Source organism: Sinocyclocheilus grahami, unplaced genomic scaffold (genome assembly GCF_001515645.1).
Source record: "Sinocyclocheilus grahami isolate Dianchi unplaced genomic scaffold, SAMN03320097.WGS_v1.1 scaffold250.1, whole genome shotgun sequence".
NCBI lineage: Eukaryota > Metazoa > Chordata > Actinopteri > Cypriniformes > Cyprinidae > Sinocyclocheilus > Sinocyclocheilus grahami.
In genome coordinates, this window is record NW_015505429.1 from 160,925 (window position 1) to 220,681 (window position 59,757).

At 36.6% G+C, this 59,757-nt stretch overlaps 3 protein-coding genes across 3 annotated transcripts; all 3 read right to left on the reverse strand.

The window, feature by feature from the left end:
• Positions 1–6,991: 6,991 nt before the first annotated feature.
• On the reverse strand, positions 6,992–29,908 carry LOC107598344 (arf-GAP with Rho-GAP domain, ANK repeat and PH domain-containing protein 3). The gene is made up of 29 exons (XM_016289652.1): positions 29,886–29,908; positions 29,235–29,304; positions 27,902–28,022; positions 27,026–27,207; positions 26,673–26,779; positions 25,013–25,212; positions 24,587–24,672; positions 24,266–24,448; positions 21,988–22,129; positions 21,587–21,697; positions 20,328–20,484; positions 20,114–20,216; positions 19,831–20,029; positions 19,642–19,705; positions 18,520–18,683; positions 18,196–18,408; positions 16,584–16,689; positions 16,346–16,493; positions 15,995–16,063; positions 15,852–15,926; positions 15,416–15,533; positions 15,147–15,275; positions 13,150–13,286; positions 12,953–13,035; positions 12,836–12,871; positions 12,378–12,441; positions 12,159–12,302; positions 12,025–12,063; positions 6,992–8,205 (listed from the first exon to the last, which is right to left on the reverse strand). The coding sequence occupies exons 1-29, from the start codon at positions 29,906–29,908 to the stop codon at positions 7,804–7,806; spliced, it is 3,675 nt and encodes a 1,224-aa protein (XP_016145138.1). The 3' UTR covers positions 6,992–7,803.
• A 780-nt stretch (positions 29,909–30,688) lies between these two features.
• On the reverse strand, positions 30,689–46,380 carry LOC107598345 (arf-GAP with Rho-GAP domain, ANK repeat and PH domain-containing protein 2-like). Its single transcript, XM_016289654.1, has 6 exons — positions 46,235–46,380; positions 35,468–36,483; positions 33,847–33,893; positions 31,198–31,289; positions 31,041–31,102; positions 30,689–30,692 (listed from the first exon to the last, which is right to left on the reverse strand). The coding sequence occupies exons 2-6, from the start codon at positions 36,409–36,411 to the stop codon at positions 30,689–30,691; spliced, it is 1,149 nt and encodes a 382-aa protein (XP_016145140.1). The 5' UTR covers positions 36,412–36,483; positions 46,235–46,380.
• Positions 46,381–49,352: 2,972 nt separating this feature from the next.
• stard15 (StAR-related lipid transfer (START) domain containing 15) lies at positions 49,353–57,881 on the reverse strand. Its single transcript, XM_016289672.1, has 6 exons — positions 57,505–57,881; positions 54,034–54,181; positions 53,026–53,129; positions 51,660–51,777; positions 50,895–50,947; positions 49,353–49,917 (listed from the first exon to the last, which is right to left on the reverse strand). The coding sequence occupies exons 1-6, from the start codon at positions 57,649–57,651 to the stop codon at positions 49,699–49,701; spliced, it is 789 nt and encodes a 262-aa protein (XP_016145158.1). The 5' UTR covers positions 57,652–57,881; the 3' UTR covers positions 49,353–49,698.
• Positions 57,882–59,757: the final 1,876 nt, after the last annotated feature.

Consider the following 59,757-nt stretch of genomic DNA (forward strand, 5'->3'; position numbering starts at 1 on the left):
CTTTATAGAAACAGACACCGGCATTGTAGGCTACTCTCACAGGAAACAGTCCTCAACCTCCGCAAAATGTGCTGGACATATCTGAATATTTGGGTTGAACTGTTCTGGAACAGTGTTGTAAATACAACTGAACCACTGATTTGTAGTCGTGTCCTCTTTTGGAAGACCAAACAAAGTAGTTTCGCTTTCACAACGAAACACACAGTGCCTTCATGACATGGCGGCGGCGGCAACAACAATACTACAGCAAGAATAAAAGTTACGGCTTCTTTCTTTGCGTGAACATTTGGGCAGCGTTATGCAAATCTTCCCACATCGTGATGTAGACATGTGGGGGCGTGTTAGAACGAGCCGTTTTAGGTAGGCGTAGTTGACTCTTAACTTTTATAAAGAATATCTCTTTGGATTTGAGACTTTAGTCTTTGCAACTTTACAGATCTTCTTTATGCACCAAGAGCTTGTAACACTCCAAAGAGAAAGGAAACATTTAAATTGTATCATATGACCCCTTTAAGGACACAGGATGAATATAGAGATGCAGTTTTTACTGCTTTAGGATTAACATAACTTCGAATAGTTTCCATATACTTGTCTAGATCAACTTTGAATAAAGAGAGATTTAGAGCCAGCTTTTTGTTTATGTCTGTGAAATTTAGCTAGCAGGAAACAAATTAATTATATATTAGTTATATTTTGCTATATTCTCTTTCGAGTAGTCAAACAATCCAGAGAAAACATCTTTAAAACTGCTGCTGTAATGTTGTTGGTTTTGCATAATCAAAATTGTGTAATTTTTGTTGTCTGCTGTTATTTCCCCACCAATGTCAAAATCATACCTATGCCCTAGGATTTTCTAATACATTGTTAAAATCCAAAGTTGTGTCTGTTAATATTATTTAATGGACTTGGCATAAAATGAACCAACAATTAACAGTTAACAAAGATAAAGTATAAACACTGTAAGAAATGTAATGCTCATTGTAATGCATTAATTCAACTGAACTAAGGGGACCTTATTGTAAAGTGTTACCATAATGAAACATTTCGAAACAGAAGCATTTTCACTAGAGCTCTCAGACTTATGGACCCCATTGTATTTTGCTGCTATGACCACTGTCACCCAAAATCAGTCCGACTGTACTCCAGGGTCATATTAAACGAGTGTTAAGGGTTTGGTTTGTGACCATCCGATTCAAATCCTAATTGCCAGGCCAAAGGACAACTATAATGGCGGTTATCCGAGAGGCTCCCTTGTCTTTGATGAAATGCTACACAGACAAAAGTCCCAATTACACCCAATTGTCCTGGGGCTCGGAAACAGGGAGCACGTCCTCGAGACTGAAACGAGATCCTGTTCTGTGGTAAACCTGAGGTTTCTTCACCTTTTTGTAGCTTCTATCTCTCCATTGGGTCAGACACCCCGAGTGCAAGGCTTACTCCAAAAACACTGTTAAATGGGTGTAGAGTCCCCCTTCAGATTCACACTGAAGGAGTCTGCTTTCAAAGACACACTAGAGGATCCTTTTGAAGAGCGAGCGGCCCGAGGTTACTCATCCATGGACTCAATGAATCCTTTCAGAGTGGGGTACTCATACACAGACAGACTCAACAAAAAGTGTTTGCTCACAAAAGGGTGCCCAGTGCAAGAAGACCGAGCCGTGTCATCACTCCACAACTGTCCATCATCTCAACATTTGCTTTCAAAGAGAAAGAAACACTTGATTGCATCCAGATATAGAGATATTACCCTGATTTCTCGGTCACATGAGCATTAGATTGACAATCTTGACAACAAATCCTCATATAATCTGCTTTTTTGTACAGAAGGAAGTACAGAAGTGACACGTTGGAACAAAGGCTCACTAAGGATCTTCTAGACTCCAACATTGTTCGGCTTGCGGCCCGAGCAGCTTGCATACAACTTCATGATTTAGAGCTTTTTTTGTCCTCTTGTACTTGATGAAGGACTAAAACCCCGAGGATATTTTTCCTCCTGCTTTTGGAGGAGCTGATGTTTCTTATAATTGTTCACTGAAGTGAATCAGCCACCACAAAACACTGCAGCACATTGAGACCACTAGCAGAGGGCACAGGGAAGGTGACGAATTGGCAGTGAGAATGAACTTAATCCCCTAAGCTCTTGTTGGGGCTTGTCTTTGCTGTCCCTTCTTCCCTAGAAAAGACCCCGAACGTACAAAGCAACTCAAACAAGAGTTCCCACTCTGAGCCTACTGAATGCTCACTGAGAAAAAAAAGCTCCTGGTACATATCTGTGTGTTCTGCCAACTGTGTGGGGAATGAGCTGGCAACATTAGAAAACCAACGCTGGAAATACCTGTCAAAACTTAACATGCATAATATGTAAATACGTCCACAAACACATCACAAAACAGCTCCAGGAATAATTAAAAAAAATTAAAAAAGGTTTATTTTCTTCAACAGGTGAACGAGGTAGCCTTCAGATGAAACCATAACCTGGTGATTATCAACCTCAAAAGATTTACCATCTTTGGGACCTGTTTAAATATAGTTAAGAACCCTGATTTGTGTGATTTTGTTACTTTATAACAATAACAGTAAAATATACATCAATATAGACATACAAAAAATAAATATTTGTACAGATTAATAAAATAAAATAATGGTTAACAGGATTGCAAATGTAGCATAAATTAAGCTCACTCAATTTAAAAATTAAAAAAATAAAGGTTTATTTTCTTCAACAGGTGAACGAGGTAGCCTTCAGATGAAACCATAACCTGGTGATTATCAACCTCAAAAGATTTACCATCTTTGGGACCTGTTTAAATATAGTTAAGAACCCTGATTTGTGTGATTTTGTTACTTTATAACAATAACAGTAAAATATACATCAATATAGACATACAAAACCAGGAATAATTAAAAAAAATTAAAAAAGGTTTATTTTCTTCAACAGGTGAACGAGGTAGCCTTCAGATGAAACCATAACCTGGTGATTATCAACCTCAAAAGATTTACCATCTTTGGGACATGTTTAAATATAGTTAAGAACCCTGATTTGTGTGATTTTGTTACTTTATAACAATAACAGTAAAATATACATCAATATAGACATACAAAAAATAAATATTTGTACAGATTAATAAAATAAAATAATGGTTAACAGGATTGCAAATGTAGCATAAATTAAGCTCACTCAATAGTGGTTAGCTAGTTTGGGACCAAATGTTGGTCTGTAGTTATTGATAAAATAAGGGTCACACTTTATTTTAAGGTCCAATTCTCACTATTAACTATGACTTTTGACTCAATATCTAATTTGCTGCTTATTTATGCTAGTAGGGTAGTTGTTAAATTCAGGATTAAAGTCGGCATGAAACGGAAGTAGCGATGGACCCTTTTCACAAGACTGTGATGACGCGTTTTTAACGGTCATCAGCATCGTAAATCCTCAAAAGTTTTTCATATTTGTATATTTTTTTAAATGTATGTACATTTAGCAAATTACAAAATAACGCTAATGTGAGGGTGTTTCTAATGCAGAGTCTATGGGAGGGATGGTAAATTTGACATCGTTCTCTCTTCTGACTGCCGTTATCAGTCTCTCTCAATTTTTTTCCTTTTATTGGAAGTCACGAAAACACTGTCGTGGAGTTTTTCTTTTGCTATTTGGGCAAATGGGAATGCAAAAAATATATTTGTGGTACTCTCCCATTCACTGCTCTTCAAGTTAACCCAACTATGACGACTTCTGCTGCTGAGAAACCCAGAAATGTGAAAAGGGTCCATTGTCATTTTTTCTCTACTGTGACATCTATCCGAGTGAAACGGCATCTGAAATGAGAGGGCGGGACTTGATTTCATCCCTCGCGAATTGATTGGATCGTTGGAAGTTGGGGCATTGCTAACAAAATGGAGGCAAATCTGAATGCTAGTTTGCAGTTAGTTGTGAAGGGATTTCTTTCCACTGGATTCATCGCCGACACCCCAGCATGAAAAAATGTTTTATTTATTGAGGATGACGACGACGAGGACGATCAATGGCAAAACATGCCTAACAGCGCGTACGCGCGCGCGAGAGAGAGACTGCCTGAATGACTGAGCCCGTCCTCCATAAGGTTAAGTCATATTCTTAAAAAAAAATAGTTTGCGATGTCCTAAGAGTAATGTTGTGGTAATATCCTAATATCCTTTCAATTTTTAAGGGTAGTGTACTCCCCCATGGCTCACGTCAGCACTGGCCAATGCATTGATTTCTATAAAGTGAAGCATCTACAGCTTTTCCCCCGTTTAGCCCAGCGTTTACCCCTCACATCACTAGCTCCGCCTTTGCGCCATAGCTCGTGACCGGAAGAGAAGATGAGTTGTTTTGAGGGGGAGGGGAGGTTAACGTTTTTGATCAAAGATTACGAGGGCACATTAATTTTTTTTAAATAATGAAGTGCACGGATAAATTATTTATAATAAACACTACAGTATTCCATTAAAAAATAAGAATTTTCCATTTTGATTTCATGCCGCCTTTAAGGGATCTACAATATGGTCATGCAGAATGATGCATTAAAGGGGTCATCGGATGCCCATTTTCCACAAGTTGATATGATTCTTAAGGGTCTTAATGAAAAGTCTGTAACATAGTTTGGTTAAAGGGGTCATATGATGTTGCTAAAAAGAATATTATTTTGTGTATTTGGTGTAATGAAATGTGTTTATGCGGTTTAAGGTTCAAAAAATTATTTTCCACATACTGTACATTATTGTTTCTCCTCTATGCCCCGCCTTTCTGAAACGCATACATTTTTACAAAGCTCATCGGTCTGAAAAGCGAGGTGTGCTGTGATTGGCCAGCTATCCAGTGCGTTGTGATTGGCCGAATACCTCAAGCGACAAAAACATTAAAACCCATTATAAACGAGACATTTGTTGCATCCAGTGGGGACATAATTACGGATTATAATGACTTATACTGTCTTTTTACGTGTTGCATCGCGCCGCGTAAACATAAAACCATGTCTGCATTTGTGATCGGAGAAATTACAAACAACAAGCGCTACTCTACACTGCTCAAAACTCGCGTTTGAATCGTCATTGGCAAATTCTTTATATATAAAAAACTTACTTACAGTCTGTGAGCATTGTAGGCTACTCTACCAGCATCAGGAAACAGTCCTCCATAAAATGTGCTGCACACATCTGAAAATTTGGGTTGAACTGTTCTGGAACAGTGTTGTAAATACAACTTAACCACTGATTTCTAGTCGTGTCCTCTTTTGGAAGGCCAAACAAAGTATTTTCGCTTTCGCAACGAAACACACAGCGTCTTCACAACATGGCGGCGGCAGCAATACTACAGCGAGAATCAAAGTGACGCCTTCTTTCTTTGCGTGAACATTTGGGTGGCGTTATGGCATCTGAGATCGGCTCGATTTGAGAAAGGGGTAAAGAATTTAGTAGATTAAAAAAAAAAACACTGGGTGGATTTTTATCATTATAGGGTGGTTGTGTACACACACTGCCAACACACATTTCAGTTAAAACAACTTGTACAAGTGCATGTAGCATCCGATGACCCCTTTAATGTGTGCTTTATTCGGCAAGTACTAACAAACAGGCAATATGCTATAATATGCATGCTAGTTAACAATGAGAATTGGTCCTTAAAATAAAATGTTACCAAAATGAATTACTGCAATAATTTAGTAAAACATACCTAATAATTCTTGTAACAAATACATGGGATTTCTGCTTCAAATGCTAAAAAAAAAAATCAGAGGTCATGGAAAGTGCCTGATATTGACAAATCTCAAGCATTTGATTTATAGAGGAACATTCAAATACCACAAAGATTGTATTTTCCATGAAATTGGTAACATTTAATTGTTAGTATTCTCATAGAAGAGTTCAGTGTCTCACAACTTCATGAAAACCCAGCTTCAGCTTTTAGTTATGCAGGAAAATGGCCTTCAAAACCTAATGCTAAACAAAAAAAATCAGAGGTCATGGAAAGTGCCTGATATTGACAAATCTCAAGCATTTGATGTATAGAGGAACATTCAAATACCACAAAGATTGTATTTTCCATGAAATTGGTAACATTTAATTGTTAGTATTCTCATAGAAGAGTTCAGTGTCTCACAACTTCATGAAAACCCAGCTTCAGCTTTTAGTTATGCAGGAAAATGGCCTTCAAAACCTTTTTCATAAGTCTCAACCACTTACTAAATACATAATCGAATCCATATCATCAGACATCATGACGACAATAATACCTTTTTTTTTCATTTACCTAAAGGGAACAAACAATTGCTACAAATAAGACCGATATTTGACTGATTTGGACATAAAGAGAGAGATTACCTTAAAGGAAATGAGAGGCATCTCCATGACAAGGTTACTTCAGAGGTGTCCAATTGAAAGCATGGATAATAAGATTACTCTTAAAGTCAAATCTCCCCAGAAGACACTTTTGATTGACTGATCCTCAGCCAGACTCATAACCAAACATAATCCTGTTTTACTCAAACCACATTCTGAACTACACCCGAAGACTCAAGTCAACACCCAAAACCTATTAATGTAATTTTACCCTAAATATATTATGATACTACAACAATCTTGATATTGATGCCTCTGCATTCATTTTTACACACAGGAATTCTGTATAAACAGGTGAAAATCTCAATTAGCTAAAAACACAAAAAAAATTAAAAACACTTAAGCGCACATGAGTGAAATTCATCAAAATGCAAGACTTTTTATGCTATCACTTATAAAAGTATGTGTTGCATATAAAAGTATCTGATAGTGATGGAAAACATGCCATAACACTACCAAAATCCATTTTAGCATTAAATAAAATAGACAGTTATATACAGAAGCAGTAGTGAATTCAGTACAGTTGTAATGTTTCATATCTGGATGATCTATTTATATAAAAACAAATTATACTTTATTCAATGCATAAAAATGGTTATTAAAACACAAAGAACCAAAGAATAAAAAATCAGGGATTAGAACAGATTTATTTTATGAACTTTATAGATGCCTTTATTAAAAGCCTGTAAAGAGGAGTGAAAATCTGCAGTGAAACGCTTTAGATTGTCAGGACATCATGTGCTGTATCTATACTGCCCTCTACTGTTACAGTCGAAACTGCTTTTATCCTTCTGATAATGCTCCTTCACTCTGTCACCAAACACTGAGAAATATGAGAATGATTCAAACAGTCTATATAAATAAATTAATAAATATAATACACTGTATACATATAAAAGATGGAGTGAAATGCACCCATACAGTAGTCATTTAATCAGTCTGCAGTCCAGGAATATCAATGTAAATGTTTTCACTGCAAATAAGACCACCGATTATGTATTACAGACCGCACATGCGTTGCTTTCCATGCATTTCTTACTGTTATACTAAACATGTAATGTTACTGAGCCAAGAAATTTATTTTTACGAAAAGGAACTGAAATGTAATTTCATCTTTAGGTACAAATAATACAACAATAACATATAACAACGATAAAAAAAAGGGAATTTTTTTAAAATGTTGAGAGGTCGATTAGTTTTAGTGTAGCAAGTCAACAAATGCACAAGCCAAAACAGATTTACCCAATTTATACAAAACAATTCTAGCACAGATTCACAGATTTTCATTTCAGTGACTGCTTTGGCATGATACTTCACGTTAATAAACCGATGGATTTAATACTGGATTCTTACAAGCCAATTTCAAACAGACACACGTGGCAATTTAATAACAGCGATTTCAAGTTCCAAAGCAAATTGCTCTTGAGATTGATCTAGTCTCTAAGCTCAGGTGAGGTTCTCATGCTGCTCTTCAGACTCTGGTTTCTTGTAGAACATCGTGGAGAGTTCCTGTAACAGCAGTTCCTGTTGGGGGCTGCATGATCTGTGGGACCTGTGTCTACCTGGGACGTGCAGGGAGTCCTCCTGGCCCAGAGTGTCTATTGATTCTCTAGAGGATAAGAGAGAGTGCACTGGGTTTAACCCAACCATGCGATCCAGGGAGGCGGCCTTCCTCTGTCCGAGGCTGACGGGCCGTGCTGGCACCTCCTGTGTCTCTGCGTGAGCGCTGGACAGGAAACTAGTTTCCAAAGATTTGAGCACCTGCAGACCGAAGTCGCCCACCTCCTCATACAAAGGCTCGGGGCTTTCAATGCGCTCCTCAAACGAGTCCTGCTGCACCTTCATGGGCTGAGAAGGAAAACAAAAAAGACAATTGCAAAGCATACCAGGAGGTCAAAAAGATATCTGTTGTGGATTTCAGATTACAACACTTAATTACACTGGCTTTAAAGTCTTTAAACCAATAACACATGACAGGCCATCCATTACAGTCACTTCACCACAGTTATGAAATAGTTTTGAAAAAAACAAAAAGTCTGAATTTAAATTAAAACAACATTAATATTATAAGATAACCTAATATTCAATAAATAAGTCTATAGTGATAATAATCATATTAACCTTTTATCACAAATAATGTAATTTGAACCTTGATAATAATAATAATAATAAATATGAATAGTTATTGTTAATGTATAATTACTGTTATTATTAATAAATATTCATAGTTATGGTTATATTGCTATTTTTTTATTATTATTATATGATAACTATATTGTGTTATAATGTTAATAATAAGAAGAATAGTAATAATAGTTGTAGTATACAGTAATAATTATTATTATTGTTGTTGTTGTTGTTGTTGTTTTATGACATTACATTTTTATGCAACTATATATAACAAGAATAATATAGTGAATATATGTTTATATGAATCTTATAATATTACACACACTTTTATTATTATGATTATGATTATTATTATTATTTTGTTGTTGTTGTTGTTGTATGACACTTATGTATTAATAACTATATAGTGAATAAGCAGCAACAACAATCATTTTAGATAATACCATAACTATATTTTCTTTATTATTATTAAATAATTAATTAATTTTGTTTTAATTATCTTAATTCATTATTAACTATAAATGAGACATAATTATAGTGAATATAGTATTATGAGAACCATATAATAATAATAATAATTGTATATACTACTAATACTATGTTATGTGTTTATTATTATTGTTGTTGTTGTTGTATGGCACTATAAAAAATGTGCTATAATAAAATAGTGAATAATAATGCTATTTCATTTCATTTTAAATTACATAAAAAAAAAATAATAACAATAAATGTTATAAATATTGTGTTAAATAAATAAATCTGCTATTTCACAACAGCGTTGAATGTATAGCTCAACCAATCAGAGCAACCTATAATGCTATGTGTTTATAAAATGCAAGTAAGCTTATGAGCTTGTATCCTTGCGTATCCAAAGCAAATCAGTCTCCTGAACTAAGATCATAAAAACTACATCTCATCCATACGGGTGTTAGGTTTCGAACAAACTAGTGACTATCATCTCATGGAAATACCTAATCTACTAGATATCTGATTAGATGATCTACCATTATGCTAACAAAAGAAGTATTTGTGGTTAGCGGAATGGATTCGCTCCTCAACAATGTTCAAAACAAATTACTTCCTTTTCTGAGTAGAAACTTTTGTCTCAGTATCAGAGCGACAACATCAAGAGAGTTGGTGAATACATCGAGGACAAAAGCATGAAGCCCACAGACAATTTGCTTGCGAAAGTTTTTGGGCCGGGACACACCAGAAGCTGTGGCTTTTTCCCAAAACACAAGAGGTGAAGCCAGCTCCCTGCCCTCCCTCAAGGCTACAGTTGCAGAACAATGCAGTAGAAGCCTTCTTCCTCCAAATGCATCCTGTCATATCAGGAAACCCTGGTTCCCAACAGGAATGGGGGGGGGGGACCGAGGAAGTCAAAGGGAATTCCTCAATTAAGTATAGGCTCTTTTGTAAAGCACACCCTTACATTTTTGAGCGTTTGTTAGACCCAGAGGTCATCTGATACTTTCCAAACCTCCTACTTTTACATTTTGACCAGCCACTGTAATTGTGACTGGTTGTGTTGAAGAAATGGCAACAAAACTTGTATGCAAAGGTGTGAAACTGAACATTAAGTTGGGTAATAGCTCACCCAAAAATGAAAATTTGTTGAAAATGTACTCAGCCTCAGGCCATCCAAGATGTAGATGAGTTTGTTTCTTCATCAGAACAGATTTGGAGAAATGTAGCATTACATCACTTGCTCACCGACGGATCCTCTGCAGTGAATGGGTGCCGTCAGAATGAGAGTCCAAACAGCTGATAAAAACATCACAATAATTCACAAGTAATCCACACCACTCCAGTCCATCAGTTAATGTCTTCTAATAAACAAATCCATAAATAATTTTTTTTAACATTAAAGGGGTCATATGATGCGATTTCAAGTTTTTCTTTCTCTTTGGAGTGTTACAAGCTGATTGTGCGTAGATAAGATTCCTGAAGCTGCAAAGACTAAAGTCTCAAAACCAAAGAGATATTCTTTATCAAAGTTAATACTCTGCCACGCCCCCCTAAAACAGCTCGTTCTAACACGCCCCCACATATCTACCTCACTATGTGGACTTCTGTTTACAACAGAACAGCAATGCATTTTATGGACGACCGTTTCGTGAACCTAGGAGAGGAGGTAATTCTGACTTTGCTATGACAATCTGGCACTTCTGAATCAGCTACTGTTTTGTTATTAGTTTAAGTATTTGCTATTGACTGTTCAAATGTGGAGTTTTGCGCATCGTCTGTGTGTGTGTGTGTGTGTGTATGCGTGCGCGCGCGCGCGAGAGAGAGAGAGAGAGAGCGGTGTGTGTGTGTGTGTATGCGTGCGCGCGCGCGCGAGAGAGAGAGAGAGAGAGCGGTGTGTGTGTGTGTGTATGCGTGCACGCGCGCGCGAGAGAGAGAGAGAGAGAGCGGTGTGTGTGTGTGTGTGTGTGTGTGTGCGTGTGCGAGCGAGAGAGAGAGAGAGCGGTGTGTGTGTGTGTGTGTGTGTGTGTGCGTGTGCGAGCGAGAGAGAGAGAGAGCGAGCGAGCGAGAGAGAGAGAGCGAGACACATCACAGTGGAGTCAGCTGTCTTAACCGTGGCTTGTGTACTGCAAACACATACCAGCTTCATCACTGTGTCTGTCACGCGACTCTGTTCCCCTTTCGGGCTCTGTCTTTACATTTATTTTGAAAGATGAAGCTCGCGATTATGGTAAAGGGTGTTACATTTCCAACGAGTGCTTGCGGTGTTCGGCCAATCACAATGCACTGGGTCAGCTGGCCAATCAGAGCAGACTGCTCTTGTCGGAAGGAGGGACTTTGTAGAAAACCAAGCGTTTGAGAGAGACGGGGCATAGAGGACCTACAATAATGTACAGTTTTTGAAAAAGAATGTGTTTTTTGAACATTAAAGCATGTCAACATATTCTGTTACACCAAATACACAAAATAATGATCTTTAAAAAAGCATCATATGACCCCTTTAAACCATCACTTCTGTCCAAAATACCAGTCCATAATCCATAATAACGCTTCATCCAGTGAAAAAGTTCATCCCCTGTTGTCCTCTCACATCAAAACCCACCCCAAATATTTGTATAGATCTGTTTTGGCATGCTTACATTAATAAATGGTGCTTGATCTGTGCATATTTCCAACCTGATTCAGACAAGACAACGTTTTCTTTGGAGAACGCAATATTACGGATATAAGACTAGTAATGATATGAAGTTAAAAATGTTATTACAAACACGCAGCTTTTCCCTTCAAAATATGTTAATTGATTTACTGGAGTGGTGTGGATTACTGTGATGTTTTTATCAGCTGTTTGGACTCTCATTCTGCCGGCACCCATTCACTGCAGAGGATCCACTGGTGAGCAAGTGATGTAATGCTACATTTCTCCAAATCTGTTCTGATGGGGGGAAGGGGGCTTGAAGTATTGACTCGGAGAGGAGGGGGGCCTTGGAGTAAAAAAGCTTGAGAACCACTGTTTTAAAGTAATTCTTATATAAAATGCATTGGATTAATCTGCAGCTAAAAAGAAATACTTACAAAGAACATTGAAAGAGCCCTTCTTGTGTGGAGCTTTCTCTGCAAAAATACACAGACAACAAGTTAAGTCTCAAAGCAAAGACCAAGTGAGCATTACATGCACTGAACCACTAGAGGACGCCATAGTGTTGTACCAGAGTCTGATTGGCGGAGAGCATGGTGGAGTTGGTATTGCTCTCCTCTCCTCTGATGGGCACAAGCGGCATGGTGCCAAACTTCTGCTTGGAAATGTCAGAGGAAGAGTGCCGTCTCATCACAGGTGGACGCAAATCATCATTCTGAGGGAGGGACGTTAATGTTAAGCTACAGCTCTGAAATGTCAATAAATTTGTTCAATTTAAAACGTGCTTTACCTGTGCTTTTAGTAAATTAGTCATCCAGTCCCATAGTTCAGTCTCACAGGAACAGCTGAGGTACCTGTGCAGTCAAGGAGAGTGATTACTGTTCACTATATAGCTATAAATAGACACTTTCTATAAAGCTTGTATAAAGCATTGTAAAGAAATGTAAAATGCTTTTAAATGTATTCATACTCATGTCCTATAATACGCATTACTGTTGCATAATTATTTACTTTTTCAAGGTACCTTTAAAGAGTGTAATGCATAATAACACTCACATATAACATGTTATAAGAAACTGACATGTATATATATATATATATATATATATATACATACATATAAAGGGGTAATAAATAAATATATTGGGGCTGCAAGATTTTGTTTTTGAAAAGTCTCTTATGAAGTCTCTTAATTCCTGTTCTATTCCACGTACACATATAAATATAACACATATAAATACCACTTACAATTGCTGTTTATCCAGCATCACTGTTAATCCCCATCTGCAAGTAAACACACTTATTATTTAAAGTTATATCAAGTTCACTGATGTAAAGAAGCTTACTGTGGAACGTGCATCTCACTTTGTTGGTGGCTTTAACTTCTTTCTGATCCCCATGTAAATCTTCAAGGTTTTCAGTTGCCACTCTTTCTCAGGTTTGTTGCTCTGTGATGCAGAAAAGCTGCTTTTAGTTTTTCCTTTCAGTTCAGTGTCGTCTTATTTACACAGAATCCTCTAACGTGCTGTAATGTAGAAGGTGATGATAAACAGTATACATACTTTTTTGTCCTTCATCAGGAGTAATCTGTGGTCTTTAATTTGGAAAGATCGCTCCTGGAATTTGTTTCCTTGCAAGAGCTTGGGCGGCTCTTCCCGACACTTCAGCACTCCAGACTTCACTATCTCACTCTTATAGGCTGCAGCGCACAACACACAGATACAACAGACACAAGGTCAACAAGCAACAACTACAGCTGTATCATTTTGTACAATTTTGTAACAAAGTATACAGTTTGTGTTTTTCGTGTGACAAAAATGGTCTTAGAGTTGTATAGTAATAAATCAATGTGACACCGTATTATTATCTTTTTTTTTCTCATTCTTGTATTACTCTACTGTTCACAAATTTGGAGTTTTTTTTTTTTTTTTTTTACAAATTAACAGAAGGTGATGGTAAAGACAAAAAATGTCTATTTCAAATAAATGCTATTCTTTTGAATTATTCATCAAATAATCCTGAGGGGAAAAAATCTTGTTTTCAACATTGATAATCAAATGTTTCTTGAGCAGCAAATCAGTGTATTAGAATGATTTCTGGAGGAAGACTGGATTAACGATGCTGAAAATTCAGCTTTGATCACAGGAATAAATTACATTTTAAAATACATTCAAATAGAAAACATTTGTTTACAATTTTAATAATATTTCGCAATATTACTGTATTTTTGGAGTTGAGCATAAAACATCCTTCTTTAAAAAACAAACACAAAAATCTAACTTTTGAACAGTACTGTAATTTTATGCATTTTATCACCTCAGGTTAGTGGAGAGTAGGGTTGTGACAGTGAGTACATTTTCCCACCGGTTAATCGATGCGTGACAACACCGGTAATACCGGTATCACCGTGGGGGCGGGGGCGTTCCCTCTTTTCCTGGCTTTCCTTCACTTTTAAATAGTTTGTAAAAGCGGCGTGTGCATTTTACTTTCACTTTCAAATAGCGGCAATTCAGCGTAAAGCAATTGTTCGTTTTTAGTACGTTTGAATATTCCCTCTTTTCCTCGCTTTCCTTCGCTTTTAAATAACTTGTAAAAGCGGCGTGCGCATTTGACTTTCACTTTCGAATTAGCGGCAGTTCGGCGTCAATTGCTTGAATGCAACAACAAAATACAACGTCAAACTCACTTTAGCCTATATATAAAACATAGAACTTTTATTAACAAAACGAATAAAAATACACCATGCTATAGGGCAGGCTATGCCTAATATAAAATAACTTACATAAAGTTTAAATAGGTATACAAAACTGGAAATAAGTAAACATGTACAATATATAACCAAATAAATAAGAAACGTAGAACGTTTATTAGCAAAACGAATAAGAAAGCTTGGAGGCACGGCATACACCTTGATGTCAAATAAAATAAATAAATGACACAAAGTTTAAATAAAGCAAAAATAAGCAAACAACGTGGAACCGATTAAATAAGAAACTAATGTTTAAAAAAAACTTCCAAAATCACCTTAGATAAACGGCAAAATCAACAGGCTTTACAAAATCCAAAATATTGCCAAACAGGTGTTTTTGCGATTCGTTCGAAACTAAATCATCCGCCATCGTCTTGTCTGTCTCGCCTCACTCTTCTCGTGAGTCAGCTCGACTCGCTCTCCTCACTGGAGAAATGAAATCTGATTTGTGATGCGACTGTCGTTCGGCACGCTGCATTGAACAGCCGTGTTCAGTTTTTAATTGTAGTGTCTGTTCTTTTACTGAACTAAATTATTTTTATTACTATAAAAAAACAAAACGACGGTGGGGGTCGGTGCCGCGGTGGGCATGTGACGTAACCGGCGTTGCAGCTTAACACCGGTATCACCGTCAGCACCGTCTATCACTGCAAGCCTAGTGGAGAGACTACAGTATATGGAATATTTGTACTTATAAAAATGTTTTTGTGACAACGCAGTACCACTGAAGTGAAAAATGGGTTCAAATGCTTTACAATATTCAACACATCATTATATTCTCTAAATCTGATGAAATGAATATGCTTTCACCTGTGAAAATGTCTATAGCTTCTCCTCTAGGCACCTTCTTCACCACCAGATATGCTGAGCTGGGATTGGCCATTTTACACCACTGTAGCGCTTGTTCCAGAACCTTCTCTTTAGGGTGAAGAGGTCGCTCTGTGGAAATTACATGCTGCATTTATCTATTGTTTCTCCCGGCATTAAAAAACATTGTTTGCCCTGCAGTGTCTGATTAACTTCAGTAGTAACTGAAGTGAAATTGTGTTTGAATTAATTCGTTTGCGTTTTGTCTTTACCAAGCTCTCCTTCCTCGATGGCCTCAAAGGTCATCCACACGTCTTTTTCCCCTGCAGGAATATTTCTCATATACAGCACCTGATTGGTCAGCTCCTCAGCACACATTGTGGGAGACACCTGTGAGAAAGCCACACCAGAAGTTTGCATTAATGGTTTGAATCTGCCACTGTGTGGTAATGCTGTGCAACAGCAGCTCTCCGTCAAACATAAAAACGTGAAATACAGTTTTGAGTTGTGTTTTTTTTTTTCACAATATTATTTAATGTATGTTAGCTTTGAGGCCATCTAAATGCTTGTGTACTAAAGGTTGACAAAAACATTAAGCAGATATACACACTTAAAATATATTGCTTTCCCCTTCCAGGACAACGGACAACAATATTGTTGACATCATATATATCTCATTATTATTATTTTTAAATATGATCTACTTACTTTCAGAGTGATGCAGCAGTCTGGTATCTTTTCTTCTAGATAAACTTCAATAATCAAGTCCCCTGCCTGTGAGAGCTGCAATAAACACAAAAAGAATATTAAAATATAATTTAAAATATAATACTATTAATTAATTAATCTACCTGTGTGTCTCTCCAAGTGGTTATCAAACTGATTTCCAGTTCAATCTGAGTTTGATGTTCTTCATCAATCTGACCAAACACAAAAATGTTTCAAAAGCATCAAAATGATTCACATTTACATAAAACTGCATTCCACGAAAAACTATACAATGGTACTTCCATGTTTTTTGTACCATTGTAGTATCATAGTATTCAATGATTTGCATGGTATTCAGAATGAAATAAGTTGCATAGTACATGGTATCTCCAAGTACTGTACTATCGTATCATCACCTGATATTATAACTTCACCACGGTGCCACCTCAGCACCGTTTTTGCTCTAATATCATGTTACGAAGTTATTCACTTACATCAAATATATACAGGAAGTTATCGATGAGGTCTTCTATGATTTTGACCTCATGTTCCCCTTTACCATCAGTCTGAAACAGGCTGGGAGCGAACAGCAGGGACAGGTTCTTAGTGCACATCTGATTGAGATCAGCACACTTCTGCACCCTAAGAGAGAGGAAGACAAAGCCATGAGAGAGCTGCTATAAATGAACAAAGACCAGACTTGGCTCAATCCGAATCCGAATGAAGACTCACCTGTAGAGATGACTGATGAGAGCTGCTAAAGTCGTTCTGTTGACCCGAGGTAACCCTCGAATCAGCTCTTTGTATCGGTCCAAACGCTGTGGCTTTTGAGGTATCTCTGCATATAGTATGAGAAATCAATGAGACAACTCAAACTAGCCAAAATCCAGTATGTTTGTTGTCAGTCATACAAATATTCTGGGTTGTTTTCAACTTCATGTTTATGGATGCAAAATCCAGTTTTTGTAATGCACTACCAGTCAAAAGTTTTTGAACAGTAAGATTTGTAATGTTTTTAAAGAATTCTCTTCTGCTCACCAAGCCTGCATTTATTTGATCCCAAATACAGCAAAACAGTAATATTGTGAAATATTTTTACTATTTAAAATAACTGTTTTCGATTTGAATATATTTGAAAATTAAATTTATTCCGGTGATCAAAGCTGAATTTTCAGCATCATTACTCCAGTCTTCAGTCTCACATGATCCTTCAGAAATCATTTGAATATGCTGATTTGCTGCTCAAAAATATTTAAGATTATTATTATGTTGAAAACAGCTGAGTAGATTTTTTTTAGGTTCCTTTGATGAATAGAAAGTTCAGAAGAACAGCATTTATCTGAAAGATAAATCTTTTGTAACATTATAAACGTCTTTATCATCAATTTTTAAAGCATCCTGGCTAAATTAAAATATTAATTTCTATAATTTCTTTCCCAGAATTTTTTTTTTTGAATAGAATAGTGTATAATGTAACAAAAGATTTTTATTTCAGATAAATGCTGATCTTTGGATCTTTCTATTCATCAAAGAATCCTGAAAAAAAACTGTTTTAAATATTAATGACGATAATAATAATAATAATAGTTTCTTGAACAGCTAATCAGCATATTAGAATGGTTTCTGAAGGATCATGTGACACTGAAGACTAGAGTAGTGATGATGAAAATGTAGCTTTACCATCACAGGAATAAATTACATTTTAAAATATATTCATACAGAAAACAGTTATTTTAAATTCTTATAATATCTCACAGTATTACTGTTTTGACTGTATTTTTGAAATAAATGCAGCCGTAAGCATGCCACAAATGCATCTAATAGACATTATGCATGAAATAACCCACAATATTTCATTAAACTGCATAATTTCTTTCCCAGAATTTTTTTTTTTGAATAGAATAGTGTATAATGTAACAAAAGATTTTTATTTCAGATAAATGCTGATCTTTGGATCTTTCTATTTATCAAAGAATCCTGAAAAAAAACTGTTTTAAATATTAATGACGATAATAATAATAATAATAAATGTTTCTTGAACAGCTAATCAGCATATTAGAATGGTTTCTGAAGGATCATGTGACACTGAAGACTAGAGTAGTGATGATGCTGAAAGTTCAGCTTTGATCACAGGAATAAATTACATTTTAAAATATATTCATACAGAAAACAGTTATTTTAAATTCTTATAATATCTCACAGTATTACTGTTTTTACTGTATTTTTGAAATAAATGCAGCCGTAAGCATGCCACAAATGCATCTAATAGACATTATGCATGAAATAACCCACAATATTTCATTAAACTGCATATAAACATTCAAAGAAAGTGTACTGTACTAACTGGCAGCTTCCCTCCAGAAGGGGTGGAGATCAGCCATGAATATGGGATCATCAATCTCCCGAAAGAACCTTTTCAGTACATCGGTCACGTCCTCTATGAAGTTATCTCCAATGCGGAGTTTCACATTGCGGGCGTCCTTACGAAACTCCTCCATCAAAAGCTTGATTCTGGACTTCGCACCATTTTTCCTGTATATCCCCTCATGGCCCAGACCTGCGTAAGAGAGATTCAATCATTCGGACTGCAGTGGTAATGTTATAGATTTAGGCAGGGCGGACTGTCTTCAGTACAAAGCACAGGGATTTGAGAAGTCTGTGTTCTCACCATACTGAGTTATAAAGGCAATGCAGCTGTCAACGATGATGGGGATGTCATTTCTGCTGAGCTGCTGGTCTTTCAGGGTGTTCCCTTTCCCTCCTGCTGCCTTCTGAATGTCTGTGTACCACAGGGAGAAATCGGTCCTGCCCATGCCCTGCAGATGCAGAGTCCTGCAGACAGAGTCATTATATTTTGATGAAAGATTAATGGGACTGGATTAACAGATGCAATCGTTTGCAATAAGGACTGGGAGATGTATTAAAGGAATAGTTCACCCAAAAATGAATATTTGCTGAAAATGTATTCACCCTCAGGCCAAGACATAGTTTCTTCTTCTGAGAAATGTAGCATTCCATCACTTGCTCACCAATGGATCCTCTGCAGTGAATGGGTGCCGTCAGAATGAGTCCAAACAGGTCATAAAAACATCACAATAATCCACACCACTCCAGTCTATCAGTTAATGTCTTGAGTAGTGAAAAGCTGCCTGTTTGTAAGAAGCAAATCCATTATTAAGGTGTTTTAACTTTAAACTGTTACAAAATATGAGTCCATAATAATGCTTCATTCCAGTGAAAAAGTCCATCCCCTGTTGTCCTCTCGCATCAAAACACACTGCCATATTTGTTTAGAATTGTTTTAGACCGTTTTCACTTATAAATGGTGTTTCATCTGTGCATATTTCTCACCTGATTCAGAGCACACAACTTTTTCAGTGTAGAAAAAATTACCATGGATAGAGGACTCATATTTTAGCGAAACAGCGGTTTGTAGTTAAAAACATCTTAATGATGGATTTGTTTCATACAAACATGCAGCTTTTCACTTCACAAGATGTTAACTGATGGACTGGAGTGGCATGGATTACTTGTGATGTTTTTATCAGCTGTTTGGACTCTCATTCTGACGGCACCCATTCACTGCAGAGGATCCATTGGTGAGCAATTGATGTAATGCTACATTTCTCCAAGTCTGTTCTGATGAAGAAACAAACTCATCTACATCTTGAATGGCCTGAGATTGAGTACATATTTAGCTCATTTAAATTTTTGGGCGAACTATTCCTTTAAGAAAGTAAAGAGTTTTAATTTTGGCTTAAACGTGCATTTATAGAAGTCAAAGACCCACCTTCCTTTCTCAACAAGAACCAGGATGTCCTTCTTCTCATGGTTCTCGGTTTCGGATGCAATGCCTTGATTTTTAACCCAAGACAAAGACTGATAAGTACATAGCTCATTTATTAATCCCGAGGGTAAATTTAGCAGCACTATTTTCACTGAAATATCAGTTTCACAGTGATTGAGCTAACAGACTCACTGAGCTCCTGAAGGCGTTTCAGGTTTATAATATCCTCTGCGGCTCCATCATTTCCAGGGCATATGAACAGGTTGGACTTCTGCAGAACAAAGAAGCCTTCTTTCCACTGCTGCGGGTCTAGCATAGCCTTGTAGCGCAGTACGCCCACTCTCTCGAACTCTCGCACCAGCAGGCAGTGACAGCTGAGAGGTGTGGTGGCCTGCCAGAGATCAAAACCGAGGTGAGATCTAATGCACTGATGTGACAAGCTACATAGAGCAGAGCTTGACTGATTAATATTTACCTTCCCTATTGCTCGCGCCCAACTGTGCAATGCATCTGAAGTCTCCAAGCCAAACTGGATCAGTTTATCAGATGTTAGGTAAAGTTCAAAAGTGTATCGAAATCTGAAAGGAACAACAAAGAATCATATTGTTATAATGTAAGGATTAAGATACTGTGACATCTCTAAATCTGATTATGTCTTGAAGGATGTTGTGTTATGCAGTGGCACCCACTTGTCAATAAAGCCGCTGTTGTTGCTGGAGTCTGGCCTGCTAACTCCTAAACAGATGATGTCTTTAACATCGATCTTCAGACTGGGCTCATGACATCTGTCAGACTCATAGAAGAGAATAGACTTCTCCACCGAACACCAGTACTTTTGAAAATCTGCTGAATAAATAAAATCAAAAAGGTAATAAAAAAAAAAACAATTATTTTTTCTGTATGTTTCATATCAGATGTCAAATATAAAGTCCAAGACCACTGATGTTTTGAAGTGAGTAGTAATCAGATGGTCATCATGATTTACACTCGTTTTAAAAGTGTTCCTCTGCGCACCAAGGCTGCATTTACTTGATAAAAATACAGTAAAAATAGTAATATAGTGAAATGTTATTACAATTTAAAATAACTACTTTGTATTTAAATGTATTCCTGTGATGCAGTTGAATTTTCAGCATCATTACTCCAGTCGTCACATGATCCTTCAGAAATCATTCTAATACGCTGATTTGCTGCTTAAGAAACATTTATTATTATCAATGTTGAAAACAGTTTTGCTGCTTAATATTTTTGTGGAAACCATAATACATTTTTCAGGATTATTTGATGAATATAAAGTCTAAAAGACAGCATTTATGTGAAATAGAAATATTTCGTAACATTATAAAAGTTTTTACTGTCACCTTTGATAAAACTGAATGCATCTTTGTTTAATTAAATATTAATTTTGTTGAAAAAAATCTTACTGAGCCCAAACTTTTGATGCAATAATTTTAATTTTTTTTTTTTTTATGCTATTTTATTTAATACTTACACAATCAGATGAGCAGTGTTGGGGAAAGTAACTGTGTTACTTTTTAAGGAAAGTAATGTAATGTATTATGTTACTTTTGCATTACTTTTTGTCACCTGGGCTGGGCTTGGATATTTGTTTTTAATTTTTAAGTTTAATTTTAGGCAACCGTAAAGGCCCTTTTACACCAAAAGTGAAATAAATAAGCCTCAGACTGAAAGAAGTGTCTCTGCACCTCACTCCTAATTTCTCTCAACATGGGGACAGGAGAAATGTCAGTGAATAAATGGGAAAACAAGTAAGTTGTTAATTTAATTTATTGATTTTATTTAAAAGTAATGCATTACGTAACTTGTGTTATTTGTAATGCATTACCCCCAACATTGATGATGAATATGAAGTAGTTAGATGGTACTGAATAGCTTTGTTTTTACTGAAGAGGTACAGTCTGCTTGTTTATGGCACATAGTCGCCTACCGTCTCTGGTTCTGCGGGATAACGTCCCTTTGTTCAAGGAGCTTGACTTGTAGAGGTAGCCGGAGTACAGGATGGGCTGCATGATCTCATCATAGACACAGGAATCTGAATCTGCAGAAAATTTCAGTGAGATACTTCCCACCTATTGTATTTCACTTTGACATATATTACAATTTCCATATGCTAAAAGTGAAGTATGCAATTTTATTAATGTTACAGTATAGAGAATCAAAGAATGTAGCAAAACATACATTCAAAAAACATTACTCACCATGTTCAAGATGGAGAATTTTAAGAGAACTGTGATTTAGTTGATCTTTTTCCAGTTCTGACTAGGTGCCTATAAAATTGCAAACTTCACATTTAAGAAACATGGCTGTAGTGAAGTACTGGAACGGTACCTGCAGACTGTGTGTATGAGTAATGCGGGGACACGCGCTTATCGTTTCCATTAGCGTCAGCGAGTCGAGCGGCCTCAGCCTCCGCAAAAATCTGAGTGACCGTTTTTAGCAGGTTCTGCTCAGTCACAGCGGTGCACAGCGCCTGCAGGGTGACCACACACACACACAATCATATACACACTTCAACAAATGCACCGCTAATAGCATATTTAGCCAGCGGACATTCAAAGCTTCTTCTAAAAATCCTTCTATTCTTTGCAGTCCTTTTATTAGTGCTCTTCATTATTTACTATTCACAACACAGCCATCGGCTAATTCGGGGGTTCATAGGTAGCCTGGATACATAAATGATAGCCTTGGTAAAGTCCTGAGAAAGAATAATACATCCTAATCTTGGCTTGACCGCTGGCATAATACTTAGATGGCTCTAGCTATATTAAGACAGGATGTCCTCACTGCCCCAGTGGTGACTGATCTAAAAGTTTTCTTTTGAAGCAAAGCTATTATACGGAGAAATGTCTGCTGCATTAGTTCACTGCGGTTCTTATTTGAGGAAGTATTCAGGGTATTTAAAAATTAAGTGTGTTGCAGAAGAGGAAAGGGAAATGCATTTGTTGTGCAAAAGTGTTGAAGTTATGTGGCTCTGAAGACAACCGTGTAAAATATTAATCGTTAAATGCAAAAGGCCTATATATATCTGCACAAGGTTTACACAAAGGCTTCAGTCAGTGCTAATTGATAACAGCAATATAAGGTTTCCATTTCGTTGAACAATGAATTCCCTTGATTTTCCATGGTTCATGATTACTGAGCATTACTAAGAATAATGTATATTTACCATAGATATTTCCATGACTTAAAGGTTTTAAATTTACCAAAAAAAAAATTATAATAATGATAATAATAATAATTATTATTATTATTACTATTTTATTGTGTATCTAAAAACTAAACAATAATAGTAGAATTACAATAATAAAAGTAATTATTATTATTAACTTATTTTACGGTGCATTTCAAAACTAAAAATACTAATAGTAGTATGATTACTGTTGATGTAGTAAATTAGTAGTAGTAGTAGAATTAATATTAATATTATAAATTTTTTACATTATTATTAACTTATTTATTTTGTGTATTTAAAAACAAAATAACAATAGTAGTAGTAACAACAGCAATAGTAGCAGTAGTATTAATATTAATAATACTAATATTATTATTATTAACAACATATATACTTATATAACCTTAATTTAACTACATTTTTATTATTATTAACTAATATAATGATTATTTAATGTGTTTTACATATTATTATTTTACTACACCAAGGGCAGATTAAATTCTTGGTGGACCAAACAATTTTATCTAATTTCCATACATTTTCCAGGCCAGAAAACTCCATTTTAAAATTCCCTGATATTCTGGGGTGTTACGGGGCTGACGAGACGTGAGATGTGCGGATCCAAATGCAAGCTATTTTTTAGGAGAAGACAGAGACGTGGTCATAAAACAGGCATGGGTCAGATAATGGCAGACAGGTATATGGCGGGCAAGACACAAGAAGAAACCTAAGGCTAGCGGAGGTGAACGATCATCAAACAGAATTAAAGGGGCGAGACTAGAGGGATAAGTCCAGGTACAAGGCAAGGTCCAGGCAGGGGCAAACACAATCAAAATAGGGCAAGACGAGAGGAGGAATCCGAGAGACACAGGCGAAGATCAAGGAACCAGAACACAGACAAGGCAAGACTCCGGTGAGGAAAAGACAAACTAAACGGGCTCTGAAATGTAGCTATCGCTAGGGGAGTGATAAACGCTAAACAATACTCTGCACTGGAATGGGATCAGAGTGAGAGTTAAATAGGGGATGTGTGAGTGATAACAGCTGTGTGCAATCAGTGCTGTGCAATCAACTGTGTGTGTGTCATCAGTGCAGTGGATGATGGGACATGTAGTCCGGGGGGATATGCAACAGTGTGTGGTGCGAGAGTCAATGAAATGGGAAGGGTGACCTCTGATGGCTAGCAGACGGAAGTTCATGGACCGGATACGTGACATGGGGGTTTTTTAACCTTGAGGTTTAAAAATAAACGCTGTGAAATTTTAAATAAAATCTGACGTTAAAGGTGTCATGTGCAACACTCCTGACTGTACTTTTAAGATTGTAAGTAATCTTAAATAATTCATGAATAATCTTAATCTTAATGACTGGTAAACAAGTCACCATTGGTCTGCATGATCTCTCCTCAGTAGGTGTGAATGGCTTAACCTTTACCTTAAGAAGTTCCTCTTGGGTGCTAAAACTGGGATGAGGGTGGCGATATCTGCCTTCTCTGTATTTGTGGGTGATAAACTCTCTCCGCTGCTCTGGGGAGGCGTCACAGTCCAGCTCCTCAGTCACAGGAAGTCTGGCTGCCCAAAATTCATTGGCTCTATCATTGCCAAGCATTATGAAGAGCTAGAACACACAGCGATAAGAAAAAACCTTGTGGTAAAATCACTGGGGATATCGAGAATCCTGATAATTGGAATAAAAAATAAATTTTCATAAAAAGACCTGTAAAAAAAACCCTCAGAACCCACGGCAACCCTCTACCTGAACGATCTCATTGCTCCACACGCTGGTGTCTAGTTTCAGACTCTGCACTTTCGACACCATTGTGCCGAGACCTCGATGCTGGCCTGCAGGCAGACAGAACAAAAGAGGCACCACATCATTCTCCACGCACCATTCCTTCTGTTTGTCCCACAAAGACTTCCTGATACGGTGCCTCTGAGCCACTTTTATCTGTAGTATATGGCACAGAGGACCTCACATAAACTCTCAAATGAGCTTAGAAACTCTTAGCACCATCTGTATCAACCTTAACACCGCACTGCCCTTCCCCATACCAGCTAGTCACTGTTTGGAAAAGGCAAAACATCTCACACCAACTGTTTTGATGAATATATAGCTTAAATCAGCAGAATTCACAAGTTTACATTATAAAAGTCATCAAGCTGATAAGTCACCCCCACACACCTGCACAGTTCTTGCAGATGACCACACAGAGATTGATGGATGCCCAGTCCGAATTGATGGCTTTGCAGTCTGCGCAGATCTTGTTGGACCTGTTGGACCAGATCTTCTCCGCCACCTCATAATCAGATAGTGTCTCCGTTATAGATTCCTGCAGGGCCTCCATCCAGTCCCTCTTCTCTCGCTCCGACTCTGCTGTAAAGCTGCAAGGATGCATACAACCATCTTAACGCTCTGCCATGGATCCGATTAATTGTCTCTAGTCTCTAGAGACTTTCTCTTTATTTCAATAAAGTCTATGTATACATGTGTATTACAAAATATATACGCGTTCAAAAGTTTGGGGTCTGTAAGATTTTTTTTTATTTTTTATAAAATACTTTTATTCAGCAAGGACACATTAAATTGATCAAAAGTGACTGTAAAGACATTTATAATGTTACAAGATTTCTATTTTGAATAAATGCTGTTCTTTTGAACTTTCTGTTCATCAAAGAATGCTGATAAAATTGCCCTAGTGAAAAAAATACACTAACATATATTTGTATACTACAAATACATTTACATATTTATGGGCTTAATAAAAATGCCCTGCAACTGAACTTTTAGTATACTAAACTGGTAAACTTAAATTCTGCTAAATTGGAACAACTAATTTTGTGCTTAATGCACTTTAATTGTGCGGAAGTAGTGCTGAGGTCCAACTAAAGATATAGTTAAGTATGTTTGATTGTGTTAAAGTGAAGCCATTGCAAGTATACTTCAGGTACACTTTAAATATCTTGTATTTAAAGACTGATATTATACAGCGATCATACAATCTTTATTTAGAGGATATTAAAACACATTTTAGGCATAATATTAAGAAATATGCATTGTGCAATAAATAAATAAAGTTATTGTAATTTTATATCAGCAAGTTTTAAGTGATATGTCAATAAATATGTTAATGGATTTGAAGTATACTTAGTATGAAAAATATGTATTTTAAATCAATTATAGCATAGGTTTTTTTTTTACTAGTGAATATCAGCGTTGCCACAAAAATATTAAGCTGCACATCAGTTTTCAAAATTGATAATAATAATAAGAAGAAATGTTTCTTTAGCATCAGTAACAGCTACAGAAGATTTAGCTTAGCCATCACAGGAATGAATTAAATATTAAAATACAAAACAGTCATTTTTTAAATTATTTCACAATATTACTGTTTTACTCTATTTTCGATCAATTAAATAGGTATTTCAAAAAAATCTTACTGACCCCAATCTTTTGAAAGTTAGCATAATTAAAATATTATTTAAAAATATAGAAATATATTATTTAAAAATATAGAAATATATTAAATATTATTATGTATTATATATTTCTAAAGATAAAACATTTTTAATTTTATGTTTTTTTCAATCAGCATATTGGTCTTGTTTTCCAGTAAAAACATCTAAATATCCTTAAAACAATTTATTGAATTAAAATGGTGTATGATAACAGGACTTGTTTTTAAAGAATATGCCTTATTGGCCAATTGATTTTTCTTGTTCCGATTCCAAGCAAAAAGACAAATCACTGATTAAACCTCCTATTTGGAGATTTGGAAATGACTTAAAAGGGTAGACATGTACAAGCTACTTAACAGAAGCATAGCGTGACTTAAACTGTTTACCTGAAGGTTTTATAAGGTGTAATGAGATCAAAGCTCTTGCCCTTCCCATCACGAATTGTTGCACCTCTGGCCTCAATTACAGTAATTCCAATTCCATTTTTAAAGCACTGCAGAACACATATCACAAAGGGTCAGCCTTAAACCAAGAATTACTAGTAAAACCTCCATGATGCAAATGATTTAAGGCTAATTTTGAATAAATTGCACATATGTTATAGGAAGTTCAAAATACTTCAGTATCGACAGGAAGTTAAAAAAACTCAAATTGCATCACACTGAGAGATGAAAGAGGCAAAGCAAATCATTGGCACTAAATCTAGAGTAGTATGGCTATAACGTGATTAACTAATCACCTGTTCACTCTTGTACAACCAGATCTGCTCCATTATAATGGCTGTGTAGATCTTTGACTTGGTTTTGAGCTCCAGGAAGCCGCTCTTTTGGCAGTGACTGCCGGGGCCAAAACGTGGGCGGCCGAAAACCAGCTGTTCTTTGACCCGCTCCTGCAGCGTGCTGCACCATTTGCACCTCTGAACTATGAAAAGAAATAAAGCAGGATCAATTGGTTTCTTTTGACCTAGTAAAATTTTAAATAAGAAGTAAAACACTTTTCTAAACAATATTTTGGCAATATTGTGCCATAATATGTGACCCTGGACCACAAGACCAGTCTTAAGTCGTTGGGGTATATTTGTAGCAATAGCCAAAAATACATTGTATGGGTCAAAATTAACGATTTTTCTTTTATGCCAAAAATCATTAGGATATTAAGTCAAGATCATGTTCCATGAAGAAATTTTGTAAATTTCCTACCGTAAATATATCAAAACTTCATTTTTGATTAGTAATATGCATTGCTAAGAACTTCATTCGGACAACTTTAAAGGTGATTTTCACAGTATTTTGATTTTTTTTTGCACCCTCAGATTCCAAATTTTAGTTGTATCTCGGCCAAATATTGTCCTATCCTAACAAACCATACATCAATGGAAAGCTTATTTGTTCAGCTTTCAGATTATGTATAAATCTCCATTTCGAAAAATTGACACTTAAGACTGCTTTTGTGGTCCAGGATCACATATAAGTTTTTAGATGGCAGGTTATGTCAATACTATATCATTTGCCAACATATTGAGATTTTTGGTCATGGGCTTGGATTCCAAGGGAATGCATGAAGTTATAACCTGAATGCAACGTAAAGTCGCTTTGGATAAAAATGCTGTGCTTACCATCATTATCAGCTCGGAAGACAAATGTCCTGTGACTTGTGACGACCTCAAATTTATTGTCTTTGGCTACACGGGCCATCTGTATGGCAGCTAAGGGAATCACACCTTTGGGATAAGCATCCTGGGAGAAAGAGACCATTTGTGTTAGGAATAATAGTGTACAAGCATATGTGACTTCAGAAACACAAGGGAATGTGGGAATTGTTTAGATTCTGAAGGGCTTCAGGCAGGCTGAAGTGAGTAAAGGGGTCATATATCATGATGAATCGGTTGATTGTGCCATGAAAACATGCTGCACTGTAACTTTGGGAGCACAAAACATGCTACCCAGCCCAAAAAGACCATTTATTGTAAACCTGACATTACTATATAGTGTAACATAACATTTCCCAGATCAGCTGTGCTGATAGGTTCAACACACACACATGCATTTGGTTGTCGATCAGCACCATCTATTGTTCTGGCAATTTGCTTTTCATTCAGCTCAATGAATATTGGTTTCACTCTTCCATTCATCAACGATTCATTAAGATTTCTTGTATCGTGTTTGGTGTGACAGGGCCTTTGCACGTCAACAGCATCTATTCAGTGTTGTTCACCTGTTTAACACACTATTCAATGTTGACAATATGGCAGGGGCTGATAAAAATTACATTTGACAGTAAACCTTTGCTCACACACATACAAAGATGGGATTTATGTCCAAGCAGTTCAGAGAGAGGGTGAAAAAACTACACTGGCATTCAAATGTTTGGGGTCAATAAGAAATTAATACTTTTATTAAACAAAGACACATTACATTGATCAAAAGTGACAGTAAAACATTTAACTTGTTATAAAAGATTTATATTTTAAATAAATGCTGTTCTTTTGGACTTTTCATAAAAGACTCCATCACAGTTTCCACAAAAATATTAAGAAACGCAACTGCATTATTGATAATATTATGCAGCAAATTATCATATTAGAATGATTTCTGAAGGATCATGTGACACTGAACACTGGAGTAATGCTGCTGAAAATTCAGCTTTGCATCACAGGAATAAATTACATTTTAAGATACATTCAAATGGAAAACAGCTATTTTAAATTGGAACAATATTTCACAATATTGCCGTTTATCCTGTATTTTTGATTAAATAAATGCAGCCTAGGTGAGCATAAGAGAATTCGGTCAAAATCATACTGACCCCAAACTTTTGAACAGCATTGTACATTATGACTGTGCAAAAAGTAAAGTGCAAAAAATAAATAAATGATATGAAATGAGTGATAGATGTATGATAATCATAAAACATTAGGATGGCACTGAGTTGTTGACATGCAATCATACCTTTTCACTACCATAGTACATCAAGTTCTTCCCATCAAACTTCACATATCGTTTCTGGAACACATAGTTTCTATAACAGAGGAACAAAGATGACATCAGAGAGAAACAACTACACTACAAAGGTCACATCCAATATAGTGCTGTCTGAAATTATTCAAGGAGGAAATTAATCTATAGACACTGAAAGACGTCAAGCAGAGGGCAGGAACAAACAGCAGGAGACACAACATGTGAAGTAATGACCAAATGTCCTGTGACTTGTGACGACCTCAAATTTATTGTCTTTGGCTACACGGGCCATCTGTATGGCAGCTAAGGGAATCACACCTTTGGGGTAAGCATCCTGGGAGAAAGAGACCATTTGTGTTAGGAATAATAGTGTACAAGCATATGTGACTTCAGAAACACAAGGGAATGTGGGAATTGTTTAGATTCTGAAGGGCTTCAGGCAGGCTGAAGTGAATAAAGGGGTCATATATCATGATGAATCGGTTGATTGTGCCATGAAAACATGCTGCACTGTAACTTTGGGAGCACAAAACATGCTACCCAGCCCAAAAAGACCATTTATTGTAAACCTGACATTACTATATAGTGTAACATAACATTTCCCAGATCAGCTGTGCTGAAAGGTTCAACACACACACATGCATTTGGTTGTCGATCAGCACCATCTATTGTTCTGGCAATTTGCTTTTCATTCAGCTCAATGAATATTGGTTTCACTCTTCCATTCATCAACAATTCATTAAGATTTCTTGTATCGTGTTTGGTGTGACAGGGCCTTTGCACATCAACAGCATCTATTCAGTGTTGTTCACCTGTTTAACACACTGTTTAACACAACACTTCAATGTTGACAATATGGCAGGGGTTGATAAAAATTACATTTGACAGTAAACCTTTGCTCACACACATACAAAGATGGGATTTATGTCCAAGCAGTTCAGAGAGAGGGTGAAAAAACTACACTGGCATTCAAATGTTTGGGGTCAATAAGAAATTAATACTTTTATTAAACAAAGACACATTACATTGATCAAAAGTGACAGTAAAACATTTAACTTGTTATAAAAGATTTATATTTTAAATAAATGCTGTTCTTTTGGACTTTTCATAAAAGACTCCATCACAGTTTCCACAAAAATATTAAGAAACGCAACTGCATTATTGATAATATTATGCAGCAAATTATCATATTAGAATGATTTCTGAAGGATCATGTGACACTGAACACTGGAGTAATGCTGCTGAAAATTCAGCTTTGCATCACAGGAATAAATTACATTTTAAGATACATTCAAATGGAAAACAGCTATTTTAAATTGGAACAATATTTCACAATATTGCCGTTTATCCTGTATTTTTGATTAAATAAATGCAGCCTAGGTGAGCATAAGAGAATTCGGTCAAAATCATACTGACATTGCTTTTCTATACATTTTCATTTGTGTTCATCTGAGGAAAGAAAGTCATATACATCTGGGACAGCATAAGGGTGAGTGAATGATGACAGAATTTTCATTTTCGTGTGAAGTATCCCTTTAAGACATTAAAGCTAATTTGTTTTATTAAAAACATCCATCTTTGCCTCACAGATCCAGACCCTTGCACTGGACGCTCTGAACTCACAAGTTTAGACAACAGAGGCTGGAAGACACTAGAGCTCAACCAAGAAAACAACATTGACTCTCTTTATCCTATTGTTTTAGGTGTCACTATGTGATTAGCAGCTGGATATAACGCTGTGGGCAAACCAAACATTCTGCAGTCAATTTGAACTCTCATGGAAATACTTGGACTTACCCATGTTCTCTTTGTTTATCTTCTTTATTTGCAGTCTTTTCCTCACTTTTGGTCCTCTCAACCTAAACACATTCAAACATTAATAAATTCCACCTACTGGAGTACATAAAGGGAGAAAAAAATGGTTTAAGAGAGAATTTTTACTTAAGTATCTTACCTCTGAATGCTGATATTGTCGTCTGCTGTGGAAAACAGTTTCACAGTACGGGTTGATCATTTCATCTTCATCCTCAGCAGATGCTGTGTCGCCTGAACAGAAAATAGCAGCATTACATAAATTCATAAGATAAAATAAATGATTAAAATCCAACTCAAGTCTTCTTTAGCCATATGACAGCATAGTGTGTAAAGCACATTAAAGCCACTGTTTAATGAAAATCTTCCTATCCAGCATAGCTCTCAAATCATAACATAAAAAGGCAAATATGCACAAGTGAGGCAGTAGGTTGATAACGGATGGCAAGTTTTTAGCGCATTTCACTATTGTTCAAAAGTTTGGGGTTGGATAAGATTTTTTATGTATGATCGCCAATGCCGCATTTGTTAAAAAATTATAATATAAAGTAATTTTGCGAAATATTATTACAATTTAAAATAACTGTTCTGTTTGAATATATTGAAAATGTAAATGATTCCTGTGCTGCAAAGCTGAATTTTCAGCATCATTAATCCAGTCTTCATTGTCACATGATCCTTCAGAAATCATTCTGATGATTTATTACCCTCTTTAACTTTATATTATGCTGATTCGTGTTCATCTGCTTCTCCCATTTGCTCTTTTTACATTGACTATCACTCTATACAGACTAATACAATCAGATACAACAATAATTTTATTACAATATACACTGATAAATTTAACATTCACTTCAGTGGTATGAGATGGCTGGATGCTTTCAACTGATTTCCTACTGAACCATCACCAACTGAATTACAGTGGTCAAACTATTTAAAATATAGTGAATTAAGCTACAAACTAAATCATAAAGCACAATGTTTACATCTAACATGTATTTTGAGGTGAAGCTTGTCATTTTAATGGAGTGTTTTCACTGGTTAGCAGTAAACTTATCTTCGGAATGGAAATGTGGATGTTTTATTTGTAAACATACTTTTTTCGCTTATTTCAGTTAATGTCATTAAACTAGCGAGCTAAGCCAGTAGTAGTACTGACATGGCTGAAGACGGCTGAAGCGGAGGAACAGACAAACCGATTCAATTGAGTGAGTCATATTATGCTAAATTTTTGAATTTCGACATTACTTGTATTGATTTTAAAAAGCACGTATATACGTACGATATAGTTATGGGTGAGCTTTTTGGATCGTGTATAGTGAATCAATTGATTCAGATCAGGACTTCAAGGCTTCTGAGTGGGTTCGCAAATCATTTGATTTAAATCGTAACTTCACGTATTGTGAATCTTTTGATTTAGATCGGAACTTCGGAGCAACTTCGGAGTGAGTTCGCCAATAATTTTTTCAAATTGAATGATTTGCGATCTGCGCTCCAAAGTCCCAATCTGAATGATATGGTTAGCGAATCTTTTGATTGAGATCGGAACTTCAGAGCGCGGATGATCACAAATCCTTTGTTTTAGATCAGAACTTTGGAGCATGTTCGTGAATCTTTTTATTCAGATAGGGGCTTCAGAGCGGGTTTGCGAGTCATTTTATTTAGACGGGAACTTCACGTATCGCAAATCTTTTGATTCAGATTGGGACTTTGGAGCGGGTTTATAAATCTTTTGTAATAATAAATATCTATATTCATCGTGTACTCTTAAGGTGAAAAAATATGGGATTACAATTCTGTCACAATTCTGCGCGCGAAAGATCATATTTTGAGCGAAAAGATCATATTTTGGAAAAAAATATAATCAGAATATCAACTTGCATAATAATTATGCATGCACTGTATTTTTCCTCTTCTGCTGTCGAGGTAATGCAAGAAATGCTGTGATTGGCTGGAATTATGGCACATTGTAACGCTGGGCTGTGTTGAGCACGCGAGCTGTTGGCATTTAGCGAGCACTGAGGGCGGGCATCAGGTGAGCAAGCTAGTGAAACGTTGCACGCGCAAAAGAGAAGGTCTGCACACATCCAAAAACGTATTTTAAATGCAAAATAGATTTTCGTGCGTTCGAAATACTTTCTTCTTTGCGAGACAAAAGAATTGTGACAGAATTGTGGCAGAATTGTAATCCCATAAAAAAATATGGTTACTATAGTTTAGCCATGGTATTTGTAGTAAAACTGGGGTTATACAAAAAAAATTATTACAACCCTTTTACTGTTGTGCTGCTAAATATTTTTGTGGAAATTAAATCATGATCTACTTTTTTAGGATTCTTACAGAAAAGAAAGTTTAAAAAATAGCATTTATTTGAAACATTATAAATGTCTTTACCGTCACTTTTGATAAATTTAATTGCTGAAATAAAAAAGAAAAAAAAATGTGTACTGACCCCAAACTTTTATAATAATAGTGAATTCACTTTCATCGTACAGAAAACTACACTGTTCACTTGTTGGAAGAAAGAAAGTCATAAATATTAGGAACAACTTTAGGGCGAGTAAATAATAACATTTTCCACAAATTTAATTGCTGAAATAAAAAAGAAAAAAAAATTTGTACTGACCCCAAACTTTTATAATAATAGTGAATTCACTTTCATCGTACAGAAAACTACACTGTTCACTTGTTGGAAGAAAGAAAGTCATAAATATTAGGAACAACTTTAGGGCGAGTAAATAATAACATTTTCCACAACAAAGTTTGAAATAAGGGTCAGTAATAAACCTACCAGATGTTCTTTTAGGTGTTTCAGTTGAGTTGGACTTTTCTAAAGTGCTATAGGAGGAGAAACTATAGTTAGCTGTATAAAGATTAAAAAAACTTTGTCACAGTCGTAAGAATCCCAATACAACAGAATGACAAGATTTAACAAGAGTTTACCTATGATTTTCAGTGGATGGGCTGACCTCCTGGCGTGGAGGCAGAACGGGTACAGAGCGACTCCAAAACACACGTGGAGTGCCTGGTAAAGTGCCACAGTAGATTTCATTAGAGACCATCTCTAGCCCTGAGCAGGGTGAACTTGGAGGTGAACCGAGCATGTTAGTGAAGGGAGAGCACTGATAACTCGAGGGGGTGTCAGGAGGAGTTCTCAGACGCTCCTGGTTCGACATTTTCCTGAATGTGGATGGGGGAATTCCTCGATTTAACCTAGGGGGCACTGGGGGTAATAGATCACTAGTCTCTGGGGCCGAAGTGGTATTACTCAAACCTGATTCGCAAGGGCCCTTTTTTGATTCAGTAGGTGTTTCAACAGTGTCTGTACTGGAGGATGAACCTTCTGCAACTTTTAAAAGCGGGTCCTGAGATGACTTTTGACGAGGGACTTTTCTAAAGTGCTATAGGATGAGAAACTATAGTTAGCTGTATAAAGATTAAAAAAACTTTGTCACAGTCGTAAGAATCCCAATACAACAGAATGACAAGATTTAACAAGAGTTTACCTATGATTTTCAGTGGATGGGCTGACCTCCTGGCGTGGAGGCAGAACGGGTACAGAGCGACTCCAAAACACACGTGGAGTGCCTGGTAAAGTGCCACAGTAGATTTCATTAGAGACCATCTCTAGCCCTGAGCAGGGTGAACTTGGAGGTGAACCGAGCATGTTAGTGAAGGGAGAGCACTGATAACTCGAGGGGGTGTCAGGAGGAGTTCTCAGACGCTCCTGGTTCGACATTTTCCTGAATGTGGATGGGGGAATTCCTCGATTTAACCTAGGGGGCACTGGGGGTAATAGATCACTAGTCTCTGGGGCCGAAGTGGTATTACTCAAACCTGATTCGCAAGGGCCCTTTTTTGATTCAGTAGGTGTTTCAACAGTGTCTGTACTGGAGGATGAACCTTCTGCAACTTTTAAAAGCGGGTCCTGAGATGACTTTTGACGAGGTTGCACTTCATGTTGTGTTGGTAAAGAAATTATGTCTGCTCTTAATCTGTGGAAGACAGTTCTTGGTTTTGGTACCGGCTTTACGACACTGGCGCTCCGCTCTGAGAACGAGCGCTTCACTTGTGCACAAAGATTCGGGGCCGAGCTGTTACGTAAGGCTTCTAAGGCAGTGCTAGGGTGTCTTGAAGGAGAATGAGGCTCCGCTTTGACAGGGGTCACCTCGTGAATAGCAGAATCTGAATTACAGCGATCTAGCAAGGGCTCTTTCCTTTGATGTTGACATATCAGCTGAATGTGCTCGATCAGTTTGAGGATACGCTTCCTGTGGCCGGTTGCAGTGACTGACTTTTCTAAAGTGCTATAGGAGGAGAAACTATAGTTAGCTGTATAAAGATTAAAAAAACTTTGTCACAGTCGTAAGAATCACAATACAACAGAATGACAAGATTTAACAAGAGTTTACCTATGATTTTCAGTGGATGGGCTGACCTCCTGGCGTGGAGGCAGAACGGGTACAGAGCGACTCCAAAACACACGTGGAGTGCCTGGTAAAGTGCCACAGTAGATTTCATTAGAGACCATCTCTAGCCCTGAGCAGGGTGAACTTGGAGGTGAACCGAGCATGTTAGTGAAGGGAGAGCACTGATAACTCGAGGGGGTGTCAGGAGGAGTTCTCAGACGCTCCTGGTTCGACATTTTCCTGAATGTGGATGGGGGAATTCCTCGATTTAACCTAGGGGGCACTGGGGGTAATAGATCACTAGTCTCTGGGGCCGAAGTGGTATTACTCAAACCTGATTCGCAAGGGCCCTTTTTTGATTCAGTAGGTGTTTCAACAGTGTCTGTACTGGAGGATGAACCTTCTGCAACTTTTAAAAGCGGGTCCTGAGATGACTTTTGACGAGGTTGCACTTCATGTTGTGTTGGTAAAGAAATTATGTCTGCTCTTAATCTGTGGAAGACAGTTCTTGGTTTTGGTACCGGCTTTACGACACTGGCGCTCCGCTCTGAGAACGAGCGCTTCACTTGTGCACAAAGATTCGGGGCCGAGCTGTTACGTAAGGCTTCTAAGGCAGTGCTAGGGTGTCTTGAAGGAGAATGAGGCTCCGCTTTGACAGGGGTCACCTCGTGAATAGCAGAATCTGAATTACAGCGATCTAGCAAGGGCTCTTTCCTTTGATGTTGACATATCAGCTGAATGTGCTCGATCAGTTTGAGGATACGCTTCCTGTGGCCGGTTGCAGTGACTCCCACCCTGTTCAGAGCCACATTGTCCACATGACAGAAGTCTCGGGCGAGGAGAAAGCCTGCCTGACGGAAGTGGTCCAGATACCTCTCGAGGTGGATGGAAGCCAACAGGTCCTCTGCATCTGAGCATGGACTGATTGTTGTTGCCATAGTGTGCATGGGTGCTCATTAAGCTGCATGCAAGACAGCAGCAATTCCAGCCAAGAGCAGAAGACGACACCAGTCCTTCATCTGAGAAAACAAGCAAAGAAAATAGGCTTCATTGCAAAGAAAAGACCTCTTTAAATGGATAGTTCACAAAATAAAAATTCTGTCATTTACATCAAATAGTTGATGGCAGCCATTGACTTCCATAGTATTTTTTTTCAATACTATGGAAGTCAATGGCTACCATTTTTACTATCACTAATCCACCAATAATTTGATCCACCCTCAGTCCAGCACATAAATAATATATGAAATACATTATATTATACAAACAAAGACTAATGGAAGTATGTAAAAACACTCAGTCATAAAAAATGAACACTCACCAGAAATTGCTGAAATACAAAAGGTTAATGTGGACTTCCATAACCCACAACTGTATTGCAAAAATATCATGAAAATGTCCCTGATACTCGCTTAAGATATCATAAATTTAAAGGTATGCTTCCATATGAGAGTGTGAAAAAATTAAACTGTTTTGGAAATATGTGAAAGAAATGACAGAAAAGATCCTTGATGTTAATATTCCATTGTGACGTTTACTTTTTTGTTTTGTTTCATTTATACCATAAGGAGATTGATTTAAAAAAAGAAGAAAATGTATATTTATAAACATATAGCCTATCCTGCAAGTAAAACAGCTTATTACTTTACACTGAAAATATATTTGAGCATATATTGTAACAAATATTTCAATGTAAAAGAAAACACATTCTTAAAACATGGTGGTGTTAGTGAAGTGCTAACAGAAAACTAAGAACAGAGGTGGTAATGAATATTAATGTAAGGTACGGAGATGTTTTGTGTGTGTGTTTTGTTTTCTTGTTCCTGTTCTTTGTTATATGCAAATACTTGTGTACATGTGCACAGTTCAAATGTAATTAAAATAATGGAGAAGGAATAATAAAGATTACAGTAGATTTTTACATAATAAAAATAATAAACAACAATAATTTGTCTAAAGTCTTGCTCCTTGCTTTTTTTTGCATATTTATTTTGTGTTCATCCTGGTGATCGTGTTATACGTTGTTGGAATTTCCCTGTTTTGCATTGTACAAATAGCAATAAAAAAAACAATATATTATAATATAACAATAATATTATCCATATTATTTTCATTATGCATTTTAATAAAAATAAAAATACAATAATGCAATTATTATACTAAAATTGTGCCTAAATGCAAAGACAACCAGTCATTTAAATCTTACAAAATAATTAATGTCCACCTTTGTAAGTTTGACAAACAAAAGACACGGCTGATAGTTGCAGGGAGGTTAATGGTCTTTTATGACAGCGAGCATTTTTCATCCGCCTGAGACTGAATCACCCTGACATTTGCAGACGATGACATGACCCTGCTCATAGACTCTTAAAACCACTGCACTGGAACAAAACAGTCATTGAGCGAAAAAAACTAATCTTTGTACCATCTGAAAATGAGCATTCAGGGTGAACACAAATGGGAATATTACAGTATCGCAAACCATGATAAGCTGTAACACGGCGCACATGCAAGCAATAACAATACGGTCATATTTCTTAGGACTATTTTTCGAAGCCTCCATTCATTGAGGGAAAGCTGTTGAAAACGTGGTGCACATGAGGGAACCAGTCGAGAAAAAAAGACTCCACTAGGGTGGGCCTGGGAGAAAATCCATGTGGGTGGGGCAAAGCTTGTTTGGCGGGGATGGCATAACTTTGGGAGCGACCAAGTGCGAATGCTTTTTTATAAACATTCCTGACACTTTCCTGACTGCGTGTCCAAAAGACTGACAGCATTTGAGAACGGTGGCCTAAGAGGAATCTCAAGGCTATACGAGCGGCATACAGCCAAACCCAGGAACAGAGAGCTGCTAGATTCCATGACCTCCAGGGGGGGCGGAGCCTGATGGGTAGGAGTGATGATTGGATAAACGCTCATCACAGGGTGGACATCTCCAACCCGCAAAGGATGCACAGTGTTCTCTCTCAAGGACATCTCAAATTGGAGGTAATTACGAGCACGCTTTCTATTTGCGGCAGAGATCACAATCGCTCCACTGAAATTACGAAAGACGATAAAAAGTCAAAAATGTGTTAAAAAGCCACAATAATGTCAACTTGGTCTATTTTGCTCAACAACACTGAGTCTGAGTAGGAAAGCAGACGTTGGAAGGCTGTTAAAAAAGGCTGATGAGTCATATCCTCATCTTCCTTTGTCTGGACTCTGGATGCTAACCTTTGGCTCGGCCACTCTGATTCACCGGATCCCACGGCGAGGGGGGAGGCAGGAAGCTTGTGAGGCGGACTGATAAAGTGTGACCTGAGGAAAGGAGAGAAACGGGTCCGGGTGTTGTCTTTTTCCCCTAGCAGCAATGTAGAAAAACTCCCTTCAGCAAGACCGTCATCGTGAAGCCAAACAAGCCAACCAGTGGCAAAACATCTGTAATTAATTCAGTCTGAAGCCATTAATATACAGATTGCTTTCAGATTTGTTCTGTAGATAATATCTGCCTGTTTTAGCTTTTTGTAAATTGTAAATTTTTACATAACTTACATTAAAGTTTGAAAATGTCTTATTGACTTGTTCAGAATTCAAAATGTCACTGGTAGTGAGGATGTCATTGTAAAATTTGCTGGCTGTATTGCAACTGGTCTTCTCTCTTACATCTGTTTGCATACCAAATTATGATTGGTCTTTCCTTCTTTGCATTCACTTTCCACAACAAAGTGATGGCTGTGTGTTGATTCGTGTTTAAACGTGTATTGTGGAGTGCCATGAAAATGACAAAGTGGCTCTGACATGGCTTTTCTACTGTTGAAAAGTTTTTTCTTTGAAAGAAATTAATCATTTTTTTTCAGGAAATGATGGATCAGACTGATCAAAGGTGGCAGTAAAGACATTTATGACGTTACAAAATATTTGTATTTCGAATAAATCCTGTCCTTTTGTATTTTCTGTTAAGAGTTCTAAAAAAGGTATCACGGCTTCTGCAAAAATATTAAGCAGGACAATTGTTTCAACAATGACAAAAATAAGAAATGTTTCTTGAGCAGTAAATCAGCATATTAGAATGATTCTTGAAGGATCACGTGACACTGAAGACTGGATTAATGATGCTGCTAAAAATTCAGCTTTGCATCGCAGGAATAAATTACATCTTAAAATATATTAAATCAGAAAATAGCCATTTTAAATTGTAATAATATTTCACATTATTACAGATTTTACTGTATTTTTGTTCAAAAAATGCAGCCTCTGTGAGCAAAAGAGACTGCACAAAAAATTCTTGCAGATCCCAAAATTTTGAATAGTACTGTTCCCAGAATCAAAGCTTAAAAGCTTACACTTTTTGCTTTCTTCCTCACAATCAGTGGCATTTCCTTCATCTAGTTATGGATTTGCTTCACCAAACTGACTGTAAGTACACTGTAAAAAATGATATGATGAAAAAGCCATGACAACTTATGTTTTTAAGTTACTTTAACTCATAAAAATCATTTAAGCAATTTCAACTTTTTTTCACATTTGGGCGGCATTATGCAAATATTTCCACATAGTGAGGTAGATATGTGGGGGCGTGTTAGAACGAGCTGTTTTAGGGGGGCATGGCAGAGTCTTAACTTTGATAAAGAATATCTCTTTGGTTTTGAGAGTTTAGTCTTTGCAACTTCAGGGATCTTATCTATGCACAATCAGCTTGTAACACTCCAAAGAGAAAGAAAAACTTGAAATCGCATCATATGACCCCTTTAACAAAATAGCTATGTTCATGTATTTTTCAGTGACATCACACAGCAACATTTACATCACATTTTATCAGGCTGACCTGCAGACTCCCAATGTTTGTTTCAGTTTGCAACCACATGTACTACAGTTATAGTTTTGTGCTTAAGACAGGGAATATTTTGTACAGAAAAAGGAAACCACGAAAGATCAAAACCACAATTTCTCAATTTTACAGCATACAGTGCATTAGATTTGCAACTGATTTGCCACCCAACAACAGACAGCACAGCAAACCACCATCTGTTTATTTGTATTACTATTAATATTATAGCCTATATTTAGGGTTAAGGATTTGCACAAACCAAGAAGCCTAAATATTAAACCATTACCAATACCTCAAACCATGCGGCTTGTTGAGAAAAGGCTATTTCTTTTTGACTTACAAGTACAGAGCGAACATGATTTTTGCCTAATGGATGATAAAATGGCCAAAGAAGAGATTATAATATAATGTTATGACTTGGGCCAGAAGTAACCATCCCAAACACCCTACAACCTTACAAGAAAAGGCTGTGATGGACGCGTCGGAACGACGCACTATAAACGGGGTGTTTGTCTAATGAGTGAATTCCCTCCACCGAGTGCCCAGGGGATCCCGCCGGGGGAAGGGACACTTGCAGATAAGAGCCTTGATGATTGAGGAGACAGTCTCAGGCAGGCCTGTTCTCGTAGATGAAGGTCTAGACAAGGTTAAGATGGTGGCTGGAACCAACAGGACATACCATCTTATTCCAGCAGCATCTTCAAATCATTCTCCACATCTCGCAAAGCAAGATGGCTACCATCTCAAACAACAATCAACGTGCATTTAGCTGGGAAAACTATGCCCTGCTCTGCCCGCCCCGCCCCAACTATATTTATCTTGATGGCCGATCTGGGTTTTCTCCGAACTACTGAATACACAGGATACAGCTGTCCCTCAAACAAAACCCTCCTCCTCTCTCCCACACTAGAGGAAAATAGATACTGTGCATGATACACAGATGAACTGGAGATCATCGCAGCCATCTGAAACCATAAGAAAGGTTGTATTCCCATTGATAATGTTGCATAAAATGAAACTGATTTGAATGAGGCGGCACAAATAAAACCTAGAAAGTACTTTCACACAATCTACAAACTGTGACTCCTTGACAAGCTCTTCTGATTCTTAAAAACCGCCACAAAACACCTGAAATTTGAACCATTTTACATAAGTTAATCATGTAAATGCTAGACACCAAAGCAACTAAGAGAATAAGTCTTTTATGGTCAAAGGCACATCAGCAATCACACTGAGTTTACGCAATAAAAGAGCCGTTCATTCTCATCCATTGAGACAACTGTGTGCGGTCATACACATTTCCTGTACCCTTTTGGAACCGTATTACCAAATTAAGCCAGTGATGATGCATGAAGTCAGCAAATAAGACTTGCGTTAATATGAGCTACTAACGCAAGCAATCACTGTACATAGACACGTTATGACACGTTACCACACATTTTTCGCTTATTATTATATTATCACCGTGGTCAGAGGTGGAGACCTGCACAAGGAGAGTTTTAAAGTGCCAAAGGGGGTGCGCCATCCCCAGAAGCACTATCTTCACCATGAGGAGGTAAATCCCGGTGGCAAGGGTGGCCCCAGGACAACCGGTCCCCCATCTTCATCTGTTAAAGGTACTATTGTGCACCTCCAGTGCATTGCTTTTCTGTCAGGGGTGCTCCCTTAGCCTTGTCTCAATAGACTTAAGGCTGTGGGGCTATTTGCCCATAGCTTGGACAGTGTCACTGTCAACCACCACTGTATGATAAACACAGTAGATCAACCGTGCTTGCAATAAACCTCAATGCTCATCATATAAAAATGATCTTCAGAAGACTTGGATTAAACTGTTCGATTCATATTGGATTACTTTTATGATGTTGTTTGTACATCAAAGTTTGGGTTTGCATGGACTTTCAATTGATGCAGAAATCTCTCAGGATTCTTTAAAAACATACCTTAATTTAGGTTTTAAAAATGAAAGAAGTCCTAGGTTTGGAATGACATGAGGATGTGTAATTTATGACAGAAGTTTCTTATTTTTTTGGTAAACTAACCCTTTAAGCTCTCTTAATCTGGTATTTCCTCAACCTACATTTTTATGTCTGTAGCCTTTTTTGGCAGGTTTTCCAAATATCAAGTAACTCGAGCAAAACATGTGTTGAATTTTCAATTACTTACGTTGTTCATGCTTGCAATATTTTTATTTATTTATTTTGCATAGTCCATAAGTCATAAGCACTAATTCCAACTGATGCCAATCATGCTGTGAGCCCTTTTTGGGAACAACCTAAAAAGCTGTTTCAATTCCACCCAGTTGATTCATGATAAATTCATGTGAAAACAACACAATCTCAAACCATAATGGAATGGAATGGACTCGTTGCCCAGAACTTAATGGGAAGGAAACACTTCTGTGACAGAATGATCCCTAAATGATCTTGGGTTTCTATCTGAACAGTAATCTTTATCAGCAGGACAATTACTATTTGCATTTCAAATGATGTTTCATACTCTCGAGAGATTCAAACAGCACCACTTTTGAAGTTCTACATCTCGACAGAACATGCAACAGGAAGTGAAGACATTAGCACACCATTCAATAAATGGCACAGGCACGGACTAACACATAAATCAAATAAAGCCTCGGCTAATGTAATTCAGTGTCATGGGAGGACAGTGAGAATGCAGTTTAATTGAGTAGGCCTAACTTTTTTTAAGTGCTTTTATTTCTGTTTGTTGTTATTCTTTTGCATGATGATTTGTTGTTGTTTTTATTTTTATTAATGGAAAAGCATGCTTCGTGACCTGTCGATAGCACTGGTTTGTGGGTTGTGATGGAGCCAAAGGAGAAAAACATCTCTAAACATCTTTCCCTCTCATATCCTACTCAAACATCCCTGGGCTTCCAGAACGAACAATTAGTGGAAGCTGTAGAGTCAAAAGCAATTTGTGCAACGCAGGAATCAAGGAGGCTTTTGGGATGCAGTGTGCTGGGGGGGGGGGGGTATAAATAACAGTGAATCACTATTGTGTGACACAATACGTCATTGTTCACAACTGGTGGAGGCCGCGTAGCTGAGATGACAGAACACACTTGTGTATTAATACGCTGGACCCTTGCTCAAACACATATTGAGATCTCAGTTCCCTAACTCGATTGAAACCACACTGCTGCAAGATAACCTACGCTTTCACATTAAAGCCATATCAGATCGCGTAATGCCCAACAAAAATAGCCAATAACAAAGAGAAAATTCAAACTAAACTGCAAATATTGAAGCAGCCGATGCATGCGCATATAAAAAAAAATGAAAACATAAATTTAATCAAAATCTTCCTCTCTTTTTATTTTTTACATAATATATGTTTATTTTAATAATTTGTTGCATTAATTTTTTTCCTGCATTGCACCATATCAGATCGCGTAATGCCCAACAAAAATAGCCAATAACAAAGAGAAAATTCAAACTAAACTGCAAATATTGAAGCAGCCGATGCATGCGCATATAAAAAAAAAATGAAAACATAAATTTAATCAAAATCTTCCTCTCTTTTTATTTTTTACATAATATATGTTTATTTTAATAATTTGTTGCATTAATTTTTTTCCTGCATTGCAGTACATTTGCCATTGGCAATTTAATTGTTTTGCTTGCTTTTATATTATTATATTATAATAGATTTAGATTGCATTATATTACATACAATCCTGACATTTTTTTATGAAAATATTAAGCTGCACAACTGTTTTCAACGTTAGAATTAGGGATGCACCGATATGAAAATTTTGGCCGATACCGATAACCGATTATTCTTTATTTTTGAAAGCCGAATAAGAATATTGTGATGATTTCTGAAGGATCACGCGACACTGAAGACTGGAGTAATGATGCTGAAAATTCAGCTTTGCATAACAGGAATAATTTACATTTTAAAATGTATTAAATTAGAAAACAATTTTAAATTGTAATAATATTTAATATTAGCGTATGTACTGTATTTTTATCAAATAATTGCAGCTTTGGTGAGCAACAAAACTATATAGGATATGAGCGGAGCTGCAGAATCAGAATACAGTAGATTAACTGAATGTCTGCAATATTTCAAGAATAATCATACATAATAAAAACACCGGATTAGATTGTAAACTTAAAATTAATAATCACATCCAGAACCTTTATACGGCTCATTCCAATGTTCAAACCTCTGCCAGATCTGAAAATATGTCCCGTCCTCCAAGTATCACGAAGAGCAGCGAGGGAAATACAGGTCAGATTATGCAACAAGAGATTTATCACAATTAATACACTCGCCCATGTTGTGAGAACTTAATCTGCATTTAAGAATCAGCTCAGTTAGAGATATGGCATATACAGGGGTGTAAGAACAATTTTAAAAGTACAAACCTGTAGGCTGCCTACTTTAAAAGTAATGATTTCTCCCAAAAAGTGTGGGCTAATTGTAGAGCTTCTCCCTATCAGGCACATAAACATGCTGAATGAAAATGTTTTCTGCAGAGGCCTCCAAAATGGCATGTTATTCTTGCAAATTCCCCAGTGACTCCCACAGTTGTTGTGTCTATAAGGAACTGGCAAATTAGCTCTGGGTGTTTCTAAATCAGTTTAAACTAAACTGTGGCATTCAGCGGGTGCAAAGCCTGTGGATATCAGATTCCTCAGTGAGTAACACCCTATAGAGCCAATCTTACAGTATATGTTACAGTGCAGTGCATGAGGATCCAATGCACTGCTGCAGCTGAGCCTGACATGAGAATCAATGGAACTCCTTCAGAACAGTCAACACTCAGCTGGGTCATAGTTCAACTCACGACCTTAACTAAAAAAATTAAGCTTCACCTGACAGCACTTTTACCTTTTTCATAAGGTCATTTCAGACCACCAAGACTACGAAAAGCGAGTTATAATAATAAACTATCCTTAAAAGTTGGAACATCTAACAACTTTAAACAGTGGGCAGCCTTCAGATATGAATCAAACTGCCCGCTACAGATCTTAGTTAACTTAGACTTGTTAGATGTTATCAGATGTCAGTCTGAATGTAAAAATCGCTTCTTACCGTAATTGATTCGCGTTACATATCCCCGTTATATCGCGCTGTGTTGATGCGGAGCGTTTTAAACGCCAGTAATGTGAGACGTGCAGGAGAAAGTTTGAGTGTTGTTGAGCCGCTGATAGTTGTGTTTGTTGTGCCGGGGCTTTCAGAGCACTGCGCTGCTGAGCATTAACTGACCTCTTAAAGGGACAGAGACGTGTTTAGGGACAGTTTAATCTCCATACTGTTAGCGTTGGTCACTCAGGCCACAAAAAAATTATTATAATGGTTTAAAGGACACACACAGTTAGCCATGTTACAAATGGTTTTAAATCATTTTCTTTCATCTGCAATAAAAATCACGCTTTAAATGGAAAAATTACATGTGCAGGCAGTGAGCGGTTCAGTTAGGATGTGTCTATAAGGAACTGGCAAATTAGCTCTGGGTGTTTCTAAATCAGTTTAAACTAAACTGTGGCATTCAGCGGGTGCAAAGCCTGTGGATATCAGATTCCTCAGTGAGTAACACCCTATAGAGCCAATCTTACAGTATATGTTACAGTGCAGTGCATGAGGATCCAATGCACTGCTGCAGCTGAGCCTGACATGAGAATCAATGGAACTCCTTCAGAACAGTCAACACTCAGCTGGGTCATAGTTCAACTCACGACCTTAACTAAAAAAATTCAGCTTCACCTGACAGCACTTTTACCTTTTTCATAAGGTCTGGGATCATTTCAGAGCACCAAGACTACGAAAAGCGAGTTATAATAATAAACTATCCTTAAAAGTTGGAACATCTAACAACTTTAAACAGTGGGCAGCCTTCAGATATGAATCAAACTGCCCGCTACAGATCTTAGTTAACTTAGACTTGTTAGATGTTATCAGATGTCAGTCTGAATGTAAAAATCGCTTCTTACCGTAATTGATTCGCGTTACATATCCCCGTTATATCGCGCTGTGTTGATGCGGAGCGTTTTAAACGCCAGTAATGTGAGACGTGCAGGAGAAAGTTTGAGTGTTGTTGAGCCGCTGATAGTTGTGTTTGTTGTGCCGGGGCTTTCAGAGCACTGCGCTGCTGAGCATTAACTGACCTCTTAAAGGGACAGAGACGTGTTTAGGGACAGTTTAATCTCCATACTGTTAGCGTTGGTCACTCAGGCCACAAAAAAATTATTATAATGGTTTAAAGGACACACACAGTTAGCCATGTTACAAATGGTTTTAAATCATTTTCTTTCATCTGCAATAAAAATCACGCTTTAAATGGAAAAATTACATGTGCAGGCAGTGAGCGGTTCAGTTAGGACAATAGCATTTTCCAGTTTTCCCCAAGTATATGGGTTTTTTAACTCACGGTTAATTTATGATAAGGGCTGCCTGAATTAAGTAACTTTCACGTGTTGTTCTGAAATATAAACTGCACACAGTCACGTTGCTAAATAAGGACTACAACTACCACAAGGATGTGAGTTCACCTTCTTGATCAGTCAGACAACAATTGTAGTCCTTACGCTAATTAGCTGTATGGTGTGGCCTGCAAATCGACACAAATAGGCCTACAGACAGTTTTTAAAATACTCAACATTACCTGATTATTGGTGTTTCTAAATACGTGTACGTGGCCCTTCTTGAATATGAACACAACCAATAGGTTACTACTTTATTTAATAATGTAGGCTAATTTTTTTTTTTTAAATATCGATTTTGTCTTTTTTTCCTTAAAGTCATGAATATTTTCACCACAATATCTTTGCATTAGCCTACACTCTTAAAAATAAAGGTGCTTCACGATGCCATAGAAGAACCTTTTTGTCTAAATGGTTCCATAAAGAAACTTTAACATCTGAAGAACCTTTCTGTTTCACAAAAGGTTCTTTGTGGCGAAAGAAGGTTCTTCGGATTATAAAAAGGTAAGAAAGAGATGGTTCTTTAAAGAACCTTTGACTGAATGCTTCTTTGTGGAGCCAAAAATGGTTCTTCTATGGCATCGCTTGAAGAACCTTTTGAAGCACCGTTATTTTTAAGAGTGTATGTAATTGTTTTACAGCACTCTGAGATGTAAAGGTATTTTTTTTTTTATAAAATGACAGCTATTTGTATTTTAAATGCTTGTTTAATAGCTATCATTTTGTGTATCCTAAATACATATTTAAATAATATTTTAACTTTGCATATTTTTATTAAATTAAGGCTGGAAATGACACACATCACATAGGCTATCTCATATATCATCCCAAGCATGCTTTTTACTGACATTGACTGACACCTTGCTAACAAATACACTCGCTTCATATCTATAAATATAGCTTTATCGAATATTTCCAGCATTCTTACAAATCCTACAGTGAAAATCTTATACTGTCATATTATGTGACGTCATGAGTATTCTGGTAAGTTCACAGTAGGGTGTTTATAAGTGTGGGTTTTTAGGTTCAAAATGAAGATGATGTGAAGAAAGGCATGATCTGTGCTGCAAAGGCAATAGGACTTTGTTATGAGAGAAAGCCGGAGGGTTCACTTATGGAGTTTCCTCTTCTCCCCTACAGCCCAATCTGATTGATGTAGGCAGGAAGTGTTTCAAATGGGAAGCAGGAAGTGTCTGAGACAATAGAGGTTTTGAGGAGTGGTCCCCAGCTGTACGTTTATGGATGAAGAAAAAGGATGCCATTGTGAATAAACCTTCCTCACTGCCAAAAGAAAAAGGAAAGCATTTCTATTCAAACAACAAATCCTTAAATCTGAGATGAACAAAAGTTCATTTCTAAATGGTCATCATAAATAAAAATACTAATCAGAATTTCCCTCAGCATTATATAACTTTCTGGATACAAATGCTGAGTACAACTCATCTAGCATGACTTATTATCATGTTCACATTTATATGGGAACATGTATGTGTAATATATGTACACAATATTACACATACATGAACATATATAGTGTTATATATCAGTTATAACCATGTTGTCATGATTATAACTTATGTTTTAGTAAACCCCTTTTTTATATACCATTGCATACTGTATATTTGATATGAAATGTACATTATGCAAACAATAAAGTGAAATAAAAGTTTATAAATATGTGTTCAGCTTTGTGTAAACCTTTAACTAATGACAAAGAAATGAATTAATTGAGTGTTTCAATAATGCTATTGCATGTATAAATGTAGTTTTTTTTCTTCATTGTTATATTTTTGTATGTTTCAGAATATAACCATACATGTTCCATGCGTATACTGCAGTATATTGAACAATATAAGCACTAGTTTCCGATGGATTGTATTATTTCATATATTGAATTATATTTGTCCAGTATATTTTTGTTTCATAAGGGAAATATACAGATAAATACTTCCATAAAGCTAGTTTTAGAAATACAAGAGCAAACTTTTTATTCATATACCATTGCATACTGTATATTTGATATGAAATGTACATTATGCAAACAATAAAGTGAAATAAAAGTTTATAAATATGTGTTCAGCTTTGTGTAAACCTTTAACTAATGACAAAGAAATTAATTAATTGAGTGTTTCAATAATGCTATTGCATGTATAAATGTAGTTTTTTTTCTTCATTGTTATATTTTTGTATGTTTCAGAATATAACCATACATGTTCCATGCGTATACTGCAGTATATTTAACAATATAAGCACTAGTTTCCGATGGATTGTATTATTTCATATATTGAATTATATTTGTCCAGTATATTTTTGTTTCATAAGGGAAATATACAGATAAATACTTCCATAAAGCTAGTTTTAGAAATACAAGAGCAAACTTTTTATTCTTCAGACACTGAGAAAAAGGCCACTGAGTTAAAAGCACACAGACAGATCCTAATGTACTACACAGAATTGATTTTTACAGACCCTGAGGTCTTTTCAAGGCAAGTGCAATACACATCTCTTTGTCACTTGAAATAAAAAAGGGTGGAAGTTCTTGCAATCTCACACAGGAAATCTTCACCTCAGAATGCATCAGTTGCATTACTGCTTGACAGAATGACAGAATGAGTTGTGCGCCATTTAAGTAATTTAATAAAGTTACATGGGTCACAATAATACAATACATCTGCATTGTGCACTGGAAACGTTGAGTAATAAAGTTATTAAACTTCCAAAGTATTTACTGACACTGTTTAAGACGTTTTACACTGAATGATTTGATCATACACTAAAAAACGTATCAGTTAAACACGTCTAATACAACCAGACCCTTAGAATGGAGGACTTGAAATCTCTGCAAAACAATATAATGTTATTTTGTTCAATCCAAAGAATGCATGATTTACAGGATGAATGCAAGGGAAGCATCCGCGTCTGAGAATGTGGCTTTCGCATACACACAGAACACAGGAGAGTCAGTGTGAGTTATCTTAGGTCTCCTCATCATCGCTGTGGTGCTGGGCTTTCTCCTCACTCACACTGCTCTCGTCGATGTTCTCCAGAGAATCTGCTCTCTGCACTGTCAGGTCAGCCACATTGATGCAGGGTAGCATGTTCTGCTCTGGGTATCTCCAAGGCTTCAGATTGGGCTCGTGTTTCCGCTTCCACTCCGGGTACTTTAGGCAGGCTTTGTAAATCTTTTTCATTGCCTGTGAAAAAAAAGGTTGAAAGATCTGGACCATGCATTTTATAGATGCTTTTATTTTCAAATTTAACATCATGTGGCCCTCATAAAACATCTTGTATGAGATGCACATTTCTAACCACTAGATGGAAGCAGAGGAAAATCTTTTAAACATCAGTTGGGTCATCAAAGGAATTATCTACATTTAAAAATATTATTAAAAGTTATATAAATAGAAATTCAGTTCAATAATAGTTCACAAAACTACTGTTTTTGAGGCTTCTTTTAAAACCAAACACAAATGTATTTATTCAATTTCCATATATGAAATGTATTGTCGTATGAAGTAAAAACATATGTGAAACCTAGTAGAAATTGAAACAATTTTATATATTAACATAACCAATACAATCGTATTGGACATATATGCCATGTACATGTATATCCATCCTAACCCCATCAATACATTTTGATATTACATAAGTAAATATAAAGGACAGACATATATTTTTAAAAGAATATTACAAAAACATATATAAAACATACAGATTTTTGTGTATGTTTTTAATAAAGTTAAAAAAGCATATATAAATAAAAATCTATTGTTGATTTATATTATTGTATAAAAATATATTGTTGACATATATTGTTGCAACATATATTACCATATGAAAAAAATCATTATATATATATATATTATTAACACATTTTACTATGGGGATTTTATATATGTTATTTATATCTACCCAGAAAATGTGTGTATGTAAAAAGTATATATTATTACCTTATAGGTAACAGATATGGCACTATATATTACATTTCCATGTGGGAAAACATTAAAATATCTTACCAACCCCAACTTTTTGAATGGTATTGTATGTACCATTCGTTAACAACATTTTTAGAATCTCAAAATGCTGAAAAGTTCATTTCTTTACACATATCATGCAAATAAATTATGTAAAATAAAAATAAAAAAATCAAGAAAGAAAATGTACTTACCTTCGGTGCCACTAATTGTGAGGCTCTGTTTACTACCCACTTGGGTAAAGACCCTGAAAAGAAATGGAGATAATATATTGCTTTAAAAAATATGCTCAGAGAACAAAAATCACCATTAATGTAATAGAAGTATTCACCTCCTGAATGAAGCTGCAATAGTAAAATAGTTACAATTTTTGGATGTTTTTTAATCTGGTTTTTACACTGTAATTTTGCCGTTCTGTCCCTGGAGTCTGCTGTACAAATGCAATAAACTGAATCTTAGTGTCTATCCCACAGGTCACAAACGGCTGCTGCATCACAGCAACGGAAGACATTAATAATCAAAGCCATCGCTCCGAGCAGCACGGAAAAGATGACATCAGCAAATTCATAAAATATGTGTAAAGCAGGAGTTTCAAAGGCTTCCTGACTCCCCACTCTGTACAGCACAAGAGCACGAAGAAAAATCGAGATGGCTAGGCCCTCAAGACATTACATAAAATTACACCATGAAATACACATTCGTCTAAACACATGCATTTCTGCACTCTTTTTTTAAGAAAGCGAGATGAAACTGCACTGCTCTTTGAAATGAGGTAGCGTTTTTGTATATACACCAACAACTGAGACTGTAAACAGCCTGAGAGTCGTGTAAACAGGTAAGTTCATGGTGTACTTTTCCACCAAAACAAAGGTCAGTCTGATGCTGTGACTCCAGCATACTAATATCTAGGTTTACATTTACTGTAAATGATAGTGATAATGGAAACTAGAGAAGTTCACCTCGTGGATCCACTTGCGTCAAGTAATAAAGAGTGCAGCAGTTTGCTCCGTTGGATTGGATCAAGTACCCAGTGAGCAATGACACAGCTCTGACACAATCCTTCTTTGGTGGGTATTCCTGAAAAATAGCAACAGTGAGCATTTAGTTTCATTGGAATTAGTCAGTGTTTAAAGTTTTAAGATTGGATACGATATACAAACAGTCTGACCTAAACAGCTGAGATATTAAAAATCCTGTCATCATTTACTCACCCTCATGTTGTTCCAAACCTGTGTGAGTTTCTTTCTTCTGCTAGAAATAGAAGATTTTTCTGAAGCAAACAGTTGCTGGTCTCCATATGGAAGTCAATGGGGAACGGCAACTGTCTGGTCACCCACATTCTTTATTTGTGTTCTGCAGAAGAAGGAAACTCAAACAGGATTGGAACAACATGATAACAGAATTTTCATTTTTGGGTGAACTATCTCTTTAAATAGTTGGTCACTGTCTCAAAATACTCTCCAAAGTGAATCATATTACACAGCTACGCACCGAATAAATAAATATGTAAACATAAAATATAGATTTGAGTTGAATTTCCTTTATATTCTGACCTGTGTCTGGTCATAAACTGGCTGGAATACACCCCTCGAGTATTGCCAAGAGTTTGTTTTTATTTCTCATACGTTTTCCTTGCGACGAGGCGCATGTTTCTGTGTGAGTTTGTTGTGTTCGAAACAACTTGAAAGTCTGTTAGTGATCAAGAGTTGTTTATGATGTCCAGTTTTTCAATGTAAATATTTGCAAAGTTGACAGTAGTGTTTTAAAATCTGTTTAGATTTTAAAAGTTGTGTAGTGCATTCCAGCCTTTATAAAATATATATATGCCGCAACTATAGTAATTTCATAAGAAATCAATAATTGGGACACAAGGTAGCCCCAGTTGACTTTCAGTTGAACGAATGGACATGGTCATGGACAACAGTCAATATTAGTAAGCATCTGACCACGACTGACCAATCAGAATCAAGTATTTCAAAGAGCCGTACAATGAGCTGATTTATTTCAGATTTATTTCAAGACATCAACATCTTGTGTCAGATTTTCCATAGAGAAAACAATGAAAGACATAATAAGCCTGTTGACGCTAGACATGAAATTATTCATTACAACACGGGGATTTGATCACCCGACGCCGTACTTGATACCCCTGTCAGACTTTTGCCACTGATCAGGCCTCTTCTGTTTCAATCGTCTCGAGACCTGGAAGGCTGACCTACATACCAACTGACATACTGTGCTGGACTATATTGTTACCTCTGCCAAAATGTCTCTTAAGATCAGAGCTTCTACAGACCTAACAATCCAGACCAAACACAGACATACCGGGTGTTTGACAGAGTAGTTGATTATCAGATAGTCATTGCCAAGAGGAAGCCATGACCGCATGGTGACAAAGTCTCTGTTCTTCAATGGACTTGGACATTTCCCTGTAAATAAACAAGGACATGCTTTAGAGGCCTGGTAAAGTATGAAAAGACAAGAAGGTAAATCTGCACCACTGCATACTAAAATGCATATTTAAATCTGCCAGGACATTATCCAGTAATTGTATTTTTAACTCTAAAACGCAATGAAAAGCAAAATTCTAAATACCGGTGACTTCAGACAAATAAATGACTTCATATTAATACAGTACTGTGTGCCATATTTGTATGATTTTTTTACAGTGTATTAACCATTTCAGATGATGTTTAAATTACTCTCACAAGATGTTTCCTATAAGCTTTATGTTCTCACAACATAGCTTAAAACAGCATTTTCTGCTTGTTTTCTTACTCATTATAATTGCAAATTCTTCAAAAATGGTTTTGTATGTTGATCAGAACTGCATTTTTTAATACACTGTAAAACGTGGTAACCTGCAATTGTTACCTTAAAGATATTTATATTTCAACCTGATTTAACCCATAATTTTTTTATGTTTGACTTGAATAAAGACAATTAATTAAAATTAAGTAACCATTTTTAGGTTACTATTTTTTTTTGTGATATTTTACAAGAGACTCCTTTTGTACTGTCACTTTACATTACTCTCATCGATGTCCCTTCATAATTTATTGCTGATATCCATGCATAGTATATCTGAGAGCACCACAAGACACTCATTTAACCATAAACATCCCAATGATTTTCATCATTGCAGTTTAACTGTAGAAATTGCACTCCATCATAAAATGTACTGTAGCCACCCACAACTTTTATATTGTATCTTACAATCTTCTTAGTAAGAACAAAAGGGCTTAGTTAAAAAAAAAAGCGTGTTTGTGTGCTTCGCCAGGAACACGGTGGAAATAACAGCTCAGCTGAGACAGAAACAAAGGAGTGACTCACAGGAATAATATCCTACATCTGCATTAACTGTCAGTCGTCCAATATCGAAAGTGTCGATCATGTTGGTGTCCCATTTTTTCCGGTAGCTCGTGTCGTGCAAGACATCGTAGAGAGTCTCTGCCGTCACGTCCTTGCACACGATTCTCATCTAAGAGAAAAAACAGACATTGTCTCATTGAGTCATTCAAATCTTAAGAACTTTTCCATTACAGTTGAATACAAAGTTCACAAAGCGTGTTGAGCGGTGAAAAATCTCCTGTAGTGTTCCCTCTGGTGCAGCCGTGATAAAGTGCTGACAGATTTTGAAAGCACTCTGTTACCGGGCAGATGAAAAATGAAAGCTTTTCACTGTGCTGGCAAAGGCCTGCTACCATTATACATAGATCTATTCATTTCCTTATCTTTAAAAGCCCTGCCTTCTGTGTGACTCAGCCATGTCAGGTCAAAAAGAGTAAAAGTTGACACAGCAAACAGTGAGCATAAAAGGATCCTCACTGGAGTGAGAGATACAGTGGAGCTTTAGATTTAAGCATGTTGGCTTGCATTTGTATTTCAAGCTCACATGTTTTTCCACGTATACTGTAGCTACCTTATCCTGGGTTGTGAGAAGGGTCAGGTAAGCATGAATACATCAAATGCAATGGGAGCAGATATTGTATGGCTCTACGACGCAAGAAACTGTGTAACCCAATCAACTCTACCCTGGCATCATTTAATAATTTATTCCCAACCCCCTACAACCCCAGCTTGATCAGTTGCTGCTCATTTCCATTGGGTTCCTTGGAACAAGTTTTATTTAGTCTCTATGAATGGAATGTCGTCAAAGCCTACGAAGCTCAATTATTCATGAAAAGAATGCATCGGTGGCCCGGAGAGCTGCGTGAATTATTGACGAAGGCCTGTCATCTCCTTTTATTTTTGCAGGCGTTACAGGTCTAAATAATTTCCCCACACCTGCCTGAAACGTTGCTGAAACAGCCCTCATGCATAGGTTCTCGCATCGGGATGGCTTTTAGCCATTGTCAGAGAGGTCAACAGAAGTGCTTTTACACACCAAAAAAACACAGAAAAAGGCCCAACTCTGGTAAGCCAGCAGGAGGGGCTCAGGTTTCCTCATCTGAGCCTGCTGTTACTATGGTTTTCCGCTCTTAATTTTTCAGCACATCTCATAGGTGCAGTCTGTCCCTGAGAGACCGGTCTTTCATCTCAGAGTCTGTGGATCATGAAGCCGTCAGGCCAGGCCTGTACGCTGAGTTCCCCTGGGCAAATGGCGCATAACCATATCTCTGTTTGTTTCTATAAGATTTTCTCTGAAAGCGTCTGGAGTCTGTGAGGAAAGCTACTGTTCAGGAGCTTAAATGATATACTGTACTACTGTTTTCGCATGGCGAAAACTAATATACTGCTGTTCCAAAGGCTATGTATATTCAAGCCTTTGGTTCATATGCTGAAACTTTGTCTACATTTTTTGTAGTACTAAACGTGACCCTGGACCACAAAACCAGTCATAAGTGTCAATTATCTGAAATTGAGATTTATACGTCATCTGGAACCTGAATAAATAAGCTTTCCATTGATATGTGGTTTGTTAGGATAGGACAATATTTGGCCGAGATACAACTATTTGAATATCTGGAATCTGAGGGTGCAAAAAAATTTTTTAAAGCCTTTAAAGTTGTCCAAATGAAGTTCTTATATAAATATTACTAATCAAAATTTAAGTATTGATATATTTACGGTAGGAAGTTTACAAAATATCTTCATAAAACATGATCTTTACTTAATATCCTAATGATTTTTGGCATAAAAGAAAAATCTATAATTTTGACCCATACAATGTATTGTTGGCTATTGCTACAAATATACCCGTGCTACTTATGACTGCTTTTGTGCTCCAGGGTCACAAATATGAAAAATATACTACTACTACTACTAAATATAACAAATACTAAATAATAATTTTATTGTTTTGAAGAAAGTCTCTTATGCTCACCAAAGCTGCATTTATTTAAACAAAAATACGGAAAAACAGTAATATTTTGAAATGTTTTAAACTATGGAAACTATCTGAATATAATTTAAAATGTAATTTACGTCAGTGAATTTTTTCAGCATCATTACTCCAGTTTTCAGTTTCACATGATCCTTCAGAAATCATTCTAGTATGCTGATTTCTTGCTATTGAAAAAAAAATTTATTGAAAAGGACAGCCATTATTTAAAATAGAAATATTTTGTAACATTATACGTGTCTTTACTTTATATAATAATAATGCAGGTGCATGAGCTGTAAGACAAAACTATAAATCAATATACAATGGTTGTTAGACACAAAAGGGTGATGTGGTTACAGTGAATTACTTCCTAAAATGCACAAGCCAGAAGAACATTATCTCAGTATTGTTGATATGTTAATAATATGCCATATTGGAAAATCCAGCTTTGGTGTTTTGTGACATAGCAACTGGTTTCTAGCTGGTCATTATTGCTGCTCTAATCCAGTTAGACAAATAAACTATTCATTACATACTAATGTGTATTTCTTAGCTAAAGTTACTGTTCTCACAGTTACTAGTATATTTTCTAGATTTACCGGTACTTATTTATTAGATACTATTACTCACTTGTGAGAAAATTGTTACAATTACAATTACAATCTCTTTTATTATTATTATTATAATTATTATTATTTCATGCTACATTATGAATGAACTAAATACTGAATATCTGAACATTTAGTACCAACAACAATTGGAAAAAAAGTTGAACTAGTAAAGGCAATATCTGCACCCACAGATCCCCTTGAATTCAATGGCAAACATATGCAGATTGTGACTAGTTACCAAGTAGGTACTGGTAGTAAATAAATAATTAGACCTATTACTAGTGACTAATTGAATCGATAGGCTACTAGTCACTGTTAGATTACTAGCAATTAAAAAAGTAAAAGAAACGCAAAATGAACTAAATACTGAAATATCTGAACATTTAGTACCAACAACAATTGGAAAAAAAGTTGAACTAGTAAAGGCAATATCTGCACCACAGATCCCCTTGAATTCAATGGCAAACATATGCAGATTGTGACTAGTTGCCAAGTAGGTACTGGTAGTAAATAAATAATTAGACCTATTACTAGTGACTAATTGAATCGATAGGCTACTAGTCACTGTTAGATTACTAGCAATTAAAAAAGTAAAAGAAACGCAAATATATATAGGCTAGTGAGTTGTACAGAATAAATGTTAAAACAGCTTGCCATATTATGCTGCGTTCTCCAGTAAATGAAGAATTCGTTTACTAAGCAAAGAAATATTACACAGAATCTATTTTTCATAGACATTTAGAAGATGATCTGTAATATCGAAAATATTTTAGACGATAATGCAGTGAGGACTGAAAGCAAAGAGTGTAAACAAAGTACTAGTTGGGGAGTGTGTGCGTCTATTGATCCGCATTGCAGCGCACTTGCCTTGAGTTTCTGCACAGTTTTGCACTCCTCGTCTCGACACCAAACCGTCACTACTCCTTTGTTATAACGGGCGACCCAGCCATCCTGACTTTCACATTGATCTCGGAAAGATAAGAAATCGGTATCGTCCGGTATCTGGACTGGCATCTTTCCTCCCGGTGCTGTGAATTAGACAGGTCTGCTGGGCTAAAAGCTCCTCTCATAAATGATCCGCTCGTTTGTGTTCTCTTCACTTATCGATGACTTCCAGTTAGTGTTGGAAAACTGACGGATCAAAAAAAAAATTTTGCTGTTTAGGCTAACTGCTGCACCTCTGCTAACTGTGTATCGCTGAATCTAATGTATGTTGGGGCAGGTGTTTTTGAGCATCCTCTTCAGTCCTGTATCAGTGCCATTAGGCTATATAAGTATGGCATCATGTTACCGCCATGTCGTTTTTCAGGTGGAGCAGTCTACAAGGGCTGATTTAGTCAGACTGACTGATGATCCACGGATCAGGTGTCATGTTTGTCATTTCAAAGGATTTCTTTTCCGTGACTGTTTTGTTTAACCTGTGCAGGTGTGTAGCCTGAATCCAGCGTCTACTGTTTCCTACTCTATCACCTTCCTTCAGCCTCACTCCTTACTATCATATTGTGCAGGGGAAAAGTAAGAGTCTGCTTTGTACAGATTACTAGGGAAACATGTCCCAAACGAAGTCTAGAAGGACTATTTTTGTGTTCTTTGCTTTGTCAGAACATTCAGGGGGCCAGAAACCAAAAAATATTATTCTTAATAAGAAATATAAGCTATTAAATATCAGATGAACTGTAAAAGTCAATCTGAAATGTCCATTTGACATACAATTAAAGTTGTGTTGTTTGGACGTTAAGGGAATGTTAAAGGGGTCATAGGATGCTACATGCACATTTACAAGTAGTTTGAACTGAAATGTGTGTTGGCAGTGTGTGTACACAATAGGGCTGTGCGATTAATCGAAATCGAATCGAAATCGCGATTTGAGACGTTGCGATTTCCTAATCGCAAAGCCTGCGATATGGACTTGATATTACTCTGTTCCAGAGCATATGCATGACTGCCAGCCTTGAGTTGCAGTCTTACTAACCAATAGAGTGAGCGCACCTCCATTCTCCCCAATCAGTACTGCTCTATAGCCAACTGCGTAAACACCCACCATTAAAAATAAATAAATAAATAAACGGAGAGCGGGATGGGAGAGAGACAGAGTGGGATTATGGCGTCTACTGGGTCAGATCGATAGTTAGGCAAATTAAAACTAAAGAAAAACGTATGCAACTTAAGCTTCGAAATGACAGACAATGAACAAAAAAGGTAATCTGCGAGAGCTGCGTCACTGCGCATCTCAAAAGCTCCCTTATCGGTTCTGTTTTCAGTACTGGAGAATAAAAGATACATTCTTAGATGTTTTTGTTAGTACGAGAACGTTATCTTACACATTTTATCTCCCCAACAGATTAATTTGAAATAAATTTATGATGCATGTTGGCTATTCCCAATTCAGAAGAGCGCGCACACACAGCCTGTGTCTGTGAATGCTTCTCATACTCGCTCCTCTCTGCCCCACACAAATCCCGCGTCACGGACAAGCCGTTCATGCTTACCGCACTCACGCAGACTGTCTCGTAATGCTCGTTTATACTTGCACCCGGCTCCGCACCGCAAGTCTCCACGAGCGCATCTGGCAGTATAGATGAGGCTTGACGCACGCGCCACCTGTGTCGACTCGTGCCTAGCTCCGCGTTTAAAACAAATGTAAATCCAGTCTAACTGCTTGCTAATTTCACTTGGATGAAATGAAACATTCAGCACATTTTCCACTTGTTCTTAAAATCCCAAATACTTAAAATGAATAAATCAGCCTATGTAACATATGTAATACTTTAATAATTGACTTAAGAAATACAGTTCTTTATTTATAAAAAAATAAACAAATACTTTCTGTGAAATTCAGTAATTAAGTTAATTCTGTAAAAGTAGTTATACCATTATAATCTTGCCTGCTGAAAAAAAAAACAATAGAACCCCTCCCAAAACACAATAAAAAATTTAATAGATTTCAGGTTTATAATGGGAATTTGTTTGGTTTTAATGTAAACTATAATGGTGTCTATTTGATGGATTCTATTGGTGGGATGTAATCTGGCAGATGGCAACCAATAGAACAACAGTAATTCCTATTGGAATAATGCACAAAACAAAAAGGAATTTTGTAATGGTTTAATGGAAACTATA

What these genes read in the sequence shown, in the direction of transcription:
- LOC107598344 (XM_016289652.1), bottom strand. Translation starts at nt 29,908, where the DNA reads ATGGTGCTGATCGACAACCAAAT. An exon ending in TGCCTTTATAACTCAGTATG is followed by an intron (nt 18,409 to 18,519) that starts GTGAGAACACAG and finishes TCTCTTACGCAG; the next exon opens with GTCTGGGCCATGAGGGGATA. An exon ending in CATCGAGGAAGGAGAGCTTG is followed by an intron (nt 15,276 to 15,415) that starts GTAAAGACAAAA and finishes TAATTTCCACAG; the next exon opens with AGCGACCTCTTCACCCTAAA.
- LOC107598345 (XM_016289654.1), bottom strand. Translation starts at nt 36,411, where the DNA reads ATGCACACTATGGCAACAACAATCAGTCCATGCTCAGATGCAGAGGAC. An exon ending in CCATCCACTGAAAATCATAG is followed by an intron (nt 33,894 to 35,467) that starts GTAAACTCTTGT and finishes CTCCTCCTATAG; the next exon opens with CACTTTAGAAAAGTCCAACT. An exon ending in AACACCTAAAAGAACATCTG is followed by an intron (nt 31,290 to 33,846) that starts GTAGGTTTATTA and finishes TTTTCTGTTCAG; the next exon opens with GCGACACAGCATCTGCTGAG.
- stard15 (XM_016289672.1), bottom strand. Translation starts at nt 57,651, where the DNA reads ATGCCAGTCCAGATACCGGACGATACCGATTTCTTATCTTTCCGAGAT. An exon ending in GACGCAAGTGGATCCACGAG is followed by an intron (nt 50,948 to 51,659) that starts GTGAACTTCTCT and finishes ATTTCTTTTCAG; the next exon opens with GGTCTTTACCCAAGTGGGTA. An exon ending in CACAATTAGTGGCACCGAAG is followed by an intron (nt 49,918 to 50,894) that starts GTAAGTACATTT and finishes TTTTTTTCACAG; the next exon opens with GCAATGAAAAAGATTTACAA.